Here is a 72,089-nt window from a genome sequence, read left to right on the forward strand (position 1 = left end):
TCCATCGAGAGGTGGTGTCGAGAGTGTGGCCCATGCAATCTAAGACAAAGAGATCATGGTAACCAGAGAGCCCCCTTACAATGCATCATCACAAGACTACTACTTGAAATCGTGGCCCCTGACCATGTGAAGCTGTCTCCAAGTCGGTCGGGATATACCTACACCTTAACGATTGTGGACGACTACTCCCATTTCCTAGTGGTTGTACCAGTCAAGGACCAGACGGCGAGGACAGCTGCTAAAGCCTTTCAAGAGCACTTCTGTCGACCTCATGGCTATCCTGAGCAAGTCCGAACAGACCAAGGCCCAGCTTTTGAAGCGGAGATATTTCAAGAATTCTGCAACCTGTACGGCTGTAAGAAAATTCGGACAACACCTTATCACCCGCAAACCAACGGTCTGTGTGAAAAGATGAACCAGGTGGTGATTGACTTGTTGAAAACCGTACCTCTGGAAGAGCGCAACCGGTGGCCCAAGAAGTTACCAGACTTGGTGGACCTGTACAATCACATTCCGGAGAATTCGACCAACTGTACCCCAGCCTACCTGGACATGGGTGTCCTAAAACTAGCAGCAGTACAGCCAGACACAGACTGGGACACTGAAAGACAGCTACAGAACTGTAAAGTCCAACAGTGCGTGGAAGAAAGTCTATTGCGAGCCAGACAGAAACAAGAGAAAGATTACAATCAGCAAGCCCCTGCCACTCCCTTGTCACCAGGAGAACAGGTGCTGAAAAGAAAGCGGAGAACTCATAAGCTGGATGACCAGTGGGAGGCTGAGCCGTATACCATCTTGCCCTCTCACTTTGACAACAGTAAGGTTTGCCTCATTACTAAAGATGGAGGGAGAACTTCTGCAACTGTATCTAGAGACCAGCTGAAGGTGTGCCCAGGTCAACTGCTTGAAAGAGGTAGAGGTCAAGACACTCCTCAACAGATAGAAGAGGTTGAAGGGAAGGTCTGCACCATATTAGGAGAATTTCCTCAGTCTTGGACTCAGGTAAACCAGGCAGTGGTGGTACCAGTCTTGACATTTCCACCGATGACTACACGAGAAACAGCAGAGTCCTTGGGTCCTCGTGAAGACCAGTTGGCCCCAGAAACAGATGCCTCATCAGCAGCGGATCGGGAGAATCTACCGCCTGCTAGTGGTGAATCTGTTTTGCCCATGGTGAGTCAAAGAGGTTGATGAAGACTACCAAGCCTACCTGTGCTACATCAGACGAATCGTAGTGTAGTCCACAGTGAGCCTACCACACCTGCAGTAGACACCTCAGAGCAAGAAAGGTCAACAGAACCACCAGTGTTACGTAGATCGCAGCGTAGTACACTAGGTCAGACCCCAGTTCGTTACAAGCATGGTTTATAGAGAATTATAAGAGTTAGCAGATGTACATATTAAGTTAAAATGTTGAAAAAGCTTGTGCCCACCTGGACTAAGTAATGTGAGACCCAGTAATCACTACGTGTAAACTACCTACAGAGGCTACTGTATAAACTTCTAAGCTAAATTGAATAAGTGTACATACTAACCTGTTAATGGACAATTGGGCCATAGGACTAGGTGTGGCCAGGACAATATAAAAAGAAAAAAAGGGGGGTTCGCATCCAACCCTGACCTCAAAAAACCGTCGGCGTGGCCGAAGAACCAGGTCAAACCATAGTCTTTGTGCCCTGTAGCCAGGCCCAGGGACGAAGTTTGAGATGGTTTGGGGAGGTTCCCACAATGCTGCACTACAAACCTGTGAGGTGACGCTCCGGATAGGCGTTATCACGGGCACCTTGTTGAATGGTTTATATTTTGCATTTTTCTAATTTTTGAATGGTTTATATTTTGCATTCTTCTGATTTTTTTTGTACTTTTTGCATTTTTGATAATAATGTATTGTTTAAGAAATGCGCCTCCCCAGAAGGGAAGAAACTGTTCATTGTTAACTTGTACCCTTATGTCTTTACAGTCCGGGACGTACTGTGCTTCACTAGGGGGGAATGTGGCGCCCCGTGGGCCGGTTGCCACAGTAGTGCTGCCTCCTTCACCGGAGGTGATATTACACTTGCAAGCAGGAGGAGCTCCCCATGTCAGGTAAACCCCACATGCACATACAAGTTCTGATCCCTGACCTGAAGGGGGAGCTCTACACCCTATTGTGGGGAGCTGCCTTTTCTGTTTGGGGGGAGGAGTTAGTCAGTGAGTGTGAGAGGGAATGGAGAGGGGGAGAAAGCAGCAGAGAGAGAAGGAGAAAGTTCTGGGGAGCAGAGCACGTGAAGAGCTCACCCAAGGCTGCGGAGTAGAGAACGCCAGAGTCCTGGATTGTAAAGGGATTGCACGTCCCGGCAACCGAATCTGGGGGACAGGAGACTGCACGTTTTCTGGCCACAAGCAGAAGCCCGGCAGCACAGCGGCATAACTAGAGCCTGGAGCTGCACCCAAGACGGCAGTACCCGTTATAGATTTGCACCGCCTGCTAGTAAGGAGCTTAGGGCATTAGGGCAGGAGTGAAGAAAAGGGACCGCATGATAGCTCACAGGCAGCGGGGCCCACAACAGAGAAGCGCAGCAGGCAGGCCTCCAAACCTACCTGACGGGGTGGACTCCGATTGCTTCCAGGCTGACCGGACCCTCCTGGACCTAGTGACCAGTGCCCCGGACTCCACAGCTTTCTCTGCAGTAAAGGTAACCGGACTGCATTCCTCGTGTCTGTCTTCTTCTTCTGTGCCTCCCCGCAGCTGTGCTACCACCGTGACTATCATCACTGCTGCCGCCCTGCTCTCTGCACCCTGTTTCCCCCGCCGCCATCCTTCATACAGTGGTGGCCAAAAGTATTGGCACCCCTGCAATTCTGTCAGATAATACTCAGTTTCTTCCTGAAAATGATTGCAATCACAAATTCTTTGGTATTATTATCTTCATTTAATTTGCTTGCAAGGAAAAAACACAAAAGAGAATGAAGCAAAAATCAAATCATTGATCATTTCACACAAAACTCAAAAAATAGGCCAGACAAAAGTATTGGCACCCTCAGCCTAATACTTGGTTGCACAACCTTTAGCCAAAATAACTGCGAACAACCGCTTCCGGTAACCATCAATGAGTTTCTTACAATCTCTGCTGGAATTGTAGACCATTCTTCTTTGGCAAACTGCTCCAGGTCCCTGATATTTGAAGGGTGCCTTCTCCAAACTGCCATTTTGAGATCTCTCCACAGGTGTTCTATGGGATTCAAGTCTGAACTCATTGCTGGCCACCTTAGAAGTCTCCAGTGCTTTCTCTCAAACCATTTTATAGTGCTTTTGGAAGTGTGTTTTGGGTCATTGTCATGCAGGAAGACCCATGACCTCTGAGGGAGACCCAGCTTTCTCACACTGGGCCCTACATTATGCTGCAAAATTTGTTGGTAGTCTTCAGACTTCATAATGCCATGCACACGGTCAAGCAGTCCAGTGCCAGAGGCAGCAAAGCAACCCCAAAACATCATGGAACCTCCGCCATGTTTGACTGTAGGGACCGTGTTCTTTTCTTTGAATGCCTCTTTTTTTCCTGTACACTCTATGTTGATGCTTTTTCCCAAAAAGCTCTACTTTTGTCTCATCTGACCAGAGAACATTCTTCCAAAACGTTTTAGGCTTTCTCAGGTAAGTTTTGGCAAACTCCAGCCTGGCTTTTTTATGTCTCGGGGTAAGAAGTGGGGTCTTCCTGGGTATCCTACCATACAGTCCCTTTTCATTCAGACGCCGACGGATAGTAGGGGTTGACACTGTTGTACCCTCGGACTGCAGGGCATCTTGAACTTGTTTGGATGTTAGTCGAGGTTCTTTATCCACCATCCGCACAATCTTGCGTTGAAATCTCTCATCAATTTTTCTTTTCCGTCCACATCTAGGGAGGTTAGCCACAGTGCCATGGGCTTTAAACTTCTTGATAACACTGCGCACGGAAGACACAGGAACATTCAGGTCTTTGGAGATGGACTTGTAACCTTGAGATTGCTCATGCTTCCTCACAATTTTGTTTCTCAAGTCCTCAGACAGTTCTTTGGTCTTCTTTCTTTTCTCCATGCTCAATGTGGTACACACAAGGACACAGGACAGAGGTTGAGTCAACTTTAATCCATGTTAACTGGCTGCAAGTGTGATTTAGTTATTGCCAACACCTGTTAGGTGCCACAGGTAAGTTACAGGTGCTGTTAATTACACGAAGTAGAGAAGCATCACATGATTTTTCAAACAGTGGCAATACTTTTGTCCACCCCCTTTTTTAGGTTTGGTGTGGAATTATATCCAATTTGGCTTTAGGACAATTCTTTGTGTGTTTTTTCATTGAAGACAAATTAAATGAAGAGAATAATACCAAAGAAATTGTGATTGCAATCATTTTCAGGAAGAAACTGAGTATTATCTGACAGAATTGCTGGGGTGCCAATACTTTTGGCCACCACTGTATAAGCTTTCTCAATCCCCGGGGGCCCGCTTCACCTGTGGGAAGTGTTTCATCCCAGCTGCTATACCATCTATCCCCCAGGGTCCACACAGAAGCGCTAGTCATCCCTGACCAGGCACCACAGGTGGCGTCACATAAAGACTACGAATCCCCTGTAAATACTTCCTTCATCTGCTCGGCCAGGGCCACGGAGCTGGGCCACTGCCACTGTGACCTCCCTGGAAGACTGCCAGCCCGGCTACCAAGTACCCTAGGCCCTTACGGCCTCTGCAAATTTACTAAAATTATATTTCTCACAAAAAATAAATAATAATAAAATGAAATCGATCCCATATAGATAGCAAATTACAATATAATAACAAAAATATAGATATATAACCAGCATCAGCATTATTAAACATATGTCCATATATATAGCAATACTCAATATGTCCATCAATAGAATCCTTATTTTTCTTTTTATTTTGTTTTTGCTCTCATAGCTTTTTCATAGATGAACGTGTAACAGCAAACAATCCCAGAATATAAGACCGGCAAAGCACCGAAGTCTCTAAATGGAAAAAGAAGCAGACAGGTAAGTAAATGTTAGCCAAAAGCTCTTTATATAAAGACATATCGGGGCCCCATAACGAACCACATATAGTGGTTCTACCAATAGACAATCAAAAAAATGAAAAACATCTAAAAACAGATAGAATAAAACACCACTGGTCAGAAATGTTAAAATCTGGTGGACAGGGAACACAGAGATTAATATATATATCTCTCATAAGAACGATGCAAAGTTTAGGGCTTCATTCAGGCCTATTGGTTGAACAGCATTCAAAGTCCAGATCCACTTACACTCCCATTGTAGTAATCCATTGCTCACATTACCTCCACGTATACCAGATAATATACGGTCAATTCCTCTCATACGTAACAGTGTCAGGTTCTGATGGAACAGCGTGCAAACCACCTGTCGCTTGTCGGCAACACATTCCCTGAAGAAATGCCACCCCAGGGAGCCCTTTTGAGCTGTGGGCAGTGGGCAGTAGCAGCCAACGTTCTGACAAGGGGCAACTATAGTTGTCAGCTATAGTGTACAACTGACAGCTGCTGGATTTTCACCCATCAGGGGATGCTATCCACTTATATTTCAAGTCAGTAAAAGGACTGGTGGTGGTGGTCTTTAAGGGGTTAAATGTGATATCCAGCTCAAAGGAAGGGAGGTCACACCCTTACCTGCACTCAATGCTGAAACCTGAAGTTAAATGCTAAAGAAATTAACTGGAGTCAAGTCGGTATGCATGCAAAATAGGAGCACATTCACACTGGCCGAAAAAACAGACAAAACCCAAGACAAAAACAAAATAAAAAATCTGTCTTGGGTTTGTCTGTTTTTGGCCAGTGTGAACATGGTCCTATTTTGCATGCATACCAACTTGACTTCAGTTAATTTCTTTTGGTTTAGCTTCAGGTTTCTGCATTTAGTGCAGGTAAGAGTGTGGCCTCCCTTCCTTTGAGCTGGATATCACATTTAAAAAGCTCCTCTGTGGTGCCCCTGCGGGTCCAGTTGCCACAGAGGTACTGCATCTCATCCAGAGGTATGGTACCCCACTCTCAGGTAAGGAGGGAGCACTAACCAGGACCCACACACCCACATCCAACACACACCACTTCATTAGGGAAGGGCGAGATTGCTCCTGAGGGAGAGCACAGTCCCTGGTCCCTGTCTGGAGGGTGGAACTAAGTGGAGGAGGTGGGTGGAGGAAGTAGTTTAGGGGAGCACAGAAAGAACATTATAAAAGAAAGATAGAAACATCGAGAAGGGTCCAGAGTCCAGTCTCCTGTTCCAGTGCTTGGAGCAGGAGTTCAGAAGGAGTTCAGTTCTGCTTAGGGGAGCAAGGGAGGAGTCGGGCCCAGTCAGAGAGGCCCAAGTGGAGAGTGAGGAGAGAAGACCGGAGCAGTGAGGAGGGCTCCAGACTTAGAAGGGATCCTAGGGGCACGGCGAGTGCGGGATGCCACCTGTGCGCCCGAGTTCACGCTGACCGTGGAGGGATCAAGGCCGCAGGAGGGGACCAGCCCCAGCCTAGTGGAGTACTTTAAGGCTCAGCTAGCAAACTGGAGGTTGCGGTATCTTTGTGTGCCGTAGCCACATTCCACACACAAGCGCTGAAAAGGTGGCCATATAGGACCAAGGGGACAGACCGGACGTCGCCCGACAAGGCCCGCGGCCACTGGCTCGGGACACTGTGTGTGAGGCGCAGGGCAGGAGGGCGAGAGCCAGCCCAGCGAGACGGCCTGGAGAGGTACACAAAAAGGAGTCCCGTTCAACTGCTTCTAAGTTATCTGAGAGTTGGCTGGATCACTTCCCCGGAGGACACAGGACGACATGGGTGGTTATAATCCGGCGGTTGTAATCTGGAGCAGTTTAACAGCTGTGAGTAAAGCCTGAAGACTGCACCCCACTGTGTCCTTGACTAATTACTGCGTCACCAGCCCTGCACTTCACTGTTCCTGCTGACATCTACCTCATAAACTCATCTATACTGCCCTGGAGCTTAGCTCTGCCCGTGGAGAGCTGAACCAACTCTGCTGCGTCACCATCAGCCCCAGTGGATCAGCACCGCAGCTGCGGCCCTGTCTCACCCAGGGGGATATAGGAGACTCGGTACCCGGGCCTTTTACCTTGTTTAGGATGTCACGGCAGTCGGCTCCCAGGCCCGTACTCTGGGGTCTCTCTTGAAAAGGGGTTTTAGTGTACAGTTTGTCTCGTGACGCCACCTGTGGTTTCCGGTAATAGTTACCGGCGCTGCTACAGACCTCCGGGGGTGATGGGATGGCAGCTGGGATGTTTCTGCTCCCCACAGGCAGAGCGGGCCCCCGGGGCAGTGTAGGTGCAGATGGTGATGCTGGGCGTTGTAGTGCAGAAGAGATGGCACAGCAGGACTAACTGACAGAGACAGGAGATTCACTTCAGTACCTTTACTGGTGCGGATGTCAGGTACGGTCCTGGGTACTTGGCAGGAAGGGTGCACTTCTGGACTCTCCCCAGTGAGTGGGTATAAGGCCTCCTGGTCCGTTTCTCCCTCTCTCTAAGCTCCTGGCCAGCCTGCAACTGGGCCTAGCTTCTGTGTTGTGTCATTCTATCACCTGTCGCTTGGTAGTAGGACCTTTCTCTGGTAAGCACTATCCCTTGACGCCGGGGCCTTCATGGTTCCTAGTCCTGTAAAGGGTTTAGCTTCAGGTCGACCACGGATCTGTAATCCTCCTGGTATGCCGGTAATCCCTACTGGGTATAGAGGACCCTGTAGGCGCGGACCCGGTGTCCGGATTATGTCTTGTGGTGAGCCTGTGATGCTCCTCTGCCCCCTTAACTCCTTTCTCCTCTTTGCCTCCGGCCACACTCGGGGCCCTCAGAACACAGCAGCTCACGTGCTGCTTCTTCACTGGTCTAAGCGCCAGCACGCTTTCTCAGACTAAACTCTTTCTCTGACTGCACTGAACTGCCTGGCTCCACCCTCCATATATATATCCCTAACAGGGCTCCCTCTGGTGGTATGAGGTGGAAGGGTGGAGGTGTTTGTTTGTAGTGAGGGCCTCTTGTGGAGTGGTCCATCCATGCACCCTTTTGGGTCCTGTGGTACCTGTGGTAGCAGGGTGCCACATTCTCCCCTAGTACAATTCAGTACTCCTGTACTGAAGCATTTTTTTAAAACAGGTAACAACAATAACAATAATAATTACAAGAACAATAACTATAACCATGTTACAATAAGTCCCGTCACCAGGTGTCCATTCTACAGATGAAGGTGTAACAAGGGTAACATGAGGGACTCGCCTGAAAACCCTCAACGTGGCCCTAGGCGTGGCTACAGGGCATAAGTGATCCAGGTGTTGGACCACGTCTTCGGCCACGCCAAACGGGTTTTTGTTCAGTGGTCTTTTATGAAACGAATAAGAGGGGCACTGTGATAAGTGCAACTATTTACAAGGAACAATTTTTGGCTGCTCACAGTCCTCAGCCTACAAGTCTCTATACCCTTACGGGTAACTAAATGAACACATATTATTGACAGGTCACATAATAAATAACAGTAGGCAATACCCAACTGGGTAACTATTTACAATATAGGCACTTTGTACTTGTTTCCTATATCTGGCAGGGATTTGGCCTTGTGTGCTGCGTGTGAACCTTCGTAGCACTGGGGTGGTACTGGTGTTTGTACATACACTATCCGCTAACCTTTCAGGTCTACGTGTAGGTAAGTCATAGAACTGCCTCAATCTCTCAATGGGACTGGCAAGTGGGAAAAGCGAAGAGTCTCCCTCAGCTAGAAGATCGTTGGGTACAGCCGGGACCAGCTGCTTGGAAAGCATCGCCAAACCAGGGATTGAAGCTTGAAGAGGACAATTTGCATATTCCAGGTGCCTTCTGGGAAAAGCGAAGAGTCTCCCTCAGCTAGAAGATCGTTGGGTACAGCCGGGACCAGCTGCTTGGAAAGCATCGCCAAACCAGGGATTGAAACTTGAAGAGGACAATTTGCATATTCCAGGTGCCTTCTGGGAAAAGCAAAGAGTCTCTCTCAGCTAGAAGATTGTTGGGTACAGCCGTGACCAGCTGCTTGGAAAGCATCGCCAAACCAGGGATTGAAGCTTGAAGAGGACAATTTGCATATTCCAGATGCCTTCTGGGAAAAGTGAAGAGTCTCCCTCAGCTAGAAGATCGTTGGGTACAGCCGGGACCAGCTGCTTGGAAAGCATCGCCAAACCAGGGATTGAAACTTGAAGAGGACAATTTGCATATTCCAGGTGCCTTCTGAGAAAAGCAAAGACTCTCTCTCAGCTAGAAGATTGTTGGGTACAGCCGTGACCAGCTGCTTGGAAAGCATCGCCAAACCAGGGATTGAAGCTTGAAGAGGACAATTTGCATATTCCAGGTGCCTTCTGGGAAAAGCGAAGAGTCTCCCTCAGCTAGAAGATCGTTGGGTACAGCCGGGACCAGCTGCTTGGAAAGCATCGCCAAACCAGGGATTGAAACTTGAAGAGGACAATTTGCATATTCCAGGTGCCTTCTGGGAAAAGCGAAGAGTCTCTCTCAGCTAGAAGATCTTTGGGTACAGCCGGGACCAGCTGCTTGGAAAACATCGCCAAACCAGGGATTGAAGCTTGAAGAGGACAATTTGCATATTCCAGGTGCCTTCTGGGAAAAGCGAAGAGTCTCCCTCAGCTAGAAGATCGTTGGGTACAGCCGGGACCAGCTGCTTGGAAAGCATCGCCAAACCAGGGATTGAAGCTTGAAGAGGACAATTTGCATATTCCAGGTGCCTTCTGGGAAAAGCAAAGAGTCTCCCTAAGCTAGAAGATCGTTGGGTACAGCCGGGACCAGCTGCTTGCAAAGCATCGCCAAACCAGGGATTGAAGCTTGAAGAGGACAATTTGCATATTCCAGGTGCCTTCTGGGAAAAGCGAAGAGTTTCCCTCAGCTAGAAGATCGTTGGGTACAGCCGGGACCAGCTGCTTGGAAAGCATCGCCAAACCAGGGATTGAAGCTTGAAGAGGACAATTTGCATATTCCAGGTGCCTTCTGGGAAAAGCGAAGAGTTTCCCTCAGCTAGAAGATCGTTGGGTACAGCCGGGACCAGCTGCTTGGAAAGCATCGCCAAACCAGGGATTGAAGCTTGAAGAGGACAATTTGCATATTCCAGGTGCCTTCTGGGAAAAGCGAAGAGTCTCCCTCAGCTAGAAGATCGTTGGGTACAGCCGGGACCAGCTGCTTGGAAAGCATCGCCAAACCCGGGATTGAAGCTTGAAGAGGACAATTTGCATATTCCAGGTGCCTTCTGGGAAAATCGAAGAGTCTCCCACCGCTAGAAGATCGTTGGGTACAGCCAGGACCAGCTGCTTGGAAAGCATCGCCAAACCAGGGATTGAAGCTTGAAGAGGACAATTTACATATTCCAGGTGCCTTCTGGGAAAAGCGAAGAGTTTTCCTCAGCTAGAAGATCGTTGGGTACAGCCGGGACCAGCTGCTTGGAAAGCATCGCCAAACCAGGGATTGAAGCTTGAAGAGGACAATTTGCATATTCCAGGTGCCTTCTGGGAAAAGCGAAGAGTTTCCCTCAGCTAGAAGATCGTTGGGTACAGCCGGGACCAGCTGCTTGGAAAGCATCGCCAAACCACGCTCCTGACGGCGCGCAAATTTGTTTCTCCTAGGGTATCGCAAGAAAGAAGACAGACATCAAGTCAGCAGGGACAAGGAGCAGCATGGCAGATGTGACAACCTACATGGTGAGCTGCAACATGTGCTACATGTTCACAGATCGACCAGAAGATGAAACCAACTTCACCTGCCAGAAGTGTAGACTACTGGCTCTTTTAGAAGAAAAGGTGCGGGGACTGGAAGAAAGAATTGCGACATTAATACTCATCAAGGAAAATGAAGACTTCCTGGACAGAACAGAAGCGTCACTACTGGTCACGGAAAGTGAAGGAAGCGTCAGAGAACCTCCAGAGGCAGACAAGTGGAGACAAGTGCCCAAAAGAAGCAAGAAGACCATGGAGACACCACCAACCACACAACTGAGAAACAGATTCCAAGGACTTGTGGAGGACGAAGATGGCACACCTAAGGATGAGGCACTACCAGCAAGCAAAGAAGAAAAGAGCACCCAGAAACACCCAGAAGCGACAAGAAAAAGGACAGCCAAGAAGGGAAGAAGAGTGGTGGTGGTGGGAGACTCACTACTGAGAGGAACAGAAGCAGCTATCTGCAGACCGGACATAACCGCAAGAGAAGTATGCTGCCTCCCAGGTGCGAAGATCAAGGATGTTACCGATAGGATACCGAAGCTCATCAGTTCCAAGGATGTCCACCCATTTCTTCTGATACATGTTGGCACCAATGACACGGCAAGGAAGGACCTACCGACAATCTGCAAGGACTTTGAAGCATTGGGGAAGAAAGTACATGAACTGGATGCGCAGGTAGTTTTTTCTTCTATCCTTCCAGTAGACGGGCATGGCGTCAGGAGATGGAACAGGATCCTTGATGTGAACAATTGGCTGAGACGATGGTGCAGACAACAAGGATTTGGATTCCTGGACCACGGTGTGAATTACCTCTATGACGGACTCCTTGCCAGAGACGGACTACACCTCAACAAACCCGGGAAACACACATTCGCCAGGAGACTCGCAACACTCATCAGGAGGGCGTTAAACTAGAAGAAGAGGGGATGGGAAGAAAAACGCCGGACACGAACATGAAACCAGAGAACATGCTAATGAAAGATATGAAGTGAGACAAAGAAGGTCCAAGACAAGATACTTGGAAGGGAGGTAAGAAAATTTCTAATACAATCCACAGGGAGAAGATTGGAACAAAACAAAATAGTGTAAACTGCGTGCTAGCAAATGCCAGAAGCCTGACAAACAAGATGGATGAACTGGAAGCAGAAATATCTACAGGTAACTATGACATAGTGGGAATAACCGAGACATGGTTAGATGAAAGCTATGACTGGGCAGTTAACTTACAGGGTTACAGTCTGTTTAGAAGGGATCCAAGAAATCGGAAAGGGGGTGGAGTCAGTCTATATGTAAAGATGTGTCTAAAGCCTACAATACGGGAGGATGTATGGGAGGGAAATGAGGAGGTCGAGTCCTTATGGGTGGAGATACATGGGGCAAAAAACAATAATAAAATTATCATAGGAGTCTGTTATAAACCACCAAATATAGCAGAAGCCACGGAAAGTCTATTAATGAGACAAATAGACGAAGTAGCAAAAAATAACGAGGTGATTATTATGGGGGACTTCAACTACCCCGATATAGACTGGGAAACCGAAAGCTGTAGATCTCAGAAAGGAAACAGGTTTCTGTCAATTATGAAAGACAATTATTTGTCACAACTTGTGCAGGAACCAACTAGAGGGACGGCCCTTTTAGACTTAATATTAACTAACAGGCCAGACAGAATAACTGAGGTATATACAGGACGGCCTTCATTTTTTAAAGTCGTGGCGAAAAGACAACTAGAAAATACATAGCTTCTAATAGCCACAAGCCTACTCAATATTAAATGTAGATATAGCAGGAGAAACAGAGTATATATAGGCATAAAATCTATATAGCTTTATTAGATACAAAATGGTAAAAAGGCCACAGCAGTGGCAACACAGAGTAAATAACAGATTACAAAATGCAGTACATGGTGACATATATAGAGAATGTATATATCAATGAGCCCCCCAAAAAGGAAGAAGAAAGGTAAGCAAATAGCAAGTAGGATATACCATAAATAAGGGGTAGCCGTGCAAGTGTGCAGGTATACATGAGATATCAAGAGAAATTCAATTATCCCTTACCAATCGCTAGTAGGGGGGGCCAGTAGAGAACAAGTGACAGGCAGACCAGGAACAGGATAAACTTAAGGTGCCAAATTACCAGTGAGGTCACCTTAAGTTTATCCTGTTCCTGGTCTGCCTGTCTACAGGTCTATAACGATGTTGTTCATTTTCTTGTACATACCGTTGGTTTGCGGATGATATGGCGTAGTCCGGATCTTCTTGCATCCATACAGGTGACAGAATTCCTTAAATAGCTCAGCTTCAAAAGCAGGGCCTTGATCTGTTAGCACCTTGTCCGGATATCCATGGGGTCTGCAGAAGTAGGCTTGGAACGTTCTTGCTGCAGTTTCTGCTGTCAAATCCTTGACAGGGGCTACCACCAGGAACCGGGAATAGTGATCCACCATGGTCAGGGCATAGGAGTAGCCTGATCTGCTGGGCGACAGTTTGACGTGATCTAGAGCGACAATCTCCAGGGGTTGGGTTGTCTTGATGGACTGCAAGGGTGCTTTCTGGCTGCCGTAGTCTTTTCTTCTGAGGCTACAGGGCCCACAATTCCGGCACCACCTTTCTATGGAACTCCGCATTCCAACCCAATAGAACCGGTCCTTCAGCAGGGTTTCCAGCTTCTTCCAGCCAAAGTGACCTGCTTTGTCGTGGTAGGCCTCTAACACCATCTGGATATCCGTCCTAGGTACAACAATCTGCCACACCATTTCATGGGTCTTGGGGTTGACATACCTTCTGCACAGCTTCTCTCTGTAGATAAACAGCCGGCTTCTCTCTTTCCACAGGTGTTTGGCTTGTGGGGGAGCATTCTTCTCCAGGTGAGAACCTTCTTGGGTTATCAGTCTTTTGATGAGGCTGACAACCGGGTCACTGTCCTGGGTCTCCTTCCAGCTGTGATGAGGTAGAGGGTTTGGCGTCCTACCATGACATCTTCTGGAGGCACGCTGCTCGTGGACCATTCCATTTCTGTGGAAAGCAGGTAGTTCAATTTCTTCGAGATCATCCACTTCATCCTCGGTGTCTGACTGGTGGGGCATTCTTGACAAGGCATCAGCATTGGTATTCTTGTGACCTGCCCGGTACTTGATTGTGAACTGATAATTCGACAGTCTGGCCACCCAACGCTGTTCCATGGCTCCCAACCTGGCTGTCTCCAGGTGTGTCAAGGGATTATTAGAAAAAAGAGAGGGGTCGCTCACTGGTCTATTCGGGTGCTCTGAAGAAAAAAGTAATCTAAATTGCAAAGAGAACTTCGGCACTCCGTACATGAATATATAAGAAATATTATATCTAGACTGATGTCACTTTAAAAAATGAAGTTTTTTTGCGCATAGTTTGGCCAATTTATGTGTGCCCATCAACCACGACAAGGTCACCTTCGTATGATGGGTAACTACGCTACGCTACCACTGGATATGCCACTCTTGGGCTGTAAGCCTGTATGGACAATATGTCTCTGCTTGGGCTTTAAACCTACAATGTATGGGCTGGTAGAGCTAGTTAAAACCACCTGTGAATGAATGCGCAAAAAAACTTCATTTTTAAAAGTGACATCAGTCTAGATATAATATTTTATATATTCATGTATGGAGTGTCAAGGGATTATTGTCGGTAAAGGCTGTGAATTTAGTTGAGGCTAGGTAATGCTTGAATCTTTCAGTGATAGCCCAGACCAAGGCCAGGAACCAGCTTGAAGGAACTGTAATTCTCCGGGTTCCTCTCAGTCTGGAGAAGCTTCCTACTGGCATAGGCAATTACCTTTTCTCTGCCGTTTTGCTTCTGGGACAACACAGCTCCCAGTTCCTCGTTGCTGGCGTCGGTATACAACAGGAAAGGCTGGCTGTAGTCAGGGTAAGCCAGGATTTCTTCACCAGTTAGGACTTCCTTCATTACTGCAAAGGATTCAGCCTGTTCCTTACCCCACTGGAATGGGGGACTTTTACCTCTCTTGGACTGTCCTACCAGGAGATCTTGTAAAGGTGCTGCCTTTTTGGTGTAATCCTTTATGAACCTCCTGTAGTACCCGACCAGTCACAGAAACTGACGTACTTCCTTGAAGTTTCTTGGTTCAGGACACTTCTGGATGGCAGTGACCTTTTCCGGGTCTGGTGCTACTCCCTCTGAGCTGACCACGTGTCCCAGGTACTGAACCTTCTGCTTGAGCAGGTGGCACTTAGAAGGTTTTAGTTTCATCCCATACCGGGACAATGCCTCAAATACCTCCGCCAGGTGCTTTAGATGGTCTTCATACGTCCTCGAGTACACGATAACGTCATCCAGGTATAGCAGCACTGTCTCAAAGTTCTGGTGTCCCAAGCAACACTCCATCAACCTTTGGAACGTTGCGGGTGCGTTGCAGAGTCCAAACGGCATGCTGTTGAATTCGCACAATCCCATCGGGGTGGTGAAGGCTGTCTTCTCCCGGTCTTCCTCAGCAACAGAGACTTGCCAGTACCCGCTAGTGAGATCCAATGTAGAGAAATAATTGGCAGATTTTAGTGCAGCCAGGGATTCCTCTATACGGGGCAAAGGGTATGCATCTTTATGTGTTATTTGATTAATTTGTCTGTAATCTACACACATCCTCATGCTACCGTCCTTTTTCCTGACCAGGACCAGGGGAGTTGCCCAGGGGCTACAGCTATCCCTTACTACCCCTGCCTTTTTCATATTATGCAACATTTCTTTGGCTTTTTGGTAATGTGCTGGTGGTACGGGTCTGCAACACTCCTTAATGGGTGGATGGTTACCGGTGGGTATGTGGTGTTGTACCCCTTTAACCCTTCCAAAATCAAGTGGGTGTTTACTAAACACCTGTTCATATTCCTGAACCACTCTGTAAACACCGTGTTTCTGATGGACAGGAGTGGCGTCAGTCCCAACATGCAGCTGTTGACACCATTCCTCCAGCTGAGCTTCGGAGTCATTGTCCTCCACTGTATCTCATGGGGTCAAGGATTCCACTGTGTGTATGGCATCATTATTCACAGTATACAATCTGGCAACAGTGGCGTATCGTGGCAATTTAACTTCCTCCCCCCCACAATTTAGGAGGCGTAAGGGTACCCTTCCATTGCGTACATCAACTACCCCTCTAGCAGTTAGGAGTGTAGGTCTGTGTTCTGAACTTATGGGCTCCACTACCGCCTGTTAGTTCTGTCCCGATTGCTGCCCTACACCAAATCAGCATTTCACTCATTGGGGGAATCACAATGGGTATCGGGTCTGTTACCCATACATTACCAATCTCACCACCTGTTAGTTTTACCTGTTGCTGGTACAGGAGGGCGCGAATCTCCTTCTGGAGCACCTGCCTCTGCCCCGATTTGGCAGTGTCAGCCATCTGTTGGAGTAAGAACAACACTTCTCCCAAACAGTTACCAATTACATTTGTACCAAGTATCATATACAAGTCTGTATCACCAGGGTTAGACTGCACTACAATCAGCCCTTGGTCCTTTAGTTCCGCTCTCCCCACCTTCACTGTCACGTCCTTAACCCCTACTAGGTTAAGAGGAAGGCCATTGGATGCATACACAGAGAGATATGGGGCTGGCGGATGGAGTTCATCTAGGGACCAGTACCTTTTGTAGAGGATGTCAGGTATGATGGTTACCTGTGACCCGGTGTCCAGTAGTGCAGGTGTTGCTATACCGTCCAGCACGATGGACAGGAAAGACCTTCCTCCTACAAACCGGTGGTACCAGCTTGATGGGCCTGGTTGGTCTACTCCTGGGTGTCGGCCCTCGGCCCCAGGGTTTGCCCGTTTAAAGGACTGGTCCGAGTGGTATGGCCTGCCTTGTGGCAACGGTAGCAGACGAATTCTCTTGGAGGGTGACGTTGGTCGTTGGTCCTCCCACGGGGTGGCGTTGTCCTCCTTCTCCTCATCCAGGGGACATCCTCAGGACAGTCGGCGAGTAGGATCATTCCTTCTGGCTCGGGCTCTGTCTGTAGCTGCAGGGTGCCCAGGACAGTGGCCAGGGTTTTACTTAGCTGACGCACTTCAGAGCGCAGGCTGTCCAGCTCGCTATGGGGCACTGTTTGCATTTTTGTTTCAGCCATTAACGAAGGAGCAGTGGGTGCTGCGGGCACTGGGGTGGCCCCACCCTGGTAACGCTGGATAGCAGTATCTGATGGTTCCAGGGGCTGCAGACGCTTAATAGCCATGTCCTTCAGGGTGTCAAAGGTGGCATTTGGATGATCTAAGGCCCACCACCGTATGGTCCTGCTCTCCTCCTGGGACCTTAACCCCCGGATGAATTGTTCTGTCAGCATTTTGTCCTCATCATGTATGCTGGCTGGACTAACCTGTTTCAGGGCCCGCAGTGCCTCTTGTAGACGCCAGGCATAGTCCAGGATACTGTCCTCAGGTTTCTGGGTACAGTGATAGAACCTTATCAGGATATCTGTCTCAGTGCGGTTTTCAAAGACAGTTTGCAGTCTCTTAAATATGATAGATACTGATTCCTGGTCTGCGGCTGGCTAGGTTTCAACTTCCCGCTCTGCGGCACCAATCAATTGTCCCAGCACAACATCGGCTCTCTGTTTACCAGTCATTGAGTACATGTCCAGTACACCGCATATTTTCCTTTTGAATCCAGACAGGGTGTCCTGTTTGCCGTCATACTGGGGAAGCCATTTCGGTCCGGGGATATATGGCAGGGTATCAATGGAGTCACGACCCCTGCTGGTGGGGTGGCCGCTCCGGCCTGAGCAGCGCCGGGCGCGAGTTGAACATCGGGAGCGTTTACTGGTGCTCCGGCGTCTTGCTGGTCGTCGGCCATGGTTGCGCCCTGCTAGTAAACCGTAGCCTACCTTCTCTTTCTTTTTCGGGTAGGCCGCAGCTCCGCAGATGACGGTCTCCTTCCAGTACCTGACTCTTCCTGGTGCTGCGTCAGAGCGCGAGGCGGGGCTTGAGCTTCGTGCGCTACCAACGGTCACGCCTCTCTGGTTCCCGTGGTTACGCCCCTCTTCTTCCCGCGCGGCGACGCGGTAATGGCGGCGATGTTCACCACAGTTTAAAACACAGTTCAATACGGCACACAGTACCCAGTGGCAACGGGCACGAAATCCTGTTCGTGACGCCAGGAAGAGAGTGTCTCGCCCAGGGGGATATAGGGGTCTCGGTACCCGGGCCTTTTACCTTGTTTAGGATGTCACGGCAGTCGGCTCCCGGGCCCGTACTCTGCGGTCTCTCTTGAAAAGGGGTTTTAGTGTGCAGTTTGTCTCGTGACGCCACCTGTGGTTTCCGTTAATAGTTACCGGCGCTGCTGCAGACCTCCGGGGGTGATGGGATGGCAGCTGGGATGTTTCTGCTCCCCACAGGCAGAGCGGGCCCCCGGGGCAGTGTAGGTGCAGATGGTGATGCTGGGCGTTGTAGTGCAGAAGAAATGGCGCAGCAGGACTAACTGACAGAGACAGGAGATTCACTTCAGTACCTTTACTGATGCGGATGTCAGGTATGGTCCAGGGTACTCGGCAGGAAGGGTGCACTTCTGAACTCTCCCCAGTGAGCGGGTATAAAGCCTCCTGGTCCGTTTCTCCCTCTCTCTAAGCTCCTGGCCAGCCTGCAACTGGACCTAGCTTCTGTGTTGTGTCGTTCTCTCACCTGTCACTTGGTAGTAGGACCTTTCTCTGGTAACCACTATCCCTGGATGCCGGGGCCTTCGTGGTTCCTAGTCCTGTAAAGGTTTTAGCTTCACGTCGACCAGGGATCTGTAATCCTCCTGGTATGCCGGTAATCCCTACTGGGTATAGAGGACGCTGTAGGCGCGGACCCAGTGTCCAGATTATGTCTTGGGGTGAGCCCGTGATGCTCCTCTGCCCCCTTAACTTCTTTCTCCTCTTTGCCTCCGGCCACACTTGGGGCCCTCAGAACACAGCAGCTCACGTGCTGCTTCTTCACTGGTCTAAGCGCCAGCACGCTCTCTCAGACTAAACTCTTTGTCTGACTGCACTGAACTGCCTGACTCAACCTTCCATATATATATATCCCTAACAGGGCTCCCTCTGGTGGTATGAGGTGGAAGGGTGGAGGCGTTTGTTTGAATTGAGGGCCTCTTGTGGAGTAGTCCATCCATGCACCCTTTTGGGTCCTGTGGTACCTGTGGTAGCAGGGTGCCACATCCCCACCTAGCCGCATACCACAAGTGGCGTCACGAACATTATCCCCAAATCTTTATTTCTCCAATTGACTGTTACTTTCCCTTTTCCTTTATTTGACCGCCCGGGCCACGGACCGGGTCACTGCCACCGTGACTACCCCGAAAAGGACCGCCCCGGCTATTGAGTAACCCATGGACCCAGGGGACGTGTCAACTTGGCATCACGAACAGGATAAACCGACCCGTTAACCGGGTCCTGTGTGCCACAAAGACTGTGCATAACTGTATAAACTGCAGCCATTACTGTACCACATGTGGAGTTAATGATATGTGGGGTGTCCCATCGTGGGCGGAGCCTCGGAAACGGCACCAAAATAGGCCCCTCCCACTTGCATAGACTTTACCAGAGTTGTCTGTCACTCAGGCTGAAAGGTGCCAGCCTTCCCCTTTGTATCAGACTGAGAGAGGAGATTGTCGTCTCCCCCTGCAGAGGGCTGTATGATCCCATCCATCCCAGCTGCTGCAGCTCTGTGCTGTGTGATCCCATCCATCCAGCTGCTGCAGCCCTCTGCTGTGTGATCCCATCCATCCATCCCAACTGCTGCAGCTCTGTGAATACAACACAAGTGTGAGAATGCTGGGCACCGTAGTAAAGTTCAACCTGGACAAGGGCTGGGGTTTCATCCGGGAGCCCAGGACATATTCATGACCAGGAGGGATGTAGAGTCGCACCTCCAGCAAGCTAATCCTGACCGCGACCTATATCCCGGGGACCGAGTCACTTACACCCGTGACCATGGATAATGGGGGTAGTACGCTCTACATGTGCGTAGTGTGGTGGAGGAGGAGAACGCACCCCACCATCTAAGGCCGATGACCCAGCTGGGCCATCTAGTGGTGGACAAATGTTCTCCCGGAGGGAGCACCACTACTGAACTGAACTGAACTAATTAAGAGCTGAAAAGCTGTATATAGTTACCCGGAAGGGTATTAATATAATCATTTTGTGTGTTTAAAAAAAAAAAAGATTTGTTTGTTTTGTGTACCTGGTTAAGGTACAAGGACTTAGAGGTTAAGGACGGTGATTAACCCAAAGACTTTCATTGTGAAAAGTTAGCACTTCTTAAGGTGCTTCCTGTTGGTTTTATAAGACCACTGAACAAAAACCCGTTTGGCGTGGCCCAAGACGTGGTCCAACGAGTGGATCAGCTATGCCCTGCAGCCACACCCAGGGCCTACGTTGGGGGTTTTCGGACGGGTCCCTCATATTGCACTTACACCAGTGAGATGGACACCCTGATAAGGATCTCCCTACAGTCTGCTGAACAATATTTTATGTGTGAAAGAGTGTTATTAAAAGTGGTTTTATATTGTTTTATACACCTGATAGTAATATGAAACATTCAAGAAAAGTGCCTCCCATAAAGGGAAGAAAAGTTATGTATTTGCTGTTCTTCTATGTGATGCATCCTAAAAATTTTGCATGTCTTAAATTCTTGTTTTTTCTACTCTGTTCCAGCCCGTGGACGTGCTGTGTTTAACAAGGGGGGGGGGGGGAATGTGGCGCCCCTGCGGGTCCAGTTGCCACAGAGGTACTGCATCTCATCTAGAGATGTGGTACCCCACTCTTAGGTAAGGAGGGAGCACTACCCGGGACCCACACACCCACATCCAACACACACCACTTCATTAGGGAAGGGCGAGATTGCTCCTGAGGGAGAGTACAGTCTCAGGTCCCTGTCTGGAGGGTGGAACTAAGTGGAGGAGGTGGGTGGAGGAAGTAGTTTAGGGGAGCACAGAAAGAACAGTATAAAAGGAAGATAGAAACATCTAGAAGGGTCCAGAGTCCAGTCTCCTGTTCCAGTGCTTGGAGCAGGAGTTCAGAAGGAGTTCAGTTCTGCTCAGGGGAGCAAGGAAGGAGTCGGGCCCAGTCAGAGAGGCCCAAGTGGAGAGTGAGGAGAGAAGGCCGGAGCAGTGAGGAGGGCTCCAGACATAGAAGGGATCCTAGGGGCAAGACGAGTCCGCGACGCCACTCATGCGCCCGAATTCACACTGACCGTGGAGGGATCAAGGCCGCAGGAGGGGACCAGCCCCAGCCTAGTGGAGTACTTTAAGGCTCAGCTAGCAAACTGGAGGTTGCGGTATCTTTATGTGCCGTAGCCACAGTCCACACACAATTGCTGAAAAGGTGGCCATATAGGACCAAGGTGACAGACCGGACGTCGCCCCACAAGGCCCGCGGCCACTGGCTCGGGACACTGTGTGTGAGGCGCAGGGCTGGAGGGCGAGAGTCAGCGCAGAGAGACGACCTGGAGAGGTACACAGAAAGCGGTCCCGTTCAAGTGCTTCTAAGTTATCTGAGAGTTGGCTGGATCACTTCCCCGGAGGACACAGGACGACGTGGGTGGTTATAATGCGGCGGTTGTAACCTGGAGCAACTTAACAACTGTGACTAAAGCCTGAAGACTGCACCCCACTGTGTCCTTGACTAATTACTGCGTCACCTGCCCTGCACTACACTGTCCCTGCTGACAACGTCTACCTCATCAAATCATCTATACTGCCCTGGAGCTTAGCTCTGCCCGTAGAGAGCTGAACCAACTCTGCTGCTTCACCATCAGCCACAGTGGATCTGCACCGCAGCGGCGGCCACTTATAGCCACATACCATGGGTGGCGTCACAAACATTATCCCCAAAACTTTATTCCCCTTTTCTTTAATCATTGACCGCCCGGGGCCACGGACCGGGTCACTGCCACAGTGACTACCCCGAAAGGACCGGCCCGGCTACCGAGTACCCCAGGGGGTGCGTCACCTCACTAGCTGTGTGTCCATGTTTGGGACACTCCTGCTCAGCCCTTATACATACAGGACATCACTATGATGCAGGTAAGGTTTTAATTTTAGAGATTAGGATCATCCTGAACTTGGGTACACCTTGACGTTGGTGGGATGGCTTTTACGCTTTTTGTGATCAAAAACGGTGTTTACTAAGTACCCAATGTTATTTATATGCACTATTGATTTTACTTATTTACTTACAGCAGGGTATATGTTTATTTTATTTATTTAGTTTCTGTCTTTGGTTTTTACATATAATTAATGCATAAAAGTTTCAGTACTTTGAAACATTATTTTTTTTGCAAATATAAAGACGCAGAATATTTTATGCCAATTTTCTGATATTTATTTAGAGGGAATTTAGCAACAAATCAAATAACTAAAACATGTCTAAACACCATTGCAAGTTATAAGCAGTTACAGAAACTGCACAACAAAATTTCGTCCTCATTCAGTGACAACTCTTTTTTGCTTGTCTCTTCTCTTGTACTCCCGCATCGGATCATCTCTTACAATTGTCCACCAGTAATCTACAAGCATTGATGGATTCCATTTTCCTTCATATCTTTTCTCCATAGCTGCAATATGTTGGTGAAATCTCTCACTGTGCTCGTTGCTCACTGCTCCGCAGTTTGGGTGCACAAAAAATGGATGTGAATGTTAGAAATTAATCTTTAAGGACATGTTACAAGCCAAGATCCTTATATCTTTTGAGGACATTTTCCACCAACTCATCATAGTTATGTGCTCTTGAGTTTCCCCAAAAATTGGTCACCACTATTGCGAATGCTACCCATGCTGCCTTTTCCTTGCCCTGCAACAAACAGAGAAAGTCCTCATCTTGAGGTCCAATAAAGACTCCTTTCTTTATTTTTGCTTCACTCAACCTTGGAAATGTATCAATGAAATACTTGAATGCTTTTGCATTTTTATCCATTGCCTTTACAAAGTATAGTATAGTACAGTATAATGGGCCCCATATATTGCTGCATACAGTATTATGGGCTCCATATGTTGCTCCATGCAGTATAATGGCCCCATATATCGCTACATATAGTATATAATGGCCCCATATATTGCTCCATATAGTATAATGGACCTCATATATTTCTCCATACAGTATAATGTGTATTTTATACATTTGGCATTTTAAGAGTCTCTGGTTTGTATAGAGACACGCAGCACAGGTGCCAGTTAATGATTGTGAGCACCTTATTTGTCAGGGAACACCCTGGTGGGTGTATATAATAGTCTGTAAGTAAGATGTCTTTATATATATTTTGCCTGATGAAGAGGCTTGAACAGCCTCGAAACACGTAGCAAATAAATATAGATTTTCAAGATTACTCCTTTGTGGCATCGGTTCCTGGGCAGTTCTATCGATCACCCATCCCCATCATCCGTATTCATAATACTGTAAGGAGGACTATGTGGTGCCCATAATACTGCATGGAGGACTGTGTGGTATTCATAATACTGTTTGGAGGACTAAGTATGTGTGCACATGCGCTCTGACACTTTCTGTGCTCAGCCGCGTGCGCACACAGTGGCCGGGCACAATCTCCTCTTTGTCTTCTTTCTGCTGATGAAGCTCACTACACTAATGTACTCAGAAGGGTAGCAAGCGGCTCAAAGAAAAGGGGAGGGAGGAGAGCAAATACGTCCGGCTCCTGAGATTATTATTATTGGATGTTTTTCTTTGTAATAAAAAGTGTTACGGATCTGGGTGGTGGAACCTCTGTGCTGCGGTGCAAGGAGGGACCAGAGGGGCGTGACTAAGTATCTACTTGGCCTGACCAAGGTCGCGCGGCGGCTCAGTCGACTCCGTGAACCAGGGAGGGACCGAGCAGAGGGACCAGGTGCCACTCTGGGACCGACCTTGTATGAGAGCAGGTGACTCCCACAGGTCAGAAGGCAGGAACTGACCTATACAGCGGAAGAGCACGGCAGGCAGGCTGACGGGTGGTCCGGGTAGACAGGCAGGTGCTTCCAAGTAAGCAGGCGGGCACGGCAGGTGACAGGCAGGTGCTTCCAGGTAAGCAGGCTGGCGGGCACGGCAGGTAACAGGCAGGTGCCTCCAGGTAAGCACACGGGCATAGCCCATAGACAGACTGGCGGAGTGGACTGTAGGCAGACTGTCAGGCTGGAAAGTAGTCAGACAGGCGGACTGGACTGAAGAACAGACTGGCGGACAGGACTGACTTGCAGAGGACCTGAGGGCTGAAGCAAAGTAAGTATAACAGAGCAACAACCTTGCATGGGCACCTCCATATTGGAGGAGATGCCTTTTATAGAGAAAGTCCTCTGGCCAGAGGGAGGGAGCGTGCGCGCGCCCTAAGCACAGTGCCAGGGAAGCTGTGTGCACCAGCAGCAGCAGGGAGGCCGGAAGACGCCGGAGCAGAACCGCGGCGGTAAGGGGGACTGCCAGGCAGAGACGCCGATGCTACAAAAAGATTCCGTCTTACCACCCTACCCCACAGGCCAGACATATGAAGAATACAAGAGATTGGTGTACACAACCAGTACTTAATAGAAATTCCTGCAGCTGCTTTAATATTGCAGCAGGCCTCTTGGCAACCTACCAAACCAATTTTCTTCCATTTTTGAGGGACATCAAGCTCCAAGTAATGTCACCATTGTGCCAAATTTAAGCCACTTCTTGATCACCATCTTCACGGTGTTTCATGGTATATCTTTTGCCTTGGAAACATTTTTGTACTCTTCTATTGAGTGATAATTTTCAACAATGAGATCCATTTGCTGTGCTGTAAGCTGTTTACGTCTGATGGCTTTTGCTATACAATGCGACTAAGAAAATGTCAGGAAAATCCTACTAGAACAGCTAAACTTTATATGGGGTTAGTCAGAATCACTGTACATGATGGCAGCTATGTACTGATTACTATTTAACACAAATTTAAATGTGATTGGCTAATTCTGAACAGAATCGCATACTCAATTAACCTGCATTATGCTTCAATATAGCAGCAGCACTTAGCATTTTTTGGCACCGTGACCTGTGTGGTGGCCAAAGTTGCAGTGTAGCCCCAGTCGAAGTATATTTTGCCAGAAGACTCAATTCAATGGATAAAAAATGTTCTTAGAAGAATTGAAGTAAAAAAAATATAGAAATCATAGCATGCCATTGAGACCACTGACCCGGGGCTACGCAGAAATCATAGGACAGAAAAGCAAAACTCAGCCCATTCTGCGGTTAACTATAACCTGGCGATCACATGTAAGGGGAAGCTGAGGTGTCCCTGGAAAGCCCTTGTGGGATGTCACATTAGTGGAGGAAGACTGCCATCTGCTGGCCAGGCGAAATCAAGCGGAACCAATTTGTAATGGAAGATTTGCAGGGGGTGCGACTTCATGTGCTGGACCTGATCAGGTGACCCGGATGAGAGACTTCCTTGATATAAAAGCCCTGACGCCAAATCCGCCAGAAAAGAGAATGGAGCAGATGCGCTCCAGGGATGTCGCCGAGGTCAGCGTGACAGGCATCAGTGGGAAGTCTACACCACCAAGGTGTCGGTCACCGCCTGGCAAGGCCCAGATTCCGATCAGGAGGACCCCGAATTCCGCCTGTGCTGGTCAAGACCAGGATCTGCACCCTAAGCCGGTTAAGCCTCAGAGATCAGACACTGTCAAGTCCTTTCTATCCCAAGCCCAAGAGACTTCTGCCGACGGTCAAGCCAAGAAGATTCGAGAGGAGACTGCTGATTGTGGAGGGACAGCATGTGTTAGCAGGGCCGTCACTTCCAGCTATCACCTACGGTACTGGGGTCGGTTGCGACTAGGACTACAGATTGGGAGGGGGCTGGTTGGTGCATGGGAGGCTCAACAGGCTTTGATAGACTACGTCAGAGAGAGACTTAAGGCCTATCGGGAAAACCCGGTGACTCCCGCTAGGGCCAGGGCTGCAGAAAGAGCTTATGTGGTGACTCCTACGAATGGGCGCTCCACCTTTGTTAAGGGAACATTAACGTTATCTAGTGAAAAACTTTATTCCAAGCTTATTGTTATTCTTTTCATTGTTGATTTGCCTAGTTACGATCACTAATTGTTCAGAGTTACTTTAAATCTGTAAAATTACTACTGCATTTAAATAAGAATTATAATGATCAGTGACTCTCTTTGCCTTGTGTTATCTGTGCGTTGCATCCAGACACCTGCATTACACACATGGGGACTGAAGACTAAGTGGAATTACTGTTTGGCTGTGTATTGCAGTGTAATTCACTGTTTTTACTGTGTTATGACACCTTGTTATTAATGGCACCAGGATTATTTGAATCGGGGGTTCCTTGGAGAGACTAATCACTCTTTTAACTTAGCTAGTTTGGGGACAGAAGAGCAGCATGAGAAGTAAGAGCTGCAAGGGCAACAAGTCACCTATGTGGAATTGAGGAAGTAGATAAATAGAGGTCACTTTCCAATAATTTACAGGCATAACATAAATTGACACCTGGCAATTAGAACAAATTGTAACATATTACATTGTCCCTAGACACAGCTGGTCCATGAAATCAGGAATGTAAAGATGATAATTAACTATTCCTACTTTCTACATGTGCAAATACCCTTTTCAGAGAGGAAGATGAGTTGAACTCTAGCGCCACCTACCTTCAACATGGAAAATTTGTCTGTCTCTGACGGCTCTCTTCTTCTGCAGCTCTACGATTTTCAAGCAGCTGTAGACTGACAGATGTTCAGGAACGTCTCTGCAGAGTTATATGTAGATTGGCGCCATATCTAAAGATGTTGGATAATCTTCATTCGGTTAAAGGTGTTGTTCACTAGTGCTCCAAATAAAATAATGATAAAGAAACATACTCAGCTCTTGGACCAATGTCGTTCTTCCAATGGTGGCTCTATGTCACCTGGCTGGATTGTTATGTCATGTGACTGCCTGGCGCTCAGATGATGTAATGCCAGGCCAGCAAATGGAACAGGAGAAACCCGAAAGATCAGAAAATTCGCGCAGCACCTGTCCAAAGAGTGCACTGACCTGGACTGTGGTTGTGCAAAACGATCTGCTTATCTCTAGATGACACGTTACCTCCGGTATCTTTGATTGTATCCTGCTATGGGGCAAATGTTTAAAAAGTAACCGTCGTTTTTTATTTCATAAATCACATGAAAAGCAACTTTTTAATATATCTTATCAGAGAAATCTGCTTCTTTATTCTCCTATACTGATCTTTCACTCCCAATTCATTGGTAAAATCTGTATTCATTAAAGACAGATCTTCACATTACTTAGGAGATGACAGTTGGTGCTTCTAAAATTCTATGGAGAGAGGAGGGAGAAAAAGAGGGGAGGAGCTAAAAGCAGACATACACATTCTACTGCAAGTTCCATAGAACTTTATGAACACCAACTGCCATCTCCTATCTCAGTAATGCTAAAATCAGTATTCAATTACATATTTTACCTGTGAATTGAGAATTTTGAGAATGAATGGTCAATCAAGAAGGAGAAACAAGCAGATTTGTCCAATAAGATAAATTACAAAGTTTCCTATTTTCATGTATACTATTAATTTAAGTAAAAAAAAGTATGATAAAACGACTGTCACTTTTTAACCAGTATGTATAAGTTCTAATTTCCAACAAAATTGAAGTTCCTATATAGAATAAAAAAGTCGGTAATCCTGGAAAACCTCTCTAAGTATTTTCTGATCCTTTCAAGCTTTTGATACACTTAAAAAGAAGCATGTAAGTAGTTGGAACATTTTCAGCAGTTTATTTAAATTTAATAAATACATTCAACATTAATAATTAAATTGCACAGTCGATGCATCCACCAGAGGCACTATAAATAATACACATTTCTTAAAAGAGTTTGTGGGGAAAAACATAACTGATGTGTATATGTTCACCCATTCACCTTATATACCCACATGCATGGACATATGTACAGTTCGTTTATCCCACATCCCCATTGTAATCTTTGTCACACAACTGTCTCATCCAGGTCTGCTAAATGGTTAATATCTCAGAATATATGCCTGTTAGGCATTGTACATATGCAGTCTCTATTCAGATCATCTAGCAAAAGTGTTCATTTTTGGAATTGACCTGTCTAGGTCATAGACATGGAAGAACGTAGATTTGCTTCTATACAACACAAAAGCTGATATGTAAAAAGATGGCCTTTAAGGTGTCAAATATTATATTCTATCCCTTCTGTAGTCCTCAAAGTGATATGCGTAACCCAGTAGTGAGGGTAAAGAAGTCCTCTAGTTTTGCAATTATGAAAAAACATACTTACCATGGGAAGCCTTAGTTATTGGTCTAACATTAGAGTCCTGCAGATATCTAAAAACAGAATTTTCCTTTTTTTCGCCACCAGGTTTTTGGCACCAGAGAATCCCACAAAGTCTGCAGTTTTCTTGAGATGATTGCCAGATATTTTCATAGGGTTTTGTATATCTGAAGAAGGTTGCCACAAGACGATGTTCCATCTGCCATGCAGTAGTCACAAAATGAGCCAAAAAAAGTTATCTCATATCTTCCGTGCAGAAGGCAAAGTCTGGAAATTGTCTTGAGGCTTACAAAAGGGACTAAAGTCCTTCAAATGTCATGGAATGGACTTGTTACAGTCTCAAAGCTCTTTAAAAGTGGAGTAGATATGGCATGACAGATCACAGCAGTTACTTTAGATTGCTTTGCCAGGGTTGAGTATCTAAGTCCAGCCATTATGTCGAATTACAACTTTTTGTAGAAATCTTCTCATCCAACGGTATTCTTCCTATAAACTTCTAATAGCTCCACGTACTCACAGGCTCTTCAGATTTTAATTTCTTTTCTTGATAAACGTTGTCACCTGTATAAGAAACATAGTGACTTATTTATTTTATTTCATCAGATCAAGGCAGTTTGTTCGAAGAGTTGCAATATATAACGAACGGTCATTTTCAAATAGATTGAATCAAAATTTTTCCTTTCACTAATTTTAAGAAATCTCCCTTATTGTTTATACTGTTTTTTACTGGTGATATATATGCAAGTTACAACAATACTGGCAATTGTAGTGATAGATAGACTTACTCTGGCAGTCACTGCAGCAAATGTTGTCTGGCTTTCCAATACATTCAGGATCAGTGCATTTCCATTTCTGTTTTGCACATTTAGGAGTCCCATTCTACAAAGATAAATGCAAGTTTAGATTTTATGCACTCTGTATGATATTTCTTATCATAACTTTTATTTCTCTTCTTTTTTACATTCACTCTTATCTCAGCAATGTTCTAATCATCTGTTGCCCACTTACCGCACAAACACAGGTGACACATTTCACCACACCATGGGTTGCCAGTACAGGATTCCACTCCTCATTGTTTGTATAGCTTTGACCCCTAACTATGCACTGTCGGGGTTCATCAGATTGCATTCTGTCTGCCAGTTCCAAGGGATTTTTCTCTTCATCTATGTGAGAGAACAGTATAGTAGTCTGATATTCTTCATATTATGTATGCATTGGTGATCTTCACATAACACATAAATAAATCTCTAAGGATCATAACTTATGTGAAAATGCTGAAATATTATAAAATTAGTATACACTTCTTTCTCTACTTCTGATACAGTTGCTGTAATTTTTTCACTTGGCACTACTGTTTGCAAGGGATATGGATACAAAAAAACATCTATTCTTGTTTTATTCTTACCTGGGCATTTTTTGCAGCAGTCCATTGGGTTGGCACGTATAGGGTTGGCACAAGTCAGACGTGGACATGTTTCTCTTACACAGTGCAAGTCTTGTGAGGAACTCTATAATAAAGGTGCAAAGAAGCAAAGTAGTCAGTGAAGATATAGCAGAGACTGGTGGAAAAAAGAGAGAACTTTGTATGAATCTTACTTTGCATGAACAAGTTGCACATAATACTAGGCCAAAGGGTTCAACGACAGGATGCCAACGTGTGCCTGCTGGCCTCCATAAGCCATTAAAATAACAACCTGAAAGGGAACACATGAGTTATTAAAGGGAACATGTCAGCTAATTGATGCTGCCCAATCCATGAGCAGCATGTATCAGTCACTGGCTGTATTATCTCAGCCAAGTATGTTTGACTCTTAAAGGCTGTGGAATCTGAGAGAAAAACATACTTTAAAGGGAATCTGTCAACTGATTTTTTGGTACCTCATCTTGATGTAGGCAAAGAGACCCTGAATCCAACGATGTACCAATTAGTTTACTGGGTTCAGTGGTTCTGACACAATCAGAGTTTTTAGAGGTTTTGACACAATCAGTATTCAGATTTAGCAAGGCAGCATACATGAGAAAGCTTCCCCCACCCACACCAAGCTCCCTATGAACTTAGTCTATCAACAGTGAGCTGCTTATCACAGGAGGGGGCAGAGTCGGACTAGCATGCTGCTGTAGCTGCTTTAGTCCAGACAATGATTATCACCAGGTCATAAAATGTTCATTATAAGTAAACAACAGCACACAGCCTGACATGTGACACATCATTGAAATCTGTGTTTTAACCCCTACCTCATGTTTTCCTCAGAATACATAGCAAATACCTGCTGACAGATTCTTTTTAATAGCCGAGACCGCGCTGTAGACTGGTCAGACAGGCAGTTCCCAGCAGCTTCTCCCCACCCACTGCCGGTGACTGACATGTCTCTGCCTATACGCACACATAGACCTGTCACTCTAGATCAGCGGGAGGGGAGAAGCCTCTGGAGACCACCTGTCCGACTATTATACAGTCCAGTCTCGGTCTCCAGCGGCATTTTAAGTATGTTATTCTCTGAAATGCTGCAGCATTTCAGAGTCAAACATATATGGCTGAGATAATAAAGCCAATGCCTGATATATGCTGCCCATGGATTGGGTATCCTATATTAGCTGACAGGTTCCCTTCAAGTGAATAGGTGAGTCAGAAATGTTAAATAAAAAATGAGGACATAGAACAGTCCCACCTTCATTTTGAGGTCTTCCAGTTTTTTTGACATCTTTTTCTTTTTTCTCTGTAAAAAAATGACATGTGAATGATGTTGATGGATCACTAAATAAACTGTGACATAAAGTAAGAAAAAAAATAAAGGGTTATTCTTATGTTGTCTTTTGAGCAGCTCACAGCACTCCAATCTCTTTTATTTCCTGATTTCTGGCAGGGCGGACACTCTTCCTTGAGTGACAGTAGAACTGAAGTATTTGTTGAAAAATTAAGCTCAGCACAAGTTCTGATGTAACACATACAGCTACACAACTCGGGACAGTGAGAGCCCTGATTAGGAGAACTGCTGTTAGAGTAGCTGATGCTGCGGGCTGGTGATTTTGTAAGATTTATAACAGCAGTTTGTTAGGAGCTGAGAGGCAGGGGGAGGGTTTTGAGCAGATAACTGCTGTATAGAAATCAATGGGCTGGAGAGAGGTGGCTGCGATTTTAGGAGTTAAACTTTCTCCTGGAATGTAGTTACTGCGCACTCTTGGCCAGGGCCTAGGCAGGCACTGGTAGCCGAACTCCATGGAAACCACATGTACATTATGAAAGATAAAAGCTCTCATTGCAGGAGAATGAAAACAGATAGAAAAGGCAAGTCGATTGCAAACTTACTTATTTTCATGTTGTCTTAACTAAAGCAATTTAATAACTTGAGAATACCCTCCTTTAAATGAGGAAGTAAGGGTGTGAGTCTTCATAAAATATTCTCCTTAAAGCAAACCTGCCAGCAGGATTTAGCCCCATAAACTAAAGGCATGACTATAATAGTGCTGTGATGCTTATTAATATGATACCTGATGTTAAGGGATCTACTCAGTGGCTGCTGAATACTCACCTTATGAAGTTTTCAAAAAATGACATCTTGCGCGCTTTGGGGTGGGACGTGGGGGCAGGGTCCTCTTCTTGTCCTCCATCCCCACCAGCCTCCTCTGTTTCTTGTCAGGTCACTGATTATTCAGAGCCAAAATCTTGATCTGCGCATGTGAAGCCTCTGGCGCCATTTTATTGAAGTCCTGCACACAGGACGCCGACTACCACTGCGCACGAGCCATCCACACAATGATTATGGCGGCGCAGAATTTTAAAAAGGAGGCATGGCACTGATTAATCAATGACCTGCACAAGAAGCAGAAGCAGAGGAGGCTGGTGGGGGGGTGAAGATTGAGAAGAAGATACTGCCCGCACGTCCCGCCCCGAAGCACACTGGAGCACAGAAGACGTCATTTTCTGAAAACCTCATAAGGTGAGTAATCAGCAGCCACTGAGTGGATCCCTTCACATCAGGTATCATATTAATCAGCATCACAGCGCCATTATAGTCATTCCTTTACCTTATAGGGTTAAATCCTGCTGACAGGTTCGCTTTAAAGATCCAAAGTAGACGGCAATGCCAAGAAACTGGATCTTTACTCAACCAGAAGACTGATTCAAGCTTCTCTAAATAATAAATAGTCTATTATACAAGTCAAAATGTAGCTTGGGAGACTAAAAATCCACTTAATCCAGTACAGTTGGAGTGCAGTGCTGCTCTTCTTCTTTGTGGTGTGAAGAACATTAGGACTTTTTTGGGTTCTTTTCATTTCACACCTTTTTGTTATTCTGCAAATATTATTGCTGTATTACAGGTGTGTGCCTGCTAAAATCTGAAATAGACCAACCATCATGAAAATATCCTAATTTCTATGTGGTGTTAAATGAAAGTGACCACTTACCTTCACACACAGGACAGCACTGACCAGGCACCCGAATAGGCTGAGTGCAGTTTGAGGGTGGACAAACAACGGGGTCACAGATAACTGTGCGCCTCTGAAAAACAGGAGGAGATGAGAGACTGTTGGTGTCAAAGACAGTTTTGTCCTTTATGATAGATAATTTTTTTCACTTTTCTATTGTCACATTCTATGATCCTTAGCTTTTTTTATTATTTCTGCATAATAATAAGGGCTTGTTTTTTTCAGTATGAGTTGTGTTTGTCAGTGACATAATTTTAGGGTACATATCACTTATTACCCAACTTTTATTAGCTCTTTATAGAAAGGAATACAAATAAAAACAACAACTCTGCCACTGTTTTTTTGCATTTTAAAAGTTACGATATTTGCTGTGCTGCATAAAGTGTTAACTTTATTTCTGTGGGTCAGTATGAATATGGTGAAATCAAATTTATATCCAGTAGTTTTATTTATTATTTATTACATTTGTACACTCTTAATACGCTTTTTTTTAAAAAAAAAAAAAATCATTTTTTTGGGGTCACCATACTCTGAGAGCCATGAAGTTTTACAACTTGGAACTGTGTGAAGACTTATTTTTCTTTAGTGCCATTTTGTGGTACTTGTGACTTTTTGATCAGTTTTTAATAACTCTTTGGGAGGTAAAAATAGCAAAAAACAGGTTGAAGATGGACTCAAAATCAACTCCTAAACCTACTTCAAGTTTTTAGAAGTCACTTTCTTCAACCAGTGGTACAAGAAAATGTCTGCATCTTTCAAGAAATCCATGATTTTTATGCAGCACAATGCTCCATCTCATCTATTGAAGTCTCCACTGCGTGGCTAGCCACTAAAGTCCTTAAAAATGAAAGAATAATGACTTGGCCTCTTTCCTCATCTGAACTAAACCCTATTGAGAACTTGTGGGTCCTTCATAAATGGTAGATTTATGGTGAAGGTAAACAGTCACCTCTCTGAACAGTGTCTGGGAGGCTGTGATTGGTGCTGCCCAAAAAGTTGATTGTCAGCAGATTAAGAAACTGACAGACCCCGTGGCTAGAAGGTTTATGACTTATTGAAAAGAATGGGAGTGATATTGATCACTGATATGTTTTTTTTTTACATGTTTTTGCACATTTTGAGTTGTCTGGTTATTATTCTTACTTTAACAGATAAAAGTAAACAATTGAGATGGGAAAATTTACATTTTTCATGTATTTGCATAATAATTCCGCACACATAGATATTCTCCTAAGAAAGACAAAACCTTACTTTTCCTTTTTAAATATTCAGGTTTCAGGTGTATTAAACTTTTGGATTGACGGACAGCACTGTAGTTGTTCAATAATAAAATGAATCTTAAAAAATACAAATTTCCTAATACACTGTGTTCCAAATTATTATGCAAATAATATTTTCTCAGATTTTCCCAAATTACCTATATGAATTGCAGTCATTGTAATTTTCCAGTCAAATAACTATTAGAGTACAATTGAAAGGTTTTTGTACAAACTGCCTATGATAACAGTATATTTTTAAAAAAATAAAAAACTCAAACTGCACTCAAAATGCATGTTCCAAATTATTATGCACAGCAGAGTTTTCAACCTTTTCATTTTAATAAAGAATAAAAAAATGGTCATTTTTGAAATTATAAGCATTAGCAGGTTATTACAAACTGAAATCAAACAGTTTTCAACTCAAAACTTTATTCTAGGTGATGTTACATTTGCACATAGGACCGCTTGTTCGAAAGGAGCTTCTGAACTCTCTCGTCCATTGAATTTGTCAGGTTTTGGATGGTTTCTGCTTCAATTGTTTTGCATGAAGACAGAATACCCTCCCAGAGCTGTTGCTTAGATGTGAACAGCCTCCCGCCATCATAGACACTCCTTTTGATGATGCTCCAGAGGTTCTCAATGGGGTTGAGGTCAGGGGAGCATGGGTGCCACACAATAAGTTTGTCCCCTTTTATGCCCATAACAGCCAGAGATGCAGATGTGTTATGTGCAGCATGAGATGGGGCATTATCATGCATGAAAATGATCTTGCTGCGGAATGCACAGTTCTTCTTCTTGAACCATGGAAGGAAGTGCTGTTTGAGAAACTCAACATACATTATGGAGTTCATCTTTACCCCTTCAGGGATCCTAAAAGGGCCGACAATCTCTCTCCCCATGATTCCAGCCCAAAACCTTACTCCACCTCCTCCTTGTTAGCGCCATAGCCGTGTTTGCATGGGGTGTCCATCAACCAACCATCCTCCACTCCATCCATCTGGACCATCGAGATCATTTCATGCATGATAATGCCCCATCTCATGCTGAACATAACACATCTGCATCTCTGGCTGCTATGGGCATAAAAGGGGACAAACTTATGGTGTGGCACCCATGCTCCCCTGACCTCTACCCCATTGAGAACCTCTGGAGCATCATCAAAAGGAGTGTCTATGATGGCGGGAGGCAGTTCACATCTAAGCAACAGCTCTGGGAGGGTATTCTGTCCTCATGCAAAACAATTGAAGCAGAAACCATCCAAAACCTGACAAATTCAATGGACGAGAGAGTTCAGAAGCTCCTTTCGAACAAGGGGTCCTATGTGCAAATGTAACATCACCTAGAATAAAGTTTTGAGTTGAAAACTGTTTGATTTCAGTTTGTAATAACCTGCTAATGCTTATATTTTCAAAAATGACCATTTTTTTGTTCTTTATTAAAATGAAAAGGTTGAAAACTCTGCTGTGCATAATAATTTGGAACATGCATTTTGAGTGCAGTTTGAGTTTTTTTATTTTTTAAAAAATATACTGTTATCATAGGCAGTTTGTACAAAAACCTTTCAATTGTACTCTAATAGTTATTTGACTGGAAAATTACAATGACTGCAATTCATATAGGTAATTTGGGAAAATCTGAGAAAATATTATTTGCATAATAATTTGGAACACAGTGTAATTGTGCACACCGTGTAATTGTGATGTTATCTTTGTTCTGTTCGTTCATACAATCTATACCAAATTTATAAACGTTTTATGTTTTCCTACTTCTCAGCCAGAAATCAATTAAAAAAAATATATATATTTTTTGGTCACCATATTCTGACACTCATAACTTTTTTTATTTTTCTGCATATCGAGCTATATGAGGACTTGATTTCGTGGGGCAAGTTGAAGTTTTTACTGTTAACATTTTGGGGAATATAAACTTTTTGATCACTGTTTAGATCTTTTAATTTCGTCTAATGCATGAACAAAATCATTAAATCAGGAATCATTTTTAAATTTTATTTTGTACAGAATTAACCGGGCAATTGACGTGTTAACTTTATTCTGTGGGTTGAAACATTTGGGGTGATATCCAATTTATACTTTTTTTTACGTTTTACTACTTTTCACAAGAAGGATCACTTTTAAAAAAGAAATGCTGTTTTTTTTTGGATGTCATATTGTAAGATCCCTAACTTTTATATTTTTCTGATTACAGAGATGACTGATGGCTTCTTTTTTTGAGGGTAACAAGCTGTAGTTTTACTGATAACATTTTGAATTAATTACCACTTTTTGATCACTTTTTATTTTTTTTTTGGAGGCAATATTAACAAAAACGGCATTTATGACATAGTGTTTCATATTTTTTAACGACACCGTACTAAATGAAAAATTATATAGTTGTATAGTATGGCTGGCTAAGAATGCAGCATAACAAATGCGTGTCGTTTTTGCAGGGGGTGTTTTTTTTAACAAATAACTTTTTTTTATTATAATTATTATTATTGAGATTTTATGTTATTTTTGGATGTTTTTTATGTCACTTTTCACAGCATCATCTGAGGGGTTAAGATGCTGGGACTGGTGCTATGTCCGGTCCCAGCACATGCAGCAAGAGCTTGCTTGTGTCTATCACCTGGTTCTTGCTGCGGATGGCACAAGCTCAAGTACAACTCCTATGCTCATGAAATCCATCAGCTGTAACCGTATGCCCATTTGCAGTAAATCACCTGCCCAATTGCGGGAAGTTGTTAATAAAACTGTGTTAGGTAACTAAAATGTGAACAAAATGATGCTTCAATAGCATCTCACTTGAAGTTAGTTTGAGCAGGTGAGCAAAGGTAACAATTCTGCGCACATGCAAAGAACCACCCTGACCATAGACTTCGAATCAAATATATATTACTCATATTCTTCTAGCCATTTGGGGCTGGTCCCATACATATTGAGACATAGCAAATATTCAGTAATTGCATTACAGCAAGTTTAATGTATGCCAGATGCTTCTGTTGACTTGAATGATCGTGCTTTTACAATTTAGGACAGAGAAGCAAAGCTGTTACAAATCACACGGCTCATTACTAATAACGGTATGCAATGAAAGGCGGCACAAAGTAACCTTTCCAAAAAAGACACAGATTTATCCATATATTAGCTTATGGCAGTACTTTGTTATGGTAACTGTAAGCTAAAGAAGAATCACTGTATATAAAGCTGCTCCAGTATTGCAGACACGCAGTGGTTAAATTAAGTGGATGAAATCTATAATCATATGGACATCACGGCCAGATGTCTATCCCGAAATCCCTACTGTGATTAACACCGTGTTTGGCCTATCAGGCAGGCGTACAGTGTAATGTACCCATTTTGCATCCATCTGACAGGTTTCCCTCAGGATACCTTTTTTTTGCTACACCGAATATGGCTTTTAAAAGCAGTTCGCTATAAATCAAAGCGGTATGAAACAGATGTATACCGACACTGTATTACAAAGTAAATAGCCTACGTTTATATTCACAGCACAGCCGACATATGTCATAGCATCCATGACAATCCTCACCTGACAGCTGCACACTGAGCACTTTTTGTCATAGTCAGGGGCAAATCGAGTTCCATGAGCTTTCAGTTTTCCTTCAAAATAGCAGGATCTTGGATCTTTCTGGAGATCTTCAAGGTGATGAACATTATCCTTCTCACTTGGTTCACGCTCAATGTCCTCAGGGGACTGTGTTGCACCTCCTGATTCACAAATGTTTGGAATATGCACCTGTCAGAAGAAAAATAAAGGAGAAAACATTGTTAAAGAAGCACTCCCAACTAAAAACATATGCCCTAAACCTCTCTAAATAAGCGTAGGTGCAAAAATAAACCTTATTGATTGCTGTCTTCCCCAGTTTCCAGTGCTGGTCCAATCTTCTGACTCATTTGACTTCAATTCTGACTCACCAGATCACTCAGGGGTTTATATGTGAACCGGAAGTCACTTCTAAGTATATGGAACATTGTTCTGATGCTACATAAAACTTTATTGGGAGTGCTTCTTTAAGTATAATCTAATGCTTTCTTTACAGGTTTATATTATATATTGTCTTCCCTTAGGCCACGTTCACACGTTGAGTATTTGGTGACTTTTTTACCTCAGTATTTGTAATCCAAAATCAGGAGTGGAACAATCAGAAGAAAAGTATAATAGAAACACGTCACCACTTCTGTATTTATCACCCACTACTGGTTTTGGCTTACAAATACTGAGGTAAAATACTGACCAAATACTGATGTGTGAACGTGGCCTTATGCAGATATGTATAGTTCATTGACATTTACCAGATGAGTTCAAAATTGTACCAAATTATAAAACAGGAACCTACCATGTGAAATAAAGCCATAACAGTAGTGCATGCTACTCACCTGACCCCGCATCTCTCCACGTGGATATAGCTTTGTGCTGACTTGAATGAAGGCTGTTCCATCGTTCAGGTGTCTAAACAATTCTAGATCAAGGTCTTTAACGCTACCTTGAGCCTATGAACAGTAAATGTTGAGATACGTTTTGTAATTTTTTTATTAAATTGAACATGTAGGTTTAGAATCCTCCTTGTTATATTACATGATGCAAAAATAAAGCTAACTCTTCAATATAATTTGTCACCAGGTTTTTGATACTCCATCTAAGAGCAGCATGAAGTAGGGGCAGTGACACTGATTATAGCGATGTATCACTTACTGGGCTGCTTGCTGCAATTTTGATAAAATCTCGATTTTATCTGCTGCAGATCTACCAGTTCTCTGAATGCTGAGCTCTGTATAACCCTGCCCACACCACTGATTGGCAGCTTACTGTGTACACTGTGTGTAGGCAGAAAGCTGCCAATCAGTGGTGGGAGGTGGGGTTATACAGAGCTCATGAATATGGAGGACTACATGACAGCAGGTTAACTAGTCATCTAGTGATAATCTCATGCTGATAAATCAGTGATTTTATCAAATCTACAACAAGCAGCCCAGTAAGTGACGGATCACTGGAATCAGGGTCTCTGTCTTTACATTATGCTGATCTCATATTAGGTGGCAAAAATCTGGTGACAGATTCCCTTTAAGAATGAAAAATTAGTAATCTAATGCCTATGTTTGCATTTAAAAAGAAAAAATTGCACAAATGGTTAACATCTTTGTATCGCAGCTTATATATTCTTCTTCTTACCTCTGAACCATAGAAGCCTTTCAAAAGTCTCTTGTGTCCATAGGAGCTCTCACTGACCTCACCCAGTTCAGCGAATCCATGTAAATGAGCATTTAGTGCCGCATCCTCTGCTCGCCCCAAGCCAGTCACTACAATCTGATAGTGCAGGTGGCAGTGCTCATCCAGAGACACCCATGCATGGCCTGCTGATCCTGTCTTCAGAGGTGGTGACACAAACTGACCTGCCAGAGGTATAGGAAGCTCTGCAGTAGCAAGAAAAAGACATAATAAGCTCCAAGCAGATGAATGTTTCACAATGAACACGGATGGTACGATTTTCATCAACAGTCATACAAAGGGTTACAAGAGGCAGGTTCCTAGTCATCACCCACCTCCCTATGAGTATATGAGATCTATATTGCAGAGGCTGGTAAAAGCCGTCCCTTCTTAGGGAAAACGGAAAGTCAAGAAATCTATATATAGTATAGTATAGCTATACATAGTAATACTGAGGTAGAACAGTATTTATATACTGTATATATAGATTTTCATATCACCTTCATGTCTGGCCCACAATCCACTATACATCAAAGGTGTAATTTGCCCCCTTATTTCGCCTTCTGGGAATTCCTTTGTGGCTATATTGAGGAATAACTCGCTCTGAAGCAGCATATGTAGATCTCTGCCGTTGGCACCTGTCCAGGATCCCCAAGCCTATTTTGTAGAAAGAACAAACTTATATCAAACATTATACTATTATTAATAATTATAGAATTATTAATCATTTTGCTATTATTATGTTGCCATGAATAAATGCAGCGTTTTACTGCCCCAGCAAAGTGAATGATTTTTCTGAAGTCTCATGTGCACGTTGCTTATTTTTTCCTTGCAGGTTTGAAGCAGTTTCATATCTGCAGCATGTTGATTCTTTCAGCATTTTTGCAGTGTTTTTCACCCATTCAAATGAATGGGGAAAAAAACACATGAAAACTGCTAGCAACAACGTGTGTATTTTATGTAGCGGTTTTCCTGCCAAGAGAACGTTTTTGGTGCAGAATACATCCTTGATCTCATAACTTTGTATCCTATGAAAGTGGACAAAGTGTGCATGAGATAGTTAAGTTAAATATGTGAGGAACTGGTGCACCGGGTTGCTCCCCTTGCTTTGGTGATGGTCGGCACATGGCGTCGCAACTTTCAGGTTAGGGACGTACTTAGAGGTTCACCGTGACGTGGTAGTGGGCTTCATACTGTCTAATTAGAATGTTAAACTAAGAACCTCATGTTCAGTTTTCTCAATTTTTGCCTAGCTGCATTAGATCAATGTATGATTTTTGGATATGCGGTCCATGTCTTTTTCTGCAGCTATGGTAAATACTCAACGTGTGCACATACCCTTGATCTCATGACTTTGTTTGCTATGAAAGAGGACCGAGTGTGCATGAGATAGATAAGTCAAATTGTTAGCCCCACTGGGCACAGGGAAATATGTGAGGTACCCCTACCATTATGTGTCTCTACACAGCACCCATTAAAAGGAACCTGTCATAAGTTCAGAAGTGGCCATTTTTTGCTCTTATTTTATTTCCACTGCTCCCCTGAGTAATCAGTTTTTGTTTTTATATCTGCTCCATGTGATTCCAAAGATATGGGCCCAAAGGGGCAGAGCTCACAGGGTAATAATGCAGATTGGCCTAAATACACGCCCCCAGAGAATTATGTGAGCCATGCCCACTTGTAAAGACCATTAAAATGAATACTAAATAGTAGGGCACATATTTCTTTCACCATGTGGTAGATTGGAAAAAATGGAATTCTCAGGGGAGCAGTGGGAATAAATTAAAAACAAAAACTGGGGATTTTTTTACCTGGTGAGAGGATCATTTGTGGAGAGTCCCATAATAGGGCATATGAACAGGGGTTGACCTGAGTGGACAACCCCTTTAATTATCAACCATTATATGCAATCTCACCACTAACCACCCTTCTTCTTGATTTTAATTAACATTTTCTGAAATTCCCATTTTAACATTTGCTTCAAGTTCTGATACATGGGCCATCTATCCCTTGCTCTTAATGTTACCTTTCCATCATGGTAGTCGTTTGTCAGATCATGCAAAATGTTTCTCTTACTCTTCCTTCGAGGTTTAGTCTCCAAGGTCACGGATGTCACTATGCTCATAATACCAGCAACTTGAAGCTGCAGACAGACAACATGCATTATGATGAGGACTACTTGAAATTATAAACCAGAGACATTGGCATTAAAGTAAAGAATCGAATTTCAATATAAGTAATTGAAATACCCATAGACATACTAGAAAGCATACCTGATACTCCAGCGTTCCATTTTCATGCAGTGTGATGGTTGCTGAGCCCACTGATCCAGTCCTTGTAGGGCTTAAAGCATCCCCTCCTGCCATTACACTCTGCAGTGCTACGTTAGAAGATGATATGTGTTAGTTTTTAAAGTTAAAATTTAGAAACAATGTAAATATGAATATAAATACATAAAAAAGACAGTCAACTTCTTAATTTATGAACCTGTTAATTGATTTTCCTCCAAACACATGGGTCCTAGCTAAGATTCAGATACTTCTTTCAGAACTGTAATGTTTATACAATTTTTTTTGTTCTTTATTTGGGGGAACATAAAAAATATCTCAATAATATGTCTTAAATACTTACTGTCGCATGACTTTCTGACTGTGATAGGGCCTGAAATACGTTGCTCATGTCTTCCCTCTGTCTGTATTGCAATCGTCAAGTGTCCCTGGGCAAGCCATTGCATTTCACGACTGGAGAGGTCTGGCAAAACCTCGGCAAAATCTGGTTCCTAGAATGGGCAATGCAAACATTAAAGGTAATGTGTCATCCAACAATTGTATTTAAGTAATAATGTTTTATTTTTAAAAAATATTTAAAAAAGTGTTAATGGTATAAGATATGAAAAATTATCATCAAAGTTTTGTTATTTTAAGCTTTTAAATACTTGGGGGTGTGGCTGTTGAAATTTGCCATGAAAACCTAGTGTACTGCTAGCTCGCATTACACTAGGTTTTACTGCAGTAAATGTAGGCAGGATCTGTTTGCATTTGTCTGATATCACTCCTTCCCTCCCCTTCTGGGCGTTTGAAAAGGATAAGGGAGGATGAAGTTTTGCATTATTGTGCAGCAGCATCTTTCTGGACAGTGTCACAGAAGGACCAATTGCGGTGCCGATTCTGTTGTTACAGAGATCTGAGCGGAGCAGTCATTTAATTGTGGCTGCAGTGCTCAGATCACAGTAATTACACAATTCAGCAATCAGTATCACACATGATATGATTAGATATACAGCAGACTGTATCACACATGATCGGATTAGGTACACAGCTCTGTAGCCCATATCACACCTGATAGGATTAGATACATGGCTCAGCGGACTGTATCACACATGACACAATTAGATGCACGGCTCTGCAGACAATTACTGTGATCTGAGTGAGAACAGCTGCAATAATATAACTGCTCCGCTCAGATCACAGTAAATACTGGTGAGCACAGTTCTGGGTGCCAGGACTGTGGCGGTAATTTCTTCCAGTGATATGTAGTCACCGCTGGAGGAAGTCACCACCGCATCCCTGGTGCCTGGACCTGTGCTCGCTAGTAATTACAGTGATTTCAGCAAAGCAATTATGTTATTGCAGCTGCTCTACTCAGATCACTGTAATTATTGGTGAGCACAGGTGCGGACACCAGGGACTTTCTCCAGCGGTAAGCACAGGTCACTAGATGAAATCACTGTGGCAGTACCGGTGCCTGGAACCATGCTCACCTCTCATTACTGTGATCTGAGCAGAATAGCTTAAATTGCATGGCAGTTACGCTCAGATCAGTCATTAGCCAGTGTGTAGTTCCAGGCTTCAAAATAATGGCGCCACGCTCCACCTACAGCTAAGAACCAAGGCGTGCAGAGTTCACTGTGATACGGCCAAGGCATAGGAGATTGGGTCGGACGCCGACAACAGTCTCCTATGGCTGCCGTATGTGCAGTATGTAAGTCTCATGCTTTTACACTTACGCACCAGCAAATAAAAATGTCATCCCCCAGCAGCTCAGTTAAAAAGCTATAAAAACAAACAAACAACACACCATTTAATTTTATTCATTAATAAATATACTTTTTGACAAAAAGTCCAAACATTAAAAACAAAATTGTGGCACATTCCCTTTAAGAGCTCATTCAGATGAAGGTATTATTTAGACATGTGTTGATCAAAAAAAAAAAAAGAGCACACTGTTCAATTGGTCAGCCCATTCAATTTTTTTACACGGAATGAGTGTCCATGTAAAAAAAAATCGCAACATGCACTATTCTCTTCCATATCGTGGATGAAATTCAGGAAACTGAATTTTATCATGCATGTTTAAATTGCTGACGTGTAACTACAGATGCCACACGGATGTCACATGGACGTACAATTCGGACACACGGATGGTACATGTATGACAGTATGAATGAAAATCATCTGAGTTTTCTGGATGAAAATCGGATGATTTTTCATGCGCTTGATTGACCTCATACATATAGATATAATAATCGCACATGCAAAGTATAAAACCTGCAAACTGTGGTTTATATTATGAATATATGATATATACTTATATTATACACCATCAGTCATAGAACTTGGATATGACTCACCTGTTCTGTGATATTAGCATAGAGCTCTCGTATAACATGATTTTGATGAATAATTTGCACAGTTATTGGAATATTTTCTGTAATGGAAAAAAAAAAAATGACTCCTAACAGCAATCCATCTTCTCATTTCTAAAGTCTCTCCCCACCTTGCATTAATAGTTTAATCACACGATTCAAAAGTGTATGAAAAATATTAGCATATGTCATCATTCACCCCATTACTTATATGACAGTACAGCTTTATATTTTAGGAGTTTCTGCTAAAGTAACAAGAAGAATTTCAGCTTTAAGACTCGAGAACACTTTATGCCAAGTGCATTTTTCTGACTCTTGTTGATTAAATAATAGTTTAACTCCTCTAAAATGGAATACTTTTGAAGTTGTGCTGATTTCTATGGATCCTACCTCGTTCTCCTCCTTGTAGTCCTCTGAGCATAAGAATAAAGTGCAGATTGTCATCCACATCACTAAGTGTCAGCATAGCAAGACCTCGTTCACCTGATTCCTCTGGGGAGTCCGGTATCAGAAGGGCACTAAAAGACTCTGTTAGAAAAAAAAGTCATGTTATTACAAGTTAGTATTTTCCGCTTTCATGCCTTTATTCCAGAAAATCCATTTCAGTCTGTAAAATCTGCATATTACGTTTTCTGTTTTCTTTTTCTGAAAATTAATAATAGCTAATTATTACCTGAAAACAGAGCTCTGTGACGAATAATCTTGCCAGAAATTTCAGGTTCAGAAAGTGTTGTTGTCATTAGGGAAACAAGGATGTGTCCCAAGCGCAGAAGTTGTAGAGAAGTACGAGGAATTGACCTCCATATACCACAAATCTAGTTAAAAACAAAATCTTGTTACTGAAAGTGAAACAAAGTAGTTCAGAGAATTAAAGGGGTTGTCCACTGCTCGGACAACCCTTTCGCCATCATGATGGTTTCCCCAAGTAAAATAATAACACCTATACTCACCTCCAGTGCCAATGCTGTCCCAGCAGTGTCGGTGCTGCCTCTCCTGGGGCTCGCGTGATGTCCCTGTGGCCAATCAGCGGACTCTTCACTTTCCCCTCCTTTGGACAAATCAGACAGCTGGAGGAAGTCAGATAGCAGCCACAGATCTCACTTGCTCTGGATGTCAGTTACGTTTGAGGAAGGGGAAAGTGAAGCCAGCGCTGATTGGCAGAAGGGATGTCACGCAAGTCCCAGGAGAGGCGGCACCTATACTGCTGGAACAGCGCTGGCAGTGGAGGTGAGTATAGGTGTTATTATTTTTCTTGGGGGAAACAGTGATTGAGAAGGGGTTGTCCGAGTAGCGGACAACCCCTTTAAATTAGATATATGCTTATTTACTTACTGTGTCGCTTTGGTATCCTATTCTGTGTACAGGATGCTCAAACAGCACATTACCATCAGAATCAGAGAAACGAACACGGGAAAGACTATCAAGCCTACAGGCAAAGCAATTCGAAAATATAAAATAAACAAAATTATGGTATTTTCCATCTAGATTCTAATTTTCAATCACATTTTAATGAGGAATAAAATGATATAACAAAAGATAAGCAAAACTTTCTGCTGTCAGCACAGATTCAATGCAATTTTGACTCACAGTTTGGGTACTAGGGTTTCCTAAAAACCACAGTCATATCAAAGGGGCTGTCAGACAGAATCTTCCTAGCAACTAGCTTTACATTATGCAGACAGTGTATTATGGCTTTCTTGCTTACAGACACAATCTTAGTAAAAATAAGAGCAGAAAACTTATTAAGAATACTTTGGGGTGTATGACATCTGACAAGAAAGTGATGAAAAGCAATAATATAGAAATAGGAGAACATGTAAGATAATTACACCAGTACATACCCTTTATAGGTGATAGAAAAGAGTACATTGGAACGCTGTAAATTAAATTTAGCCTTAGCAAGACCACTGGTTACAGGGGGCCACACACGACTGGAAGCAGTCAAAAATGCCACATACTCTGTCAAAATAAACATAGGCATGAATACTACACAACCCGTCATAGCCGAATACAACTGAAAAAATAGCATAGCATTGTAAAAATGGAAATCTGAAGAAGGCTGAGGATTTAGGTGTTGTTTACTGATCTGACAAAATATTATTAATTCTATATATATTAAACTATGCAGGGTATTAAAGGCATTGTTCACTTGTGGCGCCCTGCAATGTCAGGTGTCACAATTGTCTGTGAACTCTGATGGTGCGAGGATCCAGCTCTTCAGCCATTTTTACACACATGCAATTAGTGTAAGGGCTATTGTGAAGTCTGGTGGGTAGCAGCCCCTGCAGGAGAACTACTGAGCCCAGGAGAAGTAATCCTGTTACTCTAGGATTGGGGATTGCTGGAGATCAAGGAGGCCAGCCAGTGCCTTTGCTGGGGTCGCTGTCGGGACAACAGCGAAATCTGTGCAGCTGCATGGGACATAGTGTCCTGCGCGGGTCAAGAAGTGCCCAAGTGCCAGACGACATCAGTTAGGGATCAGATGAGGGATGTGTATGGAGGATCCTTAGCTGTCAGCGGTGGGAAGAGAGCTGAGGTACTTTCCTGTAAGCCTGCGGCGCCATAGATGCCAAGGTCCAGGCTCAGAGGAGAAGTTTTAGTGAACATATAGCGCTATATGCAGCGGGAGTGAGGAGAGCAGGAATAGAGCTGGATTCATCACACCATGAGGGGCTGTTGACTCAGTGTAATGAATAACTGTGGAGAGCTGTAAGCAATCATCATCATTAACTGCTCCAGTAAAAGTGAGTTTTTTTTCCTGTTGTACCTCAGGTCTGGACATTGTTTATTAAGATGGGCTGATCCTGCATCCCTTCCATAACTTTCCCCTTTTTCTTCTGCTGTGGACGACCTTCTGGCCATCGAGACCACTATGACCGTTGGCCGCCTTTGCGCCCCTGGCTCAGTGGAGGCCGACCCAGACACACAATTAGGACAACCCCTTCTCAATTTGAATGTTTGCTTCTGTTAAAATAAAAACACCCATACTCAGCTCCCGTGCCGGTGCCATTCCAGCAGTGTCGGCACTCATGTTCCTGGGGCTCATGTGAGCCCTGCACCTTATCAGAGTCGGTGTCACTGGCCCCTCCTTGAGACGTGTAGGTAATCAAGAGGGGGTGAACACCTAGCCGCAGCTCAGACTTCCTCTTGAATACTTATATGTCTGAAGGTGGGGACAGTGACTGCAGCACTGATTGGGTGCAGGGCTCATGTGACATGACATAACCTCACGTGTGCCTGGGAACGTGAGTGCCAACATGGTTGGGACGGCACCAGCATGGGAGGTCAGTATAGCTGTTTTTATTTTAACTGGAGGCAAACATTCAGATTGAGAAGGGGTTGTCCTAGTGGTGAACAACCACTTTAAGAGAAAAAAACACCAATAGAAAAATTACATTTAAATAAGAATTGTTTGCTCAAAAAAAGTACAGTAAGAGTTAATATTGGGGATTTGATCTCTATTCACAAACCATTGTGCACATTTGGCTTCGGTCCCGAGGCCACACTCCATTTCTTAATAAGCTAAAGCTGTATTAAATATGTATTCGACAGCACTTTGATGGCTGTTATATATATAAAAGCCATGACCTTGTATTCCTATATGTTTTTATCTATGCTGTAATTACCTGAGCGGCTGTCTTCCACACCGACATCATCAGAGCTTAGGTAGGAACGATCATTATAGAGATCATCTTCTTTTTCTTGGAAATACTCAAACTCGTCAAACATAATTTCAGATTTTTTCAGAGGGGGAGAGGGCGGAAGAGCTGCATAAAAACAGGAAAATAAAGTTAACGCTGAAAAAAAAAAGGTTGCATAAGTTGGCAAGAAAAAGACTAGTGCATAGTTCAGAAGAGAAACATGGATCATGTAGGAATGTAGGAGACTATAACAGAATTTGGTAGCTGTAAAGAGCACAAAAGGAAAAATTTCAAAAGTCTTACAAGTCTTACTTTTCGGGCAAACCCGACAGCACTGCCCAGGGATTTCTATGGGACTAGCACAGGTGGGTGTAGGGCAGTGATTCTTAATGCTCTTACAGCTGATCTTCCCGTAATCTTTTGTCCAACGGTTTCGATGCTTGAAAAGAAACAAAAAGCCAGAGTTTCATAGGAGGAACTATTGTATTGTCAAGACACAGACCCAAATACAGAGGAGACCAAAAGGGTACCACAAGAAAGAAAAGTGATGTAGAGTTGTCTTCTTGCCCTAGAGCTGGTCTCTGTTAAAAGCCTTCCAGCACGCCATCTTTAACCAGGAGATAATAACTTTATAATGACTGACTACCTCTTCCTCTTACCTCTCACTAATTGCCACAAAGGAAGCCTTCTACTAGACAATACAAAGACTTTCTCTTAACACATTGCTGTGTGCTCCTATTGTCCTCCTAATTAATTATGCATCTACTAATCATCAATCACTGCATGGCCTGACCATTCTTTACTACTTTCTGAATAGCCAGCTTTTTACTTTAACTAAAGACTACTTACTGTGTATTCTTACACTATCAGTAGCTGCATGCACACATATGTTCAACTATTACATCTGTCACATGTACCACCTTCTTTCAATCTACAAGTTATTAGATTTTCATTATTTGTCCCTATGCTCCCACGTTTATAAAAGTTTTCGCCATTGTAACCTTCCAGGATATATCCCCAGCAAATCATTCCTTACCGCTTCACAACGGCATACTACACAGTGGGCTACCCCAAATGGTTTCCCCAGGTCTGGGTGCCAGGTATGTTCAAGGGGGTACGTTTTACCTCCAAGACGACAACCTAAATGGATAAAATACATGAAGAAGTGAATATAGTGAGGCAACATTTAAACCAATAACTAAAAAGGAAAGGTATGGTTGTTACATACTATACATTGTATTAAAGCCTGCCTTCTCTCACTCCTGGAATATACTACTTGGGGTTGGCTGCTTCGTGTGCATTGATTCCTGGCATAGGTTATGGGTGTCTATGGCCACGGCCCCACTATCAGTATTTGGTCAGTATTGGGTCAGACTGTTTTCTCAGGAGTGGGAGCCAAAACCAGGTGAGGAACAGTCCGAGAAAAGGTATAATAGAAACAAATCACCAATTCTGCATTTATCACCCACTCCTGGTTTTGGCTCCCACTCCTGAGAAAAAATACTGACCAAATACTTGTAGTGGAGCCGTGGCCTTTGAAGAATATGCCGGAGTCAGGTGTTGCTTCTCAGGGTCCGCAACCAAATAAAATGCAGCTCCAACTGCAAACCGACAAGCATCTTATGCTAACCGTTGAATAGCCATGCTGAACCACAGGCAAGTCGCTGTGCACATGCACAACCAGCAGATGCAGAAGATATGGATGCTCAAAACTACAAGCATATGACCGAATATAGTGCTTTAGTGAGATCGAATAAATCCTAAAAGCCACCAAAATCTGCAAGGCAGACGTTTTCATAAGACTTGTAGATACCCAATCTATGGATTCCACATGTCCCAATAAGCTGGGTCCGGGAGGTTCTGACGAGACTTGTAGTCCCACAACATCTGGGATATGAACTGAACTGGATCATGCAGATCACAGAAGACATACAGGCGCTGCCTGTAGTTATATTGCACTGTAACATCGGGAGGAATTTAAGGGGAAAACGTGACACAAAGTGCAGGACCCCGAATATACGACTGGGACATGACTGAATGAAGTTCTGGCAGCTGAAGAGCTCTGTGTAATGGGGCTGCGTTACATAAACATTCCCTCATAGCAACTAATAAGCAATGCTATTCCCTTACATTTACTGTGACAGAACGTTCCCGAGTCTCCTCAATGAATCCATAGAAGTGTATAATAATGATTATAAGCCCATGTTCACATGAAGAGTATTTAGTGAGTTTTTTACCTCAGTATTTGTAAACCCAAACCATGTGAGGAACAATCAGAGGAAAAGTGTAATAGAAACACGTCACCACTTCTGTATTTATCACCCACTCCTGGTTTTGACTTACAAATACTGAGGTAAAATACTGACTAAATACTGAACGTGTGAATGTAGCCTACTAGCGACACTCCTGCCGCAACCTCTCCTCAGCACAGGTCACAGCTCAGGGGCCACATTCACCACAATTACTACATTAACACATGGAATGAAGTCAAATTTGTCCTTTAACTCGTTTGTGGTGTCTGCTTTGTGCTTCTGAGGTACACGTAGATTTACCTGCAGTCCAATGTAAACCACACTAACACATTGCAGTAATAGGAACAGTTCTGCGGATGACAAACTTAGCTCTGCTGCATGTGTAAGCCCGTAGACTGGACTATGCATAGAGGTGGATTGTCATATCTCAGTGCCCGGACATTACCTGTTGCCCCACTCGCAGTTTATATATATACAGTACACAATATTATAAGGACTTGTAGTGCCACTCACCGAGCTGTGCCTTTGAAGGAAGAGGATCCTGTTCAGGTTTGATGGGCAGAATAACTTTATGTCGTGAAGCCTCAGCAGCCAGTATCCATAGAGTGAGCAGCCGCAGGAGGTAGGTATACAATACCTCCATGATAACGCTCTACAGTCAGTGGAGAAATTTGGTACCCTGTTCCCTTTCTGCTCCGTGGAGTCACCAATGTGGGGAACACGTCTTCTCCTTGTCACTTGTGTTTCAGCTCTGCCAGCACCCCGTCACTGTCCCTGCACCAGGTCACTGTCCAGAGGGCACAGTTAAGTCTAGTTGCTGAGGTACCTTCTGATAGCTGAGAGGGTCAAGAGCTGGATTTATAGGGGAGGACACAGCTAGCAAACAAAGCCCCCCAGCCCGCCCCGGCCCCCTTTGCAATCTTGCTGAAGTATATTGCACTCACTCTGAGAGTTGATGAGTCGCTCAGCAGGGTCTCAGCCTGAGGAAAGTGTCTGTTAACAACATTGAATAGCCCAGCGGGGACTCCAGGCTCCCCCCCAAGCCGACACACTCAGACATAGCATCCTGACTCAGCCTGGACCCACCCAGGAGTGAGGGAAGAGGATGAGCCCAGAGAGGAGAGATGGATACACACAGACAGGGAGAGGAAGTACAGACACTGAGGAGACCACAAGTCAGGGTTGCCAACCATTCAGAAATTACAGGACAGTCCGTAAAAATAGGGCACTTTTTTGCCCTGCCCGTAAAATTTTTTTAAGGCGTCTGTGAACTTTTTAGAAGCCGAAGAAACTTCTACAGATTATTTTGATTGTAGTTTTCATCATTTTACAATTTAAAGTGAATGCAGCTAATGTCTTCTTATCAGAATTATGGGTTGTAGACATGTATCACTTATAATCTTAATAATTTATTATGGTTTTCCAATGTGTCTGTAAAAAATATTGTCTGTCCGTGATTTTTTGATAAGCTGTCCAAAAAAAAATAAAAAGTCAAGTTGGCAACCCTGCCACAAGTATGGGTAGGCGTATGGAATGTGGTCATCGTTATATATGGACCCATTATACACCCGCCAGGGAGAATGACAAGGGACTGTGAAATGATGGAGATGCGATACATTATATGCAGTACTTCTCCATAACAGACCAATGGTTACCGATCCATGGGAATATAAGGGACATTCCAAACTATTAAATAATTCTTAGTAAATGAAACTAAAATTACCACTTAAGGAAAAAATGCTAGACAATTAGTTGGATAAATCAAGGCTGCAGTGCTTTATTAAGGACATCATAATAAACCAATAATAATCAATAACATATAACATAACTTATTTTAAAAAACACACCAAAAACAACACTACTCAGTCCTCACTTGACTCAAGTCGGTAATCCAGTCCATTTATAAATTAATTAAAACCGCACAGCCAGAAGGCTGAGTGTTACCTCCCTTCAATAAAGCAATGCGATGGTAAGTCTTGAAGAAAAAAGGGTGGGTGGGACGGGAGATTTTCAAATGTTCCTGAGAGATGGACACAGCAACCAGCGGGTCTCAGTTTAAATAGAGGGATTGGACCCGCCTTGATGCAGCATCCACTAATCATCTAGGTCCATTTGAGCGGGAGAAAACATCACTAGTTTGGTATAACCCACCCAACAACCTGTTCAGGTAGATCCTGATGACTTCATTAACCATTAAATGACTCAGACAAAAGAAAAACAATAGTTTAGCAAATAAATCATGAACGTCTAAAATAACTATTTAGTCCCCATATTCCCATGAGCCCCCTTTTGTTTATAACCCGGGGGCTTTACATTCTTTTTATTAATATAGTGTAAGTATAACACTTTCTGCAGCACTATGCGTCCTCTGTCAATACTAAGTATTCCTAAATTATAATAGGGTTCAACTCACCTTAATCCTGCAGACAGTCATCAGGGTAGGTACGTTCCAGCCCAGTACTGTTAAGGTTACACTAGGTCACCACACGATGCTCTGGTGGGCACAGATTTTGTTACAATTACTTGCCCCATGAGGCTCAGCACAAACTACCCCATCTGAATCTGACTTCAGAGCAGTCACACTTTAGGGTTAGTTAAAAATATTAGTTACTAGTCCTTGCTGGTGATGTGACCTGAAACTGCAATGAAAAGTAGACATAGACGTGTTGTGTTTAGTTAGTGGGTCAGTCCTCACAATCACCTCCTATGGAGGACACTGAGAACACTATAATTGACACCCTTTTATAGATTCAAATTACCCCCGACAGTCCTATAATGAATTATGAGAGACCACCGGGGACAGCTAAATCAAGAGGATGGAGAACATAAACATCACACATCTATTGTCCTATTTAGATTTGTACCCATGTAATTGTGAGCCTAGAAATCCACAATTTTAGCTAAAACTCTGGACACTACATCCTTTTTTCTAACGTAACCCATTCCCAGTGAAGCCATTAGGTAATCTTGGAAAGCTTCTGATAGGCAACCAATTACACAGCATATACAGTGTCAGACTGGGGAGCCAAGAGCCCACCAGTAACCAATGCCAGGGCCACACTCTTCAGCTATATGCAAATGTGACATTATTCTCAATCACAATTTTATATAACAATGATCTGGGTAGATTGTTAAATGAATAAGATGTTGCCTTTGTCTGTACATAGTGTTTCAAGTGTATTCTGCCAAGTACTGCTCATATAAGAAGGTGGTGGCCCACTCTTGCAAAGGGGCCCACTGGAGGATTCTCCTGTTCTCCTGTGGGCCAGTCCAAGCCTGGGCACATATAGTGTGTATAACCAGAAGTGTGCAGAGGGATTACCTGACCAAAGTTTTTCTTGAAAAGCAGTTGTTGAAATGATCAGTGATCCCATCAGGACAAAAAGCACGAAAATTTTTATTGGAGATGTCAAAAATGTCTGATCTGTAGGGCAAACCTTTGAGAGCGGGACCTAGGCATGGAGATTATCCATTACATACAGTTTGTCCAGGAGAAACTGTCTACAAGAGATGTGGAAACAGCTGAGTAAACTGACTTGGTTGTTTCTATATCACTTATCACCTTCAACAAGAAGAGAACCCCTCTTCTCCACATTGTAAAAGAGTTAACTTCTAGCGATGAAATCCTCACCAATCATTGATGACATATCAAATTTAAAATCAAGCCATCCCTTTAGACTTTCAGTATTTGACACTTTTTATACCATAACAAATAATTCTTTTTTTTTAACTTTAAGCCACTTTTTTAAACCATCACTTCTACACACAACACTCACTATCTTGAGAATTTGCACTTTTACTATCACTGCCGGACTAGTAATAAAGAAAACTACATAAAATTCCCCTTTATCCTCTACCTTAACTTCTGAACTGCTTTCTGTATTTCTCATCTACTTTCATATATTTTATTGGTTCCTACTAATAATTGCTATTAGCATAATTTATACATTATCTCCTATAACTAGACGCAGTAAAACATTAAGAAACCACATTACCTCCGGATAGTGTGATAAATTAATAGCATGAGAACATGACTTTTATATAGTGACAAACATATGGAAGTGTTTGGATAAAGGATTAGTACTGTGGTGATGGCAGACTAGTCTGGAAGTTACATGTCTTAGAGAAATTTAGATTTGCTGCAATCACTTCCAGGTAGAAAAAGCACCGTTCCCATACAAATCACCTCCATTCACCTCTGCATAAAGCACATTCCAATAAGATTATGTTCACACAGTCCGGATTTACATATCTCCTGTATATGTCCTAATTGTCGAAAATGAGAACTCCCCTTTAACTGTACATCTAGTATGCTTTGATGATCTAAACAATTTCCCATCTTTCTATAACATGTTTTGTCTAATATTGTTATTTTTATATGTTTTACACATTTAATATTTTTCCTCTTTCTTTCTCCAGTCAAAGTTAAGGTAAAATCTTTATGATTTATGATTAGTATGTTAGGACTGGAATGGGCAAATCTCATAAGTCACTTAATCATTGCACTTAAAGAAGCACTCCCATAAAAAATGTTTATCCTCTTAATATATTGCAGTCATCATATTATATAGCACTGTGTATTTACATTTACTCATTTGCCCTTCAACCCAGATAATTCTTTCCATTAGGTCTATGACATCAAATGATTAAAAACAGACCAGCTGACTCCCTCTAAGCGCTATGTAGAAACAGGAAGTCTCTTTTCCTTGCATGAATTATCATTAGAACTACAATTCTACATCACTCCAATGTCCCTGGCAGTGGAGGAGAGGAGCAGCTCGGTCATGAGTTGAAGAGGAGTTGGAGCTGAGCTGCCAGGGATTTGCAGTGATGTAGAATTGTAGTTCTAATGATGACTCGTGCAGGGAAAAGAGACTTCCTGTTTCTACATGAAGCTTAGAAGGGTTCAGCTAGACTGTTTATAATCATTTGATGTCATAGACCTAATGGAAAAGAGAATAATTAACTGGGAAGAAAGGGCAAAATTAGCAATTGTAAGTACACAGTACTATGTGATATGATGACTGCAATATATTAAGAGGATTAAAGCTTTGATAGGAGTATTTCTTTAAAAATGTGCTGCTGTTAAACTTTTTGGGTTATTTTCTTTTTTGATTGCAGAATTCTAAATTGAAGAATATGCTTAAAATAACAAACCAATATATATTTTGTCATATTCTGCTAAAGAAGATATGTGCCAAATTATATTATTTACATGGATTCTATAAAAGTTATATTCATTGAATGCAACCCCTCTATACAGAGTGAACTGCTTCATGTACCTCACTGATATGTCTGTATGTTTCCAATTACAGAATCTAAATTGGAAATCCAATGAAATAAGGATCTTCAAATTCCTCTAGTTACAATGGAATCACACTCGCTTTGGGAACTATTACTTTGGCTGTAGCTTCAAATTTTACATTTTAAGGAATATATAAATAAAAATATGCATACTTTAGTCTTATGCTGAGCACGGTAATTTATATTAGCATTATATAGTTGAGTTTCACTGGACCAGAAGATTTTTCTACTTTAGAAAAACAATAATAGATTTTGTCTAATTATATTTTGAAGGTTATCTACATTTGCAAATGAATTTATATACGTCTCCATGCCTGTCTAATAATCCAGAATTAAGGTCAAATCTATACAAGGTAGATGACATTTCGCTTCATATTTGGGGTCAGAAAATTTACTGCATAAAAGATATACAGTGGAAATTGATCTGCATTGTGGCGCTGATGAGTTTTACTGCAGATTTCATCTTTTTGAATGCAAAAGGTGACAATAGCAGCCATTCCACAGTACATCAACAACATAATGCAAATGATTTAAAGCTGATTTTGCTGAAAAGTATTAGTGATTATGAGCATTGTAGACATACTGTACCCTTAAAGGGGTGGTCCAATACCTATAATGCCCTATATAAATACACCACGTGCAGAATTATTAGGCAAATGTGTATTTTGATCACTTTGATACTTTTTATACATGCTGTCCAACTCCAAGCTGCATAGGCTTGAGCGCCAACTACCAATTAAGTAAATCTGGTGATGTGCATCTCTGTAATGAGGAGGGGTGGTGACTAATGACATCAACACCCTATATAAGGTGTGCTTAATTATTAGGCAACTTCCTTTCCTTTGGCAAAATGGGCCAGAAGAGAGATTTGACGGGCTCTGAAAAGTCCAAAATTGTGAGATGTCTTGCAGAGGGATGCAGCAGTCTTGAAATTTCCAAACTTTTGAAGCGTGATCACCGAACAATCAAGCGTTTCATGGCAAATAGCCAACAGGGTCGCAAGAAGCGTGTTGACCAAAAAAGGTGCAAAATAACTGTCCATGAATTGAGAAAAATCAAGCGTGAAGCTGCTAAGATGCCATTCGCCACCAGTTTTGCCATATTTCAGAGCTGCAACGTTACTGGACTATCAAAAAGCACAAGGTGTGCGATACTCAGGGACATGGCCAAGGTAAGGAAGGCTGAAAAACGACCACCTTTGAACAAGAAACATAAGATAAAATGTCAAGAATGGGTCAAGAAATATCTTAAGACTGATTTTTCAAAGGTTTTATGGACTGATGAAATGAGCATGACTCTTGATGGGCCAGATGGATGGGCCAGAGGCTGGATCAATAAAGGGCAGAGAGCTCCATTCCGACTCAGACACCAGCAAGGTGGAGGTGGGGTACTGGTATGGGCTGGTATCATTAAAGATAAACTTGTGGGACCTTTTCGGGTTGAGGATGGAGTGAAGCTCAACTCCCAGACCTACTGCCAGTTTCTGGAAGACAACTTCTTCAAGCAGTGGTACAGGAAGAAGTTGGTATCGTTCAAGAAAAACATGATTTTCATGCAGGACAATGCTCCATCACATGCATCCAACTACTCCACAGCATGGCTGGCCAGTAAAGGTCTAAAAGAAGAAAAAATAATGACATGGTCCCCTTGTTCACCTGATCTGAACCCCATAGAGAACCTGTGGTCCATCATAAAATCTGAGATCTACAGGGAGGGAAAACAGTACACCTCTCGAAACAGTGTCTGGGAGGCTGTGGTGACTGCTGCACGCAATTTTGATCGAAAACAGATCAAGCAACTGACAGAATCTATGGATGGAAGGCTGTTGAGTGTCATCATAAAGAAAGGTGGCTATATTGATCACTAATTTTTTTTGTTTTTCTTTTTGCGTGTCAGAAATGTTTATTTCTAAATTTTGTGCACTGATATTGGTTTACCTGGTGAAAATAAACAAGTGAGATGGGATTTTATTGGGTTTTTATTAAGTTGCCTAATAATTCTGCACAGTAATAGTTACCTGCACAAACAAATATCCTCCTAAGATAGCCAAATCTATAAAAAAAAACACTCCAACTTCCAAAAATATTAAGCTTGGATATTTATGAGTCTTTTCGGTTGATTGAGAACATAGTTGTTGATCAATAATAAAAATAATTCTCTAAAATACAACTTGCCTAATAATTCTGCACACAGTGTAAGCATCTTTAAGCCCTAATCACTTTTTTTTAATTTCCTTTATTATAAAATTCCCTACCATTGTCCCTATACAGCGAATCCCTATATCTGTTTTTTTTACTTTACTGCCTGTGACTTTTCGTTTGAGAAGAGTCTCGAACGGGATGTCACAGGAGGGTGGACTTCAGTTACTTCCCCGCAGCTTCTATCATCCCCCCTGTAACAGGACATCATTAAGTGATGGCGCTGCTGTCAGCTACCATAGCATTGTCACTGCTGTCTGCTGATGATGTGCTGTTTTGGGGGAAATGGAGGTGATGAAGAAATGACTGCAGCTACACTGCATCTGTGCCCGCTGCACGCATTTTCAGTGGCCGCCGCCACAGTCCCTGCTTCTATCACCATTGTCTCTTTCCCTGAAATGAGCCGTCATCTGGAGGCAGTGGTAGAAGCAGGGTGAGTGACAACAGCGCCACCCCACAGTTTCTATCACTGCCCTCAAACTAATCATCAGGGGACGAAGCTGGTGTTACTCACCCTGTGAGTAACTGTAGCGGCCCCAACTGAGGGTGCGGGCAGTGATAGAAGCTGGGGGGAAAATGACTGTAGAGCCATACTCCTGTGATGTTTCGCTTGAGACTCCTCAAAGCAAATTATAAAAGTGGTTAGCGCCTAAAGATTGATATTTATAAAAAGAATTATAGGTGTTGGAAAACCCCATTAAAGACATTTTAGTGTAATAAAGAAATACAGGCTGATTCATCAAGATTGGCATTTTGTATGCCAGGCTTCATGCAAAGCCTGCTAGAGTAAGATGCGCCAAATCCATTAAGAGCTGTGTGCGTCTTAATGAAGTTGGCGGATCTTTCAGCTTTTGTGTGCCAGTACATTTCTGCCATGCTTTATGCCTGTTTTCAAAAAGTTGGTGGAGCTACCATAAAAACACCAAATGTTATACATTTTTTTCCAACTACGTGTTGTGCTAAAATCCTATCACATTTGCAACAGTTTTGTTCCAGTTTTCTTTTTGGGTAAATGGGGATTTATGCAGTTGTCTCATCTTTTTTTAAAAAACTGACTTAAAAACATAGGACCCAATTTATATAGGTGTTTTTGCCAGTTTCCTGGTGTAAAACATGAAGTTGAGCAAACATTTTGCAACTTTTGTCATTTTCACACCAGTTTCAGTCAGCTCCGCCAAAATAGGCAGAGCTGGGGTGGGACAGGGCATGGCAGAGCCCACACGGCGAATTCATGAAAAGTTGTGGTGTAACTTACACCAGAAATGTTTCTCCACTTGCTGGCTGGTGTAACATCTCTAGTGGAGGCGCATGCCATTGTTAAGATGCATATAAATCATTACGTTGTTAGAGGTGTGGACTGAACTGTCACGTTCCTACCCCTGAAGACACCAATCACTTAATATGTATTATGTTTTGCGTCTTTGTATATATTGTGTCACGTGAATTGTGTTGTAATGTATAATGTGTAGGATGTGATAATGTAGAATAGCATAGGGTAAGACATAGTTTAGGACTTAGGACATAAGATAGGTAGCATAAATAGTGACTGTAGCTAGATAGTGACCTTAAGATAAGGATAGTGTTAATGTTCGGGACTAGCCCATAGTGGGAGGGGACTAGTTTTAGGGAAAGAGGCCACTTCCTGTAGTTAGGCAGATAGGGACAAGTTCAAGTAGTAGTAGGAAGTGTGTGTGAGCAGTGCTATCGTTGTGGGTGTACTACAGCAAAGGAGATTAGGAGACAAGGGACAACCTGGAACTGACCATAGACGAGACAGAGGGGCCTTCTACATTAAAGCGGTCCTTGGATAGGTCGACATGTCATGAGAAACACTGAGCCTGCAAAACGCCAAAGGTAATGGACCTAAACAAGACTGAGTTCCTGGGACTAGTGGGGGGTCCCGAACAGTAGATACAGGGCGCCAGAAGTGGAAGAAATAGGATGCAGAACCGCTGAGCAGGTAGAGAGACTTGCTGATCAGGACTGTGGCGACAAGCTAGGATGTGATGAAGTAGGGTTAAATAGTGTGTTTCAACAGCCCTGGAGCCGACTACAGTGGAAGGAAACAATGTGTATGAACATGCTTTACACTGTGAAAGAATCGCCCATAAGACTTTGTACCCACTACCCCTTTTTTTTTTTTTTTAAACCAATTATTTTTATTTAGGTTTCAAAAATTTACAGCAAACAGTTATCAATATACATATAACAATTCACATAACGTGTAGTAATACAGTCAAAACCCTCTCCCCCCTCCCCCCTCCCGCCAATACTCCTTATGCCGTGTATACCTGGGAACATTGACAATCATATTACCGCCATCCATGCGGACCATATTTTCCCAAAAGTTCTCTCTCCATGCCTCCGCCTGTAAATGCTTTCCTCTAAATGCATCACCGTACGTGTCTGAGCAATAAATTCCCTCCTAGTGGGGGGTTCCGAATCTGTCCATTTTCGTGCTATTAGTTTGCGTGCCACATATAGCAATCGCGCTATCGCCACTTTGTAATGTTCTGAGACAGGTATTCCATCCACCTCCCCCAAAACACACAGCACCGGGTTTCTGTCAATTGTACATGTATAAGCCCTCTCAATTTTGCTAACAACGACCAACCAATAAGCCACTAGCCGCGGGCATGACCATAGCATGTGTAGCAGTCCGGCCTGGTCCGTGCCACATCTAGGGCAACTGGAATCTCCCCTCAAGCCCGCCTTGTACAGGCGCAGCGGTGTTTTGTATGTCCTATGTATTATGTATAATTGGGAGATCCGTGCCTGCTCGCTTAGAGAGATCTTCGGGACATATTCTAGAATTGCCTCCCATTGTTCTGTTGTGAGGGTACCCACCTCCCTTTCCCATTTACTCTTTGCAATGAAGTGATTTCCCCCCAGATAGGAGTGCAGTAGGTCATGATATAAGCTCGATATGACTCCCCTCGTCCCTCCCTTCATACACACAGAGTCTAGTACAATGTCACCCTGAACCGTCATGGCTCCCAATCCACACTGTGCCCTCCAAGCATGTCGAAGCCTATAGTATTGAAATCCCCATACCAAAGGCAAATCAAATTCTTCTCTCAATTTCTCAAAGGTCTTCAGGTCCGTTCCACTCTGCAGCTGGCACACATATCTCACTCCTTGCGCCTTCCAATTGCCCATTTGACACAGCTTATTAAGTTCCGGCAGATGTTCATTGCCCAACACCGGTGAGTACTTAGTCAGCCCGTCCACCCCCCTGATCTTTTTAATAGTGTCCCATACCTTCTGAGTCAAGCCTAAGGTAGGATATATTGCTCCCAATTTCTTAAAGGTACCATCCTCTAACGCCTGGACCAGTGGGCGTCTCCCCGACACATGTACCAGCACCCGGCAAGCTGCCCCTCCACAATCGGGTTCTCTCCATCCCCTGACATGCTGGCCCTGTACTGCCAAGAAATAGACCCAGGGATTGGGTGCGGCCAATCCTCCCTCCTCCTTCCCATTTTGCAGCGTTCCCAATTTAATCCTTGCCTGCCTCTTGCCCCATATCAAGGATCTGAAGATAGAATCAATACCCTGAAACCGTTTTTTTGGTAGCCATATCGGTGAGTTGTGCAAAACGTACATTAGTTGTGGCATAAGGACCATCTTAATCAGGTTAGTTCTACCCGTCACCGTCAAAGCCAATTGGCACCATGCGCCTATTTTCTTTTTAAATTTCTCTAGCAGAGGAACTAAATTCAGATCCGTGAATCGTGTCAATGGAAGCGCCACCCATATCCCAAGGTATTTAAATTGTGAAACCAGCTGGAGCTGCTTCCCCCTCTCATCTATCTCCTCCGCTTTTATTGGTCTATCTACAGCCATGACATAAGACTTGTGCCAGTTTATCTCCAGTCCCGAAATGCTCCCAAAGTGTTTAATTACATCCATCGTGCACCCCAATGTCTCTCCTGCATTTTCCAGAAATAACAGGATGTCATCGGCATACAGTGATATTTTTTCTTCCAGCCTCCCAAATTTAAATCCAACCACTCCTCTCTCAGCTCTTATTTTGGCCGCCAGGGGCTCCACTGCCACCGCAAACAATAGCGGGGACAGCGGGCACCCCTGCCTTGTGCCCCTATGTAAGTCAAACATCCCGGACCGTTCACCATTCACCTTAACTACCGCCCTTGGGGATGAGTACAATAACTTCACCCAGGCCATGAATGCGGGGCCAAATCCCATTATTTCCATGATTTTCCATAAATATTTCCATTCCACGCTATCAAATGCTTTTCTAGCGTCCAATGACATCACTATTCTCCCGCCACCATTATCAGCAGGCAGCTGCATATTAAGAAATAATCTTCTCAAGTTAACAGCCGTGGAGCGGTTGGGCATAAAGCCCGACTGGTCCTCGTGAATAACAGTATGCGCAACCCCGGTGAGCCGGGTGGCCAGGATCTTAGCGAGTATTTTGACATCCGTTGTCAACAACGATATGGGCCTATATGACTCCGCATCCATGGGATCTTTCCCCTCCTTTGGCAGAACCACTATCACCGCTTCCTCCATTGATCTCGGTAACGCACCCTTCACCAAAGCCTCATCAAACACAGATTTCAATTTTGGAGCTAGCAGTTCCACCAGCTCCCTGTACACCTCCCCAGGTAGACCATCAGCACCCGGTGATTTGTTATTGGGCATAGACAGAATTGCACATTCCACCTCCTCCACACTCACAGGTTCATCCAACCTCATCCTATCTTCCTCAGACAATTTAGACAGTGAGATGCCTTCCAAAAATTCCTCTACGGCCCCCTCCGTGTCCCGTACTCTTGAATTGTACAGTGCCATGTAATATTCCTTGAAGACCTCCAATATGTCCTTTGTGTCTGTCAGAGTCGTCCCCGTTTGGTCTCTCAACCTGTACACCCTGGAAGACTCCCTCTGTGCCGCAGATATCACCGCCAACAAGTGACCCACTCTCTCTCCTTCCTCAAAGAATTGGGCTTGCTGAAATGCCCTTTTCCTCTCAGCTTGCATCATGTGCAGTTTATTAACTGCCTCCTGTGCCAATTTTAGTCTATTGTGAGCTACACTCGTTGGCGCCAAAATCATGTCTGCCTCTGCCCTTGTCAAGTCATCCTTTATTTGTTGATCTGCCAATTTAGTTTTGGTCTTACACCGTGAGATCTCACTTATAAAGAGTCCCCTCGTAAATGCCTTCATAGCCTCCCACACCACTGTGGCCTCAGCACTCCCTTCATTCACTTGGAAGAAGTGCTCTAGTTCTTTGGTTATGTCACCCATATCCACCACTTTAAGCCACGTCGGGTGAAGACGCCAACCTCCCCTCTGACCCTGAGCAGATCCCACTAGAAGCGTGACAACCATAGGACTATGATCCGATAGAGTCCTCTGTAGGTATTCCACCTCCCCAACCATCCCATCCATAGCAGTATCCCCAAAAGCCAGGTCTATCCTTGACAGTGTTCCGTGTGTAGCCGAGTGACACGAGAAGGTCCTCTTACCCTCATTTCGTACTCTCCACAGATCCACCAGCCCCAGCTCCCCCACGTAGGTGCCAAATGCAGTCATTCCGTCCCGTCCAGCTTCCATACCTGCCGGACGTACTTTATCCCAGTAATCATTCATGGTGTTGTTAACATGTCCCATAATCAACATCGGAGCCTCCCCCCATCTGGCCGTCAAGTCCATTACTGCTTGAAGTTCCTTTTTAGAATAAGGCGGAGGGATATATAAAGCCACTAAAATCATTTTGTATCCATACAATCTGCACGCAATCCATACATACTGCCCTTCACTGTCTACTTGCACTGCCAGCTCTTCATAATGTGCGTTTTTGTGTATTAGGACTGACACCCCCCTGGAGTACGAGGAATAAGTGGAATGATATGTCTTTAACATCCACCCTCTCGATAGCCAGTGCCTAGTATCTCTAGTGAGATGGGTCTCCTGTAAGCACGCAATCATAGGATCACAAGATCTGATGTGATTCAGAACTGCTGCCCTCTTAATCCTGTCAGATATACCACGTACATTCCAACTTAAAATCCGAACCGTACGGTTACTCATTGTGCATTAGAAAAAACAATCCACCATCATCAAGTAACATCTTTCCATTTTGTTCCCAAGCATACCAGGTCAAACAGCATAAGCAACCCCATTTTCCCGCAAATCCAACCCATCCACCTCCCCCCACCCTTCTCTTGTCACTCTCTTCCCAACGTGAGAGTGGGAGCTCAAAGAACCTGAGCAACATCGTAGTATACCGCATATCAACATGCGCCGTGTCCTCCTCCAGCATTGGCAGTCTCTCCACCACATAATCAATAGTATGCATAGTCCCGAACCATTAATCAAACAAATTAACTATAAAACTATAAAACGTAGATCCCAGCGGGGGTTTCTCCCCCTCCTCTGCGGTTTCGCAGAGCAATGCAGAGCCACAACCCTGTCCAGTGGTCAGGATAGCAGGGTCGTGCATTCACCGTGCCGAGTCCTCAGCTTCTCTCAATTTGCTCCAGTTCCGCTTCAACCACGTGGCGGCCTCTACCGGTGACGGGAAAAAATTGACCTTTCCAAAGGCTTCCACTCTTAATTTGGCAGGATAAATTGTAGAGTATTTCACATTCAAAGAGCGGAGCTGTTTCTTCACTTCACCATACCGTAGCCGCAGCTTTTGCACCTCAGCCGAGTAATCCGGGTATATTTCAATGAGTTTGCCCTCCAGGGTAAGATCTGTCAATTTTCTGGCCTTACGTAAGATAGTGTCCCGGTCTCTGCAGTTCAGGATTCTGGCTAACATCATACGAGGGCCCTCTCCAGGCACTGGGGGTCTCATGGGCACTCGATGGGCACGCTCCACAGCAAACACCCTCGACAGGATATTAGACCCAAACTTTCCCAGCAGCCAGGTTTCAACAAAGGTCGTGGGGTCAGCACCCTCAGCTCTTTCAGGGATGCCCACAATACGCAAATTGTTCCTGCGTGACCGGTTTTCCAGGTCATCGTTTTTGTTAGCCACTACCGTGATCCTCTGAGTGTGCTGTTGCTGCGTCTTTTGCACTGAGGTTAAATGATCTTCTGTTACACCAACTCTGCCCTCCACCTCAGTCAATCTGGCTGTAACTTTCTGCATAGAAGCCTCAATGCCTCCCATGTCGGCTTTCAGACCATTCACCTGCTTTGTCAGAGCAGTTAAAGCAGTCTTGCAGTATAAGACAGCCTGGAATACATCTCGCAGAGTCGGCTCTGCCTCATCTGAACTTTCAGCTGCCAGCACAGTGTCACCATCCCCCTCCTCCTGCTGTTCATTATGTAGCACCGGCACAGGCATCTCCTCACCATCTTCCTCCTCATCTCCATGCTTCTCACTGCCTTCACTTCCTTCTTCATCTGCCTTCATGCCCCTCGCATACCTGTGCAGCCGTGCTGAAGCCTCCAGCCTCCGTGCATAGGCTGTGTTCCTCCTTCCCGCCTCTTCCTCTGTCTCGGTGCCATCTTGGGCTGAGGCACTGCTGCAGGCCCCGGCATCCTTCTGCCTTTTGCGGCCCATGTTGGACTCTCTGAGTCTGGCAGAAGCTCGCCTCTGACTCCCGGGACCCTCAGACAGTAGTTCCTGATAAGGGATTTGGCTGGTTCGGGCTCTGTGCAGGATAATTGAAGCTAATGGTGGTGGAGAGGCACTGCCACCCGACCTCTCACATCAAGAGCTAGGCCACGCCCCCACCCTCTACCCCTTATACATAACCCTTACCAAGTTTCCATTCAGTAAAGACTGTGTTTTTGAATGGTAGTCTCCTTTTTTATTGAACTTTGAAACCTATGGTCCTGGCCTGCCAACACCATCGGCCACAAGCTGCCTGCATGGGCGCAAGCCCTCACAGCACCAACATTAACACCCAGCCAGACCCCACTTTTACATATAGCGGGCCGGGGTGTCACAGAAGATGAGTGCTTCGCCCGTGGCTACCGCCCCACGCCGCGCTACAAAGTGGTGTGCATCTCTTAATAAATTAGGCTGCTTTTATTCCTTTACGCCCATCATTAAGACTGACATTCACAGTACCAATCTTAATGAATTAGCTCATGCTACTTAGCTATATATCTAAAGTGTAAAAAGCAAAATGGGTAGTAGTTATAACATTTTGCAAAGGCATTTAGGTCTGGGCTACACTGTGATGTCTTGTAGCACTACTGATTGATGTAACGGGTCTGGGAGGCGGAACCTCTGAGCTACTATACAAGGGGGCGGTCCTTGTAAGGGAGCGGGTGGCAATCAGGGATGACGGGCAGGCAGTCACAGCAGGTGACCGGGACAGTCTCTGAGTGGACGGGCTGGAGGTCACGGCAAGTGACCGGGGCAGTCTCTGGAAGAACGGGCAGGGAGTTACGGCAAGTGACCGGGGCAGTCTCTGGATGAACGGGCAGGGAGTTACGGCAAGTGACCGGGGCAGTCTCTGGGTAAAGGGTAGGTACGACCTGTGATGGCAGAGCCTCCGGGTAGGCTAGCAGGCAGATGGTAGATGTGTGCTCCCAGGTGAGCAAGCGAGAGTCTCTGGAATGGTAGGTGGTCACAGCACGTGACGGCGAAGCCTCCAGGTAGGCTAGCAGGCAGGTAACAGGTGGGCGCTCCCAGGTGAGCGGGCAGGAGTCTCTGGAAAGGCAGATGGTCACAGCACGTGACGGCGGAGCCTCCAGGTAGGCTAGCAGGCAGGTAACAGGTGTGCGCTCCCAGGTGAGCGGGCAGGAGTCTCTGAAAAGGCAGATGGTCACAGCACGTGACGGCGGAGCCTCCAGGTAGGCTAGCAGGCAGGTAACAGGTGTGCGCTCCCAGGTGAGCGGGCAAGCTGGTCCATAGACAGACTGACAGGAGTTGGAAGGCAGACCGTCGGACCTCAGGCTAGCAGGCAGGTGACTGGATATCATGCAGGACAAAGGCAGCAAGCTGGCAGGAATCTGGCAGGTAACTGGCAACGGGACCTGAGGGCTGAAGCACAGGTGAGACACAGGTGCAAACAACATTGCTCGGGCACCTCCATTTTGGAGGAGGTGCCCTTTATATGGGAGGTCCTCCGGCAATTGGCCGGGGACTCCTTAGGACGGCGCGCGCGGTCCCTGTAAGAGAGGGGGAGCGCGCGCGCGCGCGCGCCCTAAGCACACTGCCGGGGAAGGAGCACGCGCCGGAAGCAGCGGGGAGAGCAGCGCTGGAGGACGCCGCGCCAGGAGCGGGGAGGTGAGAGGGACGGCATCTCTGCCTAGAACGGGGCAGAGACGCCGATGCTACAGTACCCCCCCCTTTAGGCCCCCTCTTTTTTAGGCCAGAAAGAAATTTTTCAAGGAGAAGCGGGGCGTTGATGTTCTCCCTGGGTTCCCAAGTTCTCTCCTCAGGACCAAACCCCTTCCAATCTACCAGAAAAAAGGTTTTTCCTCTTACCCTCTTGGAGGCCAGAATACTCTCTACCTCAAAGATGTCATCAGCGGAAACCGGAGCAGGAGGGGCACCTGGATTTTTGGAAAAAGAGTTAAAGACAACGGGTTTGAGGAGAGATACGTGGAAGGAGTTGGGGATCCGTAGGGTGGCCGGGAGTTTTAATTTGTAGGCCACAGGGTTAATTTGCCTGAGGACTTCGAAGGGGCCGATGAATCGAGGACCCAACTTGTAGGAGGGTATTTTGAGCCGCACATGTTTGGATGAGAGCCAAACCTTGTCTCCCGGACGGAATTGGGGCGGATCCAGACGTCTCTTATCAGCATATCTCTTCATCCGCTCAGAGGAGAGAAGAAGAGCGGACCTGGTGCTCTCCCAAATAGTAGAAAATTCGCTGACAAGAGACTCCGCAGCAGGGTTGTCCACAGAAACGGAGACAGGAAGTGGAATCCGGGGATGTTGGCCACCAACTATAAAGAACGGGGATTTGGAAGAGGACTCGCTCTCATGGTTGTTATAAGAGAACTCGGCCCACGGTAGAAGATCCACCCAGTCCGAGTGGTGAGCATCCACGAAGTGCCGGAGGTAGCTGGACAAGATCTGATTGATCCGCTCCACTTGACCATTGGACTGAGGGTGGTAAGCGGAGGAGAAATCCAGGGTAATGTCCATCAGCTTACAAGTGGCTCTCCAGAAACGAGAGGTGAACTGAACCCCACGATCCGACACGATGTGGAGGGGCAGACCATAGAGACGGAAGATGTGGCGGATAAAGTCTTTAGCCAACTCGGGTGCAGACGGAAGACCAGGCAGGGGAATGAAGTGGGCCATCTTAGAAAAACGGTCAGCGACAACCCAAATGACGGTACAACCGGCAGAAATTGGAAGGTCGGTGATAAAGTCCATAGCGATGTGTTGCCAAGGAGCAGCAGGTACGGGAAGGGGCAGGAGATGGCCGGCAGGTAGATGTCGGGGAACTTTGTTACGAGCACAGGATGAACAGGCCGCGACGAAGTCTACCACGTCCTTACGTAGGGTAGGCCACCAGTAATGCCGGGCAATAAGTTGAAAGGTCTTTTTTTGGCCAGCATGGCCAGCTAGTTTAGAAGAATGTCCCCAGCGAAGAACCCTCTCCCGATCTGGCACAGCTATGAACGTCTTACCGGGTGGAAGACGAGTTAGATCCAAGGGAGCCACATTCATCACCTTGGAGGAGTCGATGATGTGCGTAGGTTCCTCCTCTTGATCGGAGGACAGGAAAGACCGAGACAAGGCATCAGCTTTGACGTTCTTGTCCGCCGGACGGAAATGAAGAGTGAAGTCGAAGCGGGCAAAAAACAACGACCACCGGGCCTGGCGAGGATTGAGCCTCTGGGCATTTTGGAGATATGCCAGGTTTTTGTGATCCGTGTAGATAATTACCGGGTAGAGAGCCCCTTCAAGCAGATAGCGCCACTCTCCTAGTGCCAATTTGATGGCTAGCAATTCCCGGTCTCCAATGGAGTAGTTGCGCTCCGACGAGGAGAAGATTTTGGAGAAGAAGCCGCACGTTACCATTCTCCCGGTAGAAGACTTCTGGGTGAGCACCGCTCCGGCTCCGGAGGAGGAAGCATCAACCTCCAGGTAGAATTGTTTATTACAGTCCGGACGGTGCAGGACGGGAGCAGAGGCGAAGGCTTTCTTTAGGGAAAGGAAGGCCTCCTCGGCTTCAGGCGACCATATCCTGGGGTTAGCCCCCTTACGGGTAAGTGCAGATATGGGAGCAGTCCGAGACGAGAAGTGTGGGATGAAAAGACGATAATAATTAGCGAAGCCCAGGAATCGCTGTATCGCCTTCAAACCTTCAGGACGAGGCCATTTTAGAACGGAAGAGAGCTTCTCGGGATCCATTTGCAGACCTGTTTGGGAGATGACATAGCCCAAGAACGAAAGGGAGGTCTGATCGAAGAGGCACTTCTCGTATTTGGCGTAAAGGTGGTTCTGCCGAAGCCTAAGCAGGACCTAACGAACATCCCTCCGGTGTGTGGGGAGATCCGGAGAGAAGACCAAGATATCGTCCAGGTATACCACTACGCAGGAGTACAGGAGGTCACGGAAGATGTCATTGACTAGTTCCTGAAAGACCGCGGGAGCATTACAGAGACCGAAGGGCATCACAAGGTACTCGTAGTGACCGTCCCGGGTATTGAATGCCGTCTTCCACTCGTCTCCTTGACGGATACGGACCAGATTATACGCTCCTCGAAGATCCAGCTTGGAGAAGATCCTGGCGCCCTTGAGCCGGTCAAACAATTCGGAGATGAGTGGCAGGGGATATTTGTTTTTTACCGTAATGAGATTGAGTCCTCTGTAGTCAATACAGGGACGTAGCGAGCCGTCTTTCTTTTTGACAAAGAAGAATCCGGCTCCAGCCGGGGAGGTAGATTTTCGGATAAATCCCCTAGCCAGATTCTCTTCAATGTACTCAGACATGGCTCGGGTCTCGGCTGCAGATAACGGGTAGATACGCCCACGGGGAGGAGTGGTGCCAGGTACCAGGTCGATCGGGCAATCGTATGGCCTATGGGGCGGCAACGTCTCAGCTTCCTTCTTACCGAAGACGTCCGCATAGGGCCAGTAGGGAGCCGGGAGACCAGGTAAATTAGCTGGAGTAGGCTGAGGGCGAAGTGGACGGACCGGAACCAGGCAGGTCCTATGGCAGTCAGGACCCCATCGGAGTACTTCACCGGACCGCCAGTTCAATACGGGTTCATGTGTCTGGAGCCAAGGTAGACCTAGCAACAAGGAGTGAGAAAGTCCGGACAGCACATGGAATGAGATCTCCTCAGAGTGCAGCATTCCCACCTGTAGGGTTATAGGTTCGGTGACGAGCAGGATGGTCTCCGAGAGAAGTCTTCCATCCACGGAAGCAACTGACAATGGCTCCGCCAGGGACTTGGTGGGAATATGGTATCTCTCTACCAGAGACTGGGCGATGAGGTTTCCAGCAGCTCCAGAATCCAGATGGGCGAGTTCGAAGAGACGGTTTTCTCCCCAAGCAATAGAGACCGGTAAGGTCAGAGACGGAGAGGACTTACTTTTGTCTAGGACGACCTCTCCGAGTGGTCCTAGACACTGGCGTTTCCCGGCTTTTCCGGGCAGGAACGGATGAAGTGCTTCTTACTGCCACAATAGAAACAGCTTCCCTCGGCTCGGCGAGATTCTTGGCGAGAACCGACCATCTTGGTCTGGTCGACCTGCATAGGCTCAGGAGAGACGGAGGGAGTGACGGGTTGCTGAAAAGTAGGAGCTAGGCGTGGAAACCTCCTCTCACGGGTGACCTCTTTGGCACGCTCCTGGAACCGCAGGTCAATCCGGGTGGCAAGAGCTATCAGGTCATCAAGGGTGGTAGGAATGTCCCGACCGGCAAGTTCATCTTTAATACGGCCGGACAGACCCTCCCAGAAGACTGAAACCAGAGCGTCATTATCCCAGGCCAGCTCCGAGGCAAGGGTACGGAACCGTATGGCATATTGGCCCACGGTGAGGCTTCCCTGACGGAGGCGTAGCAGTGACGATGCGGATGAGGTCTTCCGTCCGGGTTCGTCGAAGACTTTCCGGAAGGCCGTGAGAAAGGCAGGCAAGTTGGACACCAGGGGGTCTCCTCTCTCCCATAGAGGATTTAGCCAGGCCAGAGCCTCTCCGGTGAGATGGGACATGATGAAGGAAATTTTGGCCCGGTCGGAGTTAAACTGGTGGGACAGGAGTTCAAAGTGCAGGGTGCACTGATTTATGAAGCCCCGAGCCTGAGCGGAGTCGCCTCCGAAGCGAGGAGGTGCAGAAAGCCGGGGTCCGGGGTAGGATACCATAGTGTTGGTGGACAGCGGAGCTGTCGGATTGCGAATCATGGCGCTGGCGGAGGTTGCTGGCGGAGCAGTCAGAGTGTCCAGGCGAGAATTGACATTCCGCAGGTGACCCAGGATGGACTCCTGTTGGGACCTCTGGCGGGACAGTTCATGACACAGGTCCGAGAGCGAGGGAGCTTGGGTGCCACCGGGTTCCATGGCCCGAGCAAACTGTAACGGGTCTGGGAGGCGGAACCTCTGAGCTACTATACAAGGGGGCGGTCCTTGTAAGGGAGCGGGTGGCAATCAGGGATGACGGGCAGGCAGTCACAGCAGGTGACCGGGACAGTCTCTGAGTGGACGGGCTGGAGGTCACGGCAAGTGACCGGGGCAGTCTCTGGAAGAACGGGCAGGAGGTCACGGCAAGTGACCGGGGCAGTCTCTGGAAGAACGGGCAGGGAGTTACGGCAAGTGACCGGGGCAGTCTCTGGAAGAACGGGCAGGGAGTTACGGCAAGTGACCGGGGCAGTCTCTGGGTAAAGGGTAGGTACGACCTGTGATGGCAGAGCCTCCGGGTAGGCTAGCAGGCAGATGGTAGATGTGTGCTCCCAGGTGAGCAAGCGAGAGTCTCTGGAATGGTAGGTGGTCACAGCACGTGACGGCGAAGCCTCCAGGTAGGCTAGCAGGCAGGTAACAGGTGGGCGCTCCCAGGTGAGCGGGCAGGAGTCTCTGGAAAGGCAGATGGTCACAGCACGTGACGGCGGAGCCTCCAGGTAGGCTAGCAGGCAGGTAACAGGTGTGCGCTCCCAGGTGAGCGGGCAGGAGTCTCTGAAAAGGCAGATGGTCACAGCACGTGATGGCGGAGCCTCCAGGTAGGCTAGCAGGCAGGTAACAGGTGTGCGCTCCCAGGTGAGCGGGCAAGCTGGTCCATAGACAGACTGACAGGAGTTGGAAGGCAGACCGTCGGACCTCAGGCTAGCAGGCAGGTGACTGGATATCAGGCAGGACAAAGGCAGCAAGCTGGCAGGAATCTGGCAGGTAACTGGCAACGGGACCTGAGGGCTGAAGCACAGGTGAGACACAGGTGCAAACAACATTGCTCGGGCACCTCCATTTTGGAGGAGGTGCCCTTTATATGGGAGGTCCTCCGGCAATTGGCCGGGGACTCCTTAGGACGGCGCGCGCGGTCCCTTTAAGAGAGGGGGAGCGCGCGCGCGCACGCCCTAAGCACACTGCCGGGGAAGGAGCGCGCGCCGGAAGCAGCGGGGAGAGCAGCGCTGGAGGACGCCGCGCCAGGAGCGGGGAGGTGAGAGGGACGGCGTCTCTGCCTAGAACGGGGCAGAGACGCCGATGCTACAATTGATTTTAACTATTTAGCTACAGTTGCAGTCCAAAGCAATATTTTGAGTTGTATGCAACTGGCTAGACTGCAAGTGCCACTTAATTGTTAAAATCAATCAGCAATCTACAAAAAGTCAGTGTAACCCAGGCCTTATATGCCAAATATGTGTTTGGAACTTTAAAGTCACAGGGCATGTGATCCATTTCTCAATGTTATCCGTCGCTTTTCTAAGTAGATTGGTGGGACCTAAAGTTCTAGAAGAAACAAATAAATCCTTAAGAAGCCATTAGGGACATTTGTTGATTGCTAATTGATTGCTGATTATCACTCTGATTAGAACACAATAATACAAGTGTTACCACAAATTGCTGCAACTTAGGACAGTGACAATTACTTTCTCATACATCTAAATACTTGACCAAAACACATTGACCAATACACACCCCATCATTCACTCATCTAATAGAAGAAACAGCTCTAATCACACAGTCAGTGATGTAGACCTCTACACAATAGGTCCATTAGCACAAATTAGCGAGGCAATGGTCC

General features: G+C 45.1%; 1 protein-coding gene across 2 annotated transcripts; it reads right to left on the reverse strand.

The window, feature by feature from the left end:
* Window positions 1–27,484: 27,484 nt before the first annotated feature.
* CHRD (chordin) lies at window positions 27,485–50,556 on the reverse strand. Of its 2 annotated transcripts, none has more exons than XM_073675349.1 (23): window positions 49,965–50,556; window positions 48,236–48,339; window positions 47,512–47,638; window positions 47,185–47,325; window positions 45,400–45,517; window positions 44,891–44,984; window positions 44,232–44,373; window positions 43,949–44,086; window positions 43,544–43,620; window positions 41,545–41,692; window positions 41,187–41,293; window positions 40,940–41,056; window positions 39,414–39,570; window positions 38,878–39,119; window positions 38,085–38,198; window positions 37,237–37,443; window positions 32,408–32,501; window positions 30,670–30,717; window positions 29,597–29,694; window positions 29,406–29,508; window positions 29,009–29,163; window positions 28,786–28,879; window positions 27,485–28,561 (listed from the first exon to the last, which is right to left on the reverse strand). In XM_073675349.1, the coding sequence occupies exons 1-23, from the start codon at window positions 50,092–50,094 to the stop codon at window positions 28,497–28,499; spliced, it is 2,820 nt and encodes a 939-aa protein (XP_073531450.1). In that variant the 5' UTR covers window positions 50,095–50,556; the 3' UTR covers window positions 27,485–28,496. The 2 variants fall into 2 exon arrangements, with proteins under 2 accessions (XP_073531450.1, XP_073531449.1); XM_073675348.1 differs by having other exon boundaries at window positions 47,503–47,638.
* Between the last annotated feature and the right edge of the window lie 21,533 nt (window positions 50,557–72,089).

The sequence above is a fragment of the Phyllobates terribilis genome, unplaced genomic scaffold (assembly GCF_046119375.1).
Source record: "Phyllobates terribilis strain yellow unplaced genomic scaffold, ASM4611937v1 Scaffold_3__8_contigs__length_932513732, whole genome shotgun sequence".
NCBI lineage: Eukaryota > Metazoa > Chordata > Amphibia > Anura > Dendrobatidae > Phyllobates > Phyllobates terribilis.

What these genes read in the sequence shown, in the direction of transcription:
- CHRD (XM_073675348.1), bottom strand. Translation starts at nt 50,094, where the DNA reads ATGGAGGTATTGTATACCTACCTCCTGCGGCTGCTCACTCTATGGATA. An exon ending in ATTGTGGGCCAGACATGAAG is followed by an intron (nt 39,120 to 39,413) that starts GTGATATGAAAA and finishes TTGCTACTGCAG; the next exon opens with AGCTTCCTATACCTCTGGCA. An exon ending in GTGCAACTTGTTCATGCAAA is followed by an intron (nt 29,509 to 29,596) that starts GTAAGATTCATA and finishes CCTTTATTATAG; the next exon opens with AGTTCCTCACAAGACTTGCA.